At 41.6% G+C, this 71,350-nt stretch overlaps 2 protein-coding genes across 5 annotated transcripts; both read left to right on the top strand.

Moving 5' to 3' along the window:
- The first annotated feature begins 1,639 nt into the window (after positions 1 to 1,639).
- On the top strand, positions 1,640 to 8,249 carry MYCL (MYCL proto-oncogene, bHLH transcription factor). Of its 2 annotated transcripts, none has more exons than XM_039876635.1 (3): positions 1,640 to 1,736; positions 2,263 to 2,767; positions 5,708 to 8,249. In XM_039876635.1, the coding sequence occupies exons 2-3, from the start codon at positions 2,272 to 2,274 to the stop codon at positions 6,301 to 6,303; spliced, it is 1,092 nt and encodes a 363-aa protein (XP_039732569.1). In that variant the 5' UTR covers positions 1,640 to 1,736; positions 2,263 to 2,271; the 3' UTR covers positions 6,304 to 8,249. The 2 variants fall into 2 exon arrangements, with proteins under 2 accessions (XP_039732569.1, XP_039732568.1); XM_039876634.1 differs by having other exon boundaries at positions 1,658 to 1,903.
- A 9,923-nt stretch (positions 8,250 to 18,172) lies between these two features.
- TRIT1 (tRNA isopentenyltransferase 1) lies at positions 18,173 to 51,185 on the top strand. Of its 3 annotated transcripts, XM_039876632.1 has the most exons (11): positions 18,175 to 18,372; positions 34,863 to 35,003; positions 39,038 to 39,136; positions 39,849 to 39,994; positions 41,982 to 42,124; positions 43,830 to 43,941; positions 44,343 to 44,455; positions 44,707 to 44,784; positions 47,103 to 47,212; positions 47,527 to 47,644; positions 49,832 to 51,185. In XM_039876632.1, the coding sequence occupies exons 1-11, from the start codon at positions 18,199 to 18,201 to the stop codon at positions 49,999 to 50,001; spliced, it is 1,404 nt and encodes a 467-aa protein (XP_039732566.1). In that variant the 5' UTR covers positions 18,175 to 18,198; the 3' UTR covers positions 50,002 to 51,185. The 3 variants fall into 3 exon arrangements, 2 of the variants coding, with proteins under 2 accessions (XP_039732567.1, XP_039732566.1); XR_005655834.1 differs by lacking the exon at positions 47,103 to 47,212 and having other exon boundaries at positions 18,173 to 18,372; positions 49,832 to 49,868; XM_039876633.1 differs by lacking the exons at positions 34,863 to 35,003; positions 39,038 to 39,136 and having other exon boundaries at positions 18,174 to 18,372.
- The last annotated feature ends 20,165 nt before the right edge of the window (positions 51,186 to 71,350 follow it).

Here is a 71,350-nt window from a genome sequence, read left to right as displayed (position 1 = left end):
TGACCTTAAATCCCAAATCCTTCCAATAAAGTGATTTTCAACTTAAATTTATCTAGGATTGGTTTCTGTCACCAAGAACTCTGACTCTTATAGCAACCATTTCAGACATCTGTGAACCAGAGAACAAGTCACCAAAAGGCAGTTCTAATCCCTCTGCCTCAGGGCTGCAACCAGACCTGAAAACTTTCTGATCCGTGCCTTCCATTCAGTACAAAGCAGGGCACACAGGCTGTCTCAATAAAATCTGATTGGCTGAGTCACTCAGTAAGTTTACAAATACCAGCCAGAAAGTACTAAAGTTACAAAGCTAGTAAGAGCTAGTTGCTGCTTTCAAAGATGTCCCACATGCACCTTAGACCCAAGATATCCAAAACTAAGGATGTCATCTTCCTTGCCTTTTCTCCCAACTCCTGTATTGACTCACACCTGTGTCCCATGTTCCAACAGCACTGAATGGCTTGCACTTTTCCCTTCCCTCTGCTGAGATGCCAACAGTGAGTAGTTGGTGTTCTTAGACCACAGAGGTGGGAGGGAAGAAGACAGGCAGCAGGCAATCAGCTACTTGTAGATAGGGACCAGACCTTGAATGCCAGGTCTGGATGAATTGGCAGTTATCTCAAGTTACTTTCCTTGACCTAAATAAAGTAACCATACGGTTTAGCTTTTTCCTCTTCTATTCCTCTTCTACCGAAGGTAGTCTCTATGGAAGATGACATAAACGGCTTATATGTCCATCGTCTTGACCAGAGATGCAACTGCAAGCAATATTCCCACTTTACAGGTAAGCAAACAGTGCCTTCAAATGTCTTGGCTCTACAGCTAGCAAGTAGCAAAGCAAGGACTTGAACCAAGTTTCCGGACTCCAAATCCCCATTCTTTCCTCTACTAGAACAGCTCTCTCAGAGATTTTTGTGTGTTGTGTGAGGGAGGGGCGTCTCAGCCCTGACCTGGCCTCAGTGGAAAAGTTCTTCCCCTCACCACCAGCCCCAGGGGCTAAGTCAGTTCCGGGGCCTCTCCTCCTGGGCTACCTTCCTTCTCTAGATACTCTATCTTCTTAAATCCTCACAACAATCCTGTGAGGTTTTTATATTTGAAAATGAAGCTCAGAAAAGTTATGTTTCACGCTCCAAAGTTCGGAATCTTCACCACCTCGCCTTGTTACAGTCCAGGTTTGGAACACCTAGCTAAAGAAACCGGCCAACCAGTGATGAAGCGGATGCCGAGGATCAGCCCCAGTTCAGGGCTTAGAGCCGCCAGGTGGCGCGGTGGAAGTGCGGCTGCTTCTCCACCTCACCCCCCGCGGGCCCGACGCACCTGAACTAAGCTGGGAGAGCCTGGGGAAGTAGGCTCGCGGGGTGGGGCAGGGCGGGGCGGGAAGTAGCCCTATTCCTCAGTCTACAATGGCAAGGAACATTGGGACCGCCCAGGCCTTGATAGAGTCACGTACCCACCAGGCGACCGCCAGTCTGCATCAGCTTGCAGCATGCCCTGCGCTCCCCAGTGTGCAATTCATTTTCGGGGTATAGGGACTAGAAGAGAGCAGGAGAAAGCAGCCAGAGGGGGTGGGGCGGAGACTCCACCGTCCCCACCTGTCCACTGCCGAGAGGGGGCGTGTCTGGGGCGGGGTTTGTCCCGTAGGGCCCGCCCCGGGTCCCAGAGCACAGGGCGCGCGACGAGATATAAAGCAGCTGGGAAACAATGCGCCTGCATCGCGCTCCCGCGCGGATCCTAGTAGCGTCCGTAACGCCGTGCGCGGGCGAGGGTGGGAGTGCGCGCGCGAGGGGCGCGCTCTTGAATGCAGGCGGCGCGCTCGGTGGCGCGCATGTGCATGTGTGCGGGCTGTCGGGCTGCCCCGAGCCCGCCGCGAGCGGGTCTGCTCCAGGTGGCGGGCGGCGGGAGCGAGGTGAGGCTGCGGGCGGCCGGGGGACCGGCGCGTGTCCCGGGAGGGCGGGCTGCAGGCTGCCTTCTGGACACAGCGCGCCGCCGCCCGCCCTGACGGGCCCTGGGAGCTGCGCTCCGGGCGGCGCTGGCAAAGTTTGCTTTGAACTCGCTCCCCGCTGCCTCGTCCGCGCGCTGTGAGCGGCTTCCCTGGGCACACTGACCCAAGGCCGGGCTTCCTGGGACGCGAGGGAAGGGAGCGGGTTTTAACCCTAGAGGTTGGGGAGGGTCGAGAGCTTGGTAGCCGGCTGTGCTGGGGAAACTGGGGACTCCTGCTTCTTTGGGCCCTTACCCCAGTCAGCACGTCCCTCTTCCCTCTCGCAGGGAGCGGACATGGACTTCGACTCGTACCAGCACTATTTCTACGACTATGACTGCGGGGAGGATTTCTACCGCTCCACGGCGCCCAGCGAGGACATCTGGAAGAAATTCGAGCTGGTGCCATCGCCCCCCACGTCGCCGCCTTGGGGCTCGGGTCCCGACGCCGGGGACCCGGCCCCTGGAATTGGTCCCCCGGAGCCGTGGCCCGGAGGGGGCGCCGGGGACGAGGCAGAATCCCGGGGCCACTCGAAAGCTTGGGGCAGGAACTACGCCTCCATCATCCGCCGTGACTGCATGTGGAGCGGCTTCTCGGCTCGGGAACGGCTAGAGAGAGCGGTGAGCGACCGACTCGCCACTGGCGCGCCCCGGGGGAACCCGCCCAAGGTGCCCTCCGCCCCGGACAGCGTTCCCAGCCTCGAAGCCGGCAGCCCGGCGCCCGCTGCCCCCTGTCCGCTGGGCGAGCCCAAGACCCAGGCCTGCTCGGGGTCCGAGAGCCCTAGCGACTCGGGTAAGGACCGCCCCGGGCCATTCGAGAGGGGGGCACCCCTTGGGTGGCCAAAACTCTGCCGCTGTAAGAGGTCAGGCACTGGGTCTTCGTAAACCCTTTGGCCACCTCCCCCTTTCTCTGGCTGTAGCTGCTGGTGTAGCCCCCAGCGGTGTCTGTCTGGCACGTGGGTGTGTTAGTAAACAGTTTGAAGAAGTGGCGTGGGAGCCAGCGTCCCTTTGATGATGATTGGAGCCCCAGGGGACAAGGGAGACTGGGTGAGGCTTGGCACTTAGAGAGGACAATACTGATATTTGGCTGTAGGGGATTTCTGTCCTCTGGAGGCTGGAAGGGGACCTTTAAGGGTCACTCCAGGCTTGAAGTTTTTTGTTGCTGCCTCTTTCCCTGGGAAACTCACACTCCCCTAGGGAGAGAAGAAGCTGAGGAGCCCTTTGTACAAAGCCAAAGCCTTCATCTTTTTAAAAATCTGGTCTCCTGTCTGCTTTACTTTAAAATGCTTCCACCCCTTACCATTTGTGCATATGCACCATTACCCATAAGACAAGTAGGGAATGAACGCTCCCCATTAACAGATGGAAGAACCGAGGCTTAGAAACAGGAAATCACTAGAAGTGAACCCAGCTTCCTGCCCTCTAGCCAGCTTCTTTTGCCCAACCCTCCATAGCAACCAAGCACTAATTCCTTGATGTTTAGAGGGTCTTCATGGTAGTTTACCTGAGAAGGGACTACACCTTGCCTTGTTGCTTTGGCCTAAAGTGGAAAAGTGTCCCTTTGACTCCTCCCTGCCCCAATCTATCTGAGAGCTTCAGCTCCCTCCTTGCATTCAACAAATGTTCACTGGCCCCTAGTTTGTACCAGTGGACTAGGTGCAGAGGTCAGGGATATAGAGCTCCAGGCCCCCTGCCCCATCCTCCCTGTCCCATCCTTAAATGCAAGTGTAAACCTCACTGAGGGCAGCCTTCGGCATTCTATGCTATCAGACTACGTTGTTCTTAGTCTAACCTCTCCTTAGACCTCTGTACCCATGAGAAATACTGGAGAGGGTGCTTTTATAGGGTAGACTGAGGCTAGCATAGGGTAAATTGAGACAACACTCACTGCTGCTTTTAAGAATAACTTTTACATGACTCTTAGAGGAAAATGAAGAATGGGATATGGAAGCCTTCATACATTTGAGGGAAAAAATAAGAATGACAAGAAAAATTAAAAGTCATTTTTTTTCAGTCCACTGTGTTAAGGTCATTTTTAATCTGCTTTCTACCCCAAGAGCTTGTGTTTAATGGCTGGAATGGGAATTTAGAGATCAAGAAACCAATAAAGATGTGTCTCTGCAAAGGCCAATGGAGTGGTGGAGTGGGAGGAGCATCATTTGCGAGCTTGGAGATCTTAGTTTGAGATCCAGTTACGAAGGTGATGTGTAGACTGGCCGATCTGGGTCTTTTTCTCCCTTGGCACGTGAGGGGGTTGTCCTTGACTGTCCAGCTGAGGACATTTCCTTTCCTGAGTAGAGTTAGACACTACTCTCTGAAAGGAGAATGATGTTTTACATGATCTCTTCCTTAGGCCACAACTATGAGGTTTAACACTGAAATATTAAAGGTTTGGGATGTGGGGAAGCCTCCTGAATCATTTTCTGACCTGCCCTTTAACCTGAACCTGTTTGCAAGCTCCTGGTTCACTCACAGGCCACATGGCCCAGAACAAAATGCAACAGATTGCAAACAATGAGGGGGTTGGGGAGAGTGACTGACTGCAAAGCTCAGCCAATAGAGGCTAGGGGCTGGGTAAAACAGCATTCCAAACACAGCTTAGCCAGCCAATCCCAAGCCTTGGGGCCAGGAGGGCTGAATGGTCAGGTTTTATTAATGGAGAAATAATGCGATTGTCCACACAATGGAAGCCTTCCTGACAAAGGGGCTCAAGCATCCTGATATGCAAAAGAGGCAGAGAACTGAGCTCTTCTGTAGTCAGGATAAAATGCATTAAGGTGGCCTTCTATGTGAGGCTGCAGAACATGTAGAGCAGAAAGGTTTTCCCTTAATTGCCTCTCTCCTGTCTGGGGTAACCTAAGAGACCTCCAAGCCAAGGAATGATGGGGGCATGTCCAGGTGTCTCCAGGTCCCAGGTGTTTCGGCCCTTGTATGGCAACATTCTCTTGCTGCTCAGTTCCTACCTCTGGCACAGGTAGCTTGGAAATGATTACATGTACCCTTTGTGAAGTTACTGCAGCTTTTGCTGACCTGGGATTATAAATCCAACCCTCTACTGGTCCAGGGAAGGGGGTGGGGTGGGCAACCTATAAATGATGGATGATTTAAGAAACCCATCGAACCCAGGAGCAAAATGCCCTTAAGGGAAACCTTTCCCTCCCCTCTGTGGGTGAGGAGGGATGGGTTGTAGCCCTCCCTTTTCTGAATCTTGAGCTGAAAGGGATGGCAGAATAGAGAGGTGGGGAATAATAGGATTTATAACTTGTGAAAAGTAACAATTCCCCAAGTGCAGGCTGTGCTGGGCAGGAACAAAGGGCAGCTCTGCCCACAGACCCCTCATTTACAATTCTGATGGGGCATGAAAGAGCCCGACTGGGGAAGATCTTTATAGCTAAACTTTGTCCCAGGCCGATAGTTCTTTCTCTCCATCCTTTCAGTGGGGGAGGGGAGAGCCTGTGCAGACTGGGGTCTGTTGGCTTGGGTCTGCCTTTTGTTCTTATCTAAGCTTTGCTGTGCAAAAGGAAATTGGAGAATATTTTCCTTCTTGTTTATTTCCCCTCCTTTCCTTCACACTGTCCTTACCCCATTACAAACGAATCAGCTGCCTTTCTCCTCACTTCAGTTTGTTTATATCTAAGTTGGGAAAACATCACCTCCTTTCCCAAACTCCAGCATAAGGTCTGTATGTGCTTCTCATGGGGTGTGTTTCTTCTCTTCCTCTCCTCTTGGACAGAGGGTGAAGAAATTGATGTTGTGACAGTGGAGAAGAGACAGTCCTTGGGTGTACGAAAGCCAGTCACCATCACGGTGCGAGCAGACCCTTTGGACCCCTGCATGAAACACTTCCACATCTCCATCCATCAGCAACAACACAACTATGCTGCCCGTTTTCCTCCAGAAAGCTGTTCCCAAGGAGGGGCTCCAGAGAGAGGTCCCCAAGAGGCTGCAGGGAGAGATGCTCCAGCAGAGAAGGAAGATGAGGCCAATGAAGAGGTTGTGAGCCCTTTGCCTATAGAAAGCGAGACTCCCCAGTCCGGCTACCCCAAACCTGTCAGTTCTGACACTGAGGACGTGACCAAGAGGAAGAACCACAACTTCCTGGAGCGCAAAAGGCGGAATGACCTCCGCTCAAGGTTCTTGGCCCTGAGGGACCAGGTGCCCACCCTGGCCAGCTGCTCCAAGGCCCCCAAAGTGGTGATCCTGAGCAAGGCCTTGGAATACTTGCAAGCCTTGGTGGGGGCCGAGAAGAGGATGGCTACGGAGAAAAGGCAGCTCCGATGCCGGCAGCAGCAACTGCAGAAAAGAATTGCGTACCTCAGTGGCTACTAACTGACCAAAAAGCCTGACTGCTGTCTTATAAAAACCCAAGTTTATTTTTTAACCTTCCCTCTCCCCCTTAGTAATTTGCACATTTTGGTTACGGTGAGACAGTCTGGACAGTAGATCCCAGAATGCTTTGCAGCCAGTGCACACACAATAAGGGCTTGCATTCTTGGAAACCTGGAAACCCAGCTCTCCCTCTTCCCTGACTCACTGGAGCGCTATATCTTCTTTGGCGCCCTTGGCCTCTCAGGCAGGCATCTGACTGAGGAGCCTTGGGGTCTGCCTAGCTCACTAGCTCCGAAGAAAAGCCTGACAGATGCTATGCAACAGGTGGTGGACGTTGTCGAGGGCTCCAGGCTGCATGAAATCTCACACTCCGGATGAGCTTTAGGCTGGGAAAGGATGCTCCCACTGGTGTCTCTGGGGGTGATGCTAGGACAGCTGGGCCTGGATATTCTCCCTGAGGCTCCTTTTTCCAGGAGACACATGAGCTGTCTTGGGTGAAGACAAGCTCCCAGACTTGATCAACATGGACCATTACCTCACTGTCAGACACTTTATAGTAGCTGAGGATTTGGAAAACCTTTAATATATATATTATGATGTTAGATGACACCCACTCCCATCCAATGCTGCGAACTTGAGAACATTTAAAGAGCTTGGCCTCTAGATTCTCTGTCTCAAAGCCTTCTGGGCCCTTTCCTCTGAGGGAGACCATTCTGTCCTCACAAAGGACTTTTTTGTTTCCTTCTGCCTTTGTTATGCAATGGGCTCTACAGCACCCCTTTCCCACAGGCCAGATAGATTTCCCCAACACACAGAGAAATGGGTGCTAATTTGAGGACTAGGGAAGGCTTGGAGTCCTGGCCGTGAACTTGTTTCCTGCCTAGGTGTATTCCATCTTGGCATCTTTTCTTAAGGCAGATGTCAGAGATGTCAGGAGTGAGAACTGTATCACTTTCTCTTTCCCACTTCCCTGTCATCTCAGTTCCTCACTGATTAGTTTGAAGTTCTACCAGAACCATGCAAACCTGTCCTTCTTGTGCAACTCCGAGGAGCTTGCTGGCTCTGTAGCCACCCTTGGGTCCCCTGCCAGCTTGACATGAGTCAGATCCCTTTCCCAGAATCTGGGCCTTACTGAAGTTCTTACTGGGAGAGCTGCTGGGACTCATCCAGTGCTCTAGATTGTGGCCTAGCTTTCTGGTGGGTTTTTAAAGGAACTTCCAGGAGCTCTGCTTAGTTGGACCATGACGGATTTTGGCCCAGATGGACTTGGCATCTCCAAGTGGATTCCAGGTGCAGCTTCCACTCTTGCAAAGGCACCCAACCCTACAGGTGTCTTGTGGGCAACCTCGGCAGCCCCTAAGCCTAGTTTGGAAGGAGGACCAGTCCCTCCAGAACTCTGCCCAAGAGAGCAGGTGCCTGTTGGCTATCCATTTGAAAGTAGGGGAGGGGAGGATAGTAGAGTGCTATATGTGGCTCTGGAAAGTGAGCTGCTACTTCCAAACCTATTATGCACAATGATCTGTTTCTGGAGTTGCTTCCTGGCCTGAGAACCTCAGTGGAAGTTTGGAGAAAGCCTCTACATTTTGGAACATGGTTTTCGGGAGCCAACTAACTTCTGGAACTGTCTTTGGAGAAGAGGTGGGATGTAGGTTACTGATGTCTCACCTGAATAGCTTGTGTTTTATAAGCTGCTGTTGGGTATTACGCTGGGAGCAGTTTTTTGTTTTGTTTTGTTTTTTTTAATACTGTATTTTTGTATGCCTTTTGCAAAGTGGTGTTGTTTTTGTACAAGAAAAAAACTCTTGGGCAATTCTCCTGTTGCAAGAGTCTGATTATTTTGAAAGGCAGGTTTACCTGAAATTTTGTATTTAGTTGTGATTATTAATCGACTGATTTTAAAATGTTGCCTTCTGGGACATCTTCTAATAAAAGATTTCTCAAACATGTCAGAGTGGGGGCAGCTTATGCTAAGCAAGTCCCCCTGAACCAAGGAAGACTATTTCAGGGTAGCCACAAGGGAGCCAGAGTGTTGCATTTCTCTAACCACGTTGCTAACCTGTTCATTCCACTTCGGGTTCCTGAAATGCCATTTCAGACGTGTCTAAACAATGTAGGCTCTGCTCTTGGTGAACAGGAAATTCTCTTGTGAATTGCAGAGTGCTGAATTTGACTTTAGAAGGTTGAAATTGTGGTTCCACCACTTACTTGTTCTGTGCCTTTTAGCTTTACCTTTCCAAGTCCTAGATTCTTTGTCTGTAAAATGGGGATAAATGCTACTTCACAGGGGTATTAAATGAAGTAGTAGACGATGAACCACTTTCTAAACTATAAAGCCTTATGTTCTTTTGGGTGGTACTTTTCTTACCTTAGTGTACTTTTCTTACTTTAGTGGTGTGATGACCCTTTGCAGGACCTGTTTTTAAAAATTCTCTGCGAATGTGTGATATGTGATTTTTTTTCTTTCTCCCTGGGTTAATGAAAGAAAATGAAGCCTCCCTTTTCCTCACATCATTCTCATAAACTTGCTGCAAATGCAAGAGGGGAGAATTTAATAATAGCTCTTCCTGATAAAGCACCACCTATGTCTAAGCTTGCTTCTCCATATTATGCTTTGCCATCCATCTGCCGGGGCTACCGAAGAGGAAATGAGGTTCTAAGAATGAAACATTACCCAAAGTTACATAGCTAGTGAATGAGTTGGGATTTGAAACCAGTTCTGCCTATCTCTGCAGGCAAAAGTCTTAGCCACTGCATAGTAATGATCAGCTTGTTCTGTTAGCATGGTGTGTGTGCAAGAGGTAAACAGAATTCCATCACTTAACTGCTTCTTGGAACTCTCTCTCTTTGTGGCCATTGTGCTGGCCACTTTCTGGGATGAAGTGGAGCAAATATTCCATGACCAGCCCTTTTGTTGCATTTGTGGGCTGGGAGGGTTAGTCTTGTCCCAAAGAGGCCCCTTCTGGGACTGAAAGGAAAATGGTTGCTGTTCAGAAAGGCCATGAGCATCATGGTGGGAGAAGGCCACTTTGCCTTAGCTACTCCTGCTTTACAGCTGAGACCTGGGTTGGTATTGCCTGGCTGCACGTCTGTGGAGCCTGAGTATAGTCAAACAGCTACTGTAAATTACATTTACCAAGTGACCTTCATCACAACCTGGTAAGTAAGCAATGTCTGCCATATGGTACTAGAGCCCAGAAAGGTTTCTTTGTCAAGGTCACATAACACAGTCAGAATCCCAAACCCAGTCTCCTGTCAGGTAAACTTTCCATTCCACCCTCACTGCCCCTAGATCACCAACCCCAGTCCATAAGTAGCTGTTTGATAAAAACAGACTTGGATTACTGGGTCTCTTTTCTTTTGGGGGGGGATGGGGGGGCTCTTTTCTTAAAGCTCCATTTCTCTTTAGCGATTATCACTCTGTCCCATCCTTTTTTAAGGGCATTTGTCAAGAAACTAAATTTGTAGGACTCCTCTCCCTTTACTAGACCTTGAAAGAATTCCTGAATAAGGTATTAGGGACTCCTAGGTACAGGCACTAATGCTAGTTGTTTTACATATCTTAATTCTCACAATACTCTGGAGAACGGGATGGTGTCACTCCATTTCACGGATATGCAAACTAAAGCTCAGACATTTAAGTCATTTATCTAAGCCCACACAGCTAGTACCAGCTGCCTGACTCCAAGCTTCAGCTCCTTTGAGTCCAACTCTGCTAAGAAAGGAGTGGGAATAAAGCCATCTCCTGGGGGGAAGGGAGGGTGTTTCTGGAATGTGAAGTATTTTAAGCTCCTTCCTAACTCCTTTCTACAGACTCCTACCTCTATCTCTGTCTGAAAATAGCCAGGAGTTTATTCCTGGATTTCAGAGAACATTTTCTACAAATTAGGTTTGCCTCTGAATAGTACACCTAAGGGACTACATCCCCAACTTGGGGATGTGGAGGTAGACAAAAAGGGGCATCAGAGAAGCCACACTTGGTGTAGAAAGAAAAGGTCATCCTCTCCGTTAGACAATAAAAGGCTAAAGTGTGTGCTTAACTCCTGCCTCTTGGCAGCTATTTTGGGGGGAACTGAGACAAGTTGAGCTATCTTAGATGTGCTGAGTTTGTCTAAAGTGCCCCTGTGGGTAAGATATTGCAGAATATTCACTTCAGAAGGAAAAGAGGGGGTGGGGATGTCTTTGTTGAACTGGAAGGTGATAGGGAGTGAGAGAGAGAGTTTTCTTTCAAGGATAAGATAACCAGTTGAGAGATGATTGATGACTGGGTGACTGGGAGGGGTGAAGAGGAGGGATCTAAATGTGTCAGTGGAAGTTCCATGGAGTGTGGGCTTTTCTACTTTAAGCCCAGTGGGCAGCTCTTGTTAATGCCTTTATTTAGAACTGCTGCCAAAGGGATCAACTATTAATGTTCCCATTCTTTTGCTGAGGAAATATAAATATATTCTTAAAGTCTCTAATCAGGTAAGTTACTAAACAATGAGACAGTGCCAGGGGTCCAGTAGGTGCCCAGGAAGTGATGGATCACTTTTAAACTTGTGGGAAGCAGTATGGTTAAGAGGTCTCTCACACTGGCTTAGATCTCAGTTCTAAATCCGGCTCTTCATTTTCCAGCTGCCTGACCTTGGGCAAATTATTAACCCCTCCTAGCCCCAGTATCTGTAAAATAAGTATAAATAATAGCACCTGCTTCATTGGGTTGTTCTAAGCAATAGTAAGCGCGCTCAGCACAGGGTGTGTGTGTGTGTGTGTGTGTGTGTAAAAGTGTGTGTGTGTGTGTGTAATGAGTTATTGCATGTAGAATGTTTAGACTAGTCCCTGCCACATGGTAAGCATTCTGTTGATGCAGGACAGAGCAATTCCCTCAAGTGGGACTAGACTCAAGCTCTACAGTGAGAGAGAAGAGGGTTCTTGGCAGAGTGTGAGAAAGCATTGAAACATACGCCAAAGTTAGAGTCAAAAGGAGAGTTTAACACCATAAACAGTGTGGTCTCCTCTCAGAGGCAGAGTGAAAGCCTGAGAGACTCAGAGGGACAGAGACAATAGAGAGGAGGACAGTGAGAGAGTAAAGGCACTGAGAGACCTGAGTGTCCAGGGAATTCAGTTTATATATCATTCTTTAGTTCCTGTGAATTACAGTTTAAAGACTTTGTTTACTCACTTTCCTTTGATATGGACAAACAGTGAGGAAGGATAAGAGTAGGTATGTAGAGTGAAAAGTTAAGAATATGTAGTGTGAAAGGCCTGCTGGCAGTTTCTAGCCCTTAATCCATAGGTTCCCTATGGTTTTAGCCATAGGAATGAATGATTTAATTTTGTGTAGGGCACCACTTAAAGACTCTGTTTTTCTTGTTTTCCCTTCACAGTGTTGGGAAAAGGGTTGTTAGCAATCCCAGCAGAAATTTTCGTTTGTTCTGCAGGTTTCCTCATGGTCTGGCTACATGTAGGGCTGATCAGCATATTGCAGTCTCTGAATGTAGCTTGATTTAACATTTTCGTTCCCTTGCCTCCTCCCTACGTTACTATGAGCATGTTAACTATTATCTTTTTTTTTCTAGTTATTTTTATTGAAGTAAAATACACATAACTTAAATTTACCATCTTAGCCATTTTTAAGTATTCAGTTCAGTGGTATTAAATACATTCATAATGTTATGCAACCATCATTGCCGGCCATCAACATAACTCTTTTCATCTTGTAAAACTAAAACTCTGTCTCCATTAAATAACTTCCCATTTCCCCCACCCTCCAGTCCCTGGCAACCATCATTCTATTTTCTCTATAATTTTGACTAAAGTATTTCATATAAGTGGAATTCTACACTATTTGTCTTTGTGACTGGATTATTTCGCTTGGCACAATATCCTCAAGTTCATCCATGTTTCAGCATGCGTCAGAATTTCCTTCCTTTTTTAAGGCTGAATAATATTCCATCGTATGTATATACCATACAGATGTCAATGAACATTTGAGTGGCTTCTATGTTTTAGCTATTGTGAATAATGGTGCTGTGAAAATGTGTATACAAATATCTCTTTGAAACTCTGCTTTCTGTTATTTTGAGTGTATACCTAGCAATGGAATTGCTGAATCATATGGTAATTCTATTTTTAATTTTTTGAGGAAACTCCATATGGTTTTCCACATTGGCTCTTCCCTTTTACATTCCCACCAACAGTGCACAAGACTTCCAATTTCTCCACATCTTCTCCAACACATTATTTTTTTTTTTTATGGTAACCATCCTAATGGATGTGAGGTGATATCTCATTGTGGTTTTAATTTGTATTTACCTAATGATCAGTGATATTGAGCATCTTTTCATATGCTTATTGGCCATTTGCATTTATTCTTTGGAGAAATGTCTATTCAAGTCCTTTGCCCATTTTTGAATTAGATTTTTTTAGTTTTCGAAGTTCTATATATATTCTGGATATTAATCTCTATCAGACATATGATTTGCAAGTATTTTCTCCCCCAAATCATTAGTGTTATTTAAACCATTTAACAAGGCACACCTAGAATATAGATTCATCATATTGGAAGATAGAAAGGATTGGTAAAATAAGAAAGCTTCCCAGAAGGAATACCTGAAGTAATCTGGAATACACATATTGATGCCTCAGGAGGCAGTAAACTATCAGGGAATGAGTGCCCATGATTTGGGGAGACTGAGATAGGCAGAGGATGAAAGGAGGGCAAAGACCTGAGCCTCTCGTGGGTCCACAGCATCACATGGCCCATGGCAGGCAGGAGCTGCAAGTCTGTGATGCTACTGCATATATGTGCTCTCTATTTGTCCTTACTTGGCACTGCAGTGCTTCAAACTGAGCTGGAGTCAATTGACTCCAGTCATTAAACCTAATGTCTACTTTGTTCAGGCTGTAAGTCTCAAACCTGAGCATGTTTTAAGGTCAGGGCCAGGAATCTATATTGCTGACAAGCAAGCAGGGAGGTAGAATCCTGAGATTACACTTAGAAAAACACTGGAATAAGAGTTTGGAGCCAAGTCCCGCAGAGATATAAAAATGTTCACAGAAGGTGGTATAGATGGTATAGTATAAGGGTTAAGAACACGGTCTTAGGGTTACTATCTACATGATGTTGGGCAAATCACTCACCTCCTTGCCTGAATTTCCTTCTTTAAAATGGATATAATATTAATACCTACCACATAGAACTATTGTGAAGAGTAAGTAATAATTATATGCAAAACACTTAGAATAGTACCTCCCATATAGTTAACAGCAATGATATATGAAGCTATTATTCCTTACAGAAGTTTATGAGCATGCAAACATAATTATGAAATAAGGCAATATGTGTCTCAGACAAGGGCTATGAGCCTCCAAAGGGGAAGAGAGTACTTTCTTTGGAGTCATTAAGAAAGTTTTTGTTGGGAGATATTGTGACTTTAACTGGAACAAGATGTACAGTAGTATCTTGCTAAGTGAAAAGAATAAGGTATTCTAGGCTAAGGGAATAGCTTTGAGGAAAAGGGGATTAAGAAGGTTGTGTGGAACCTGGGGAAAGAGGGAAATCTGGTCTGATTTGCTCTGAGTGGTCTCATTTTTATAAAACAAGAGGGGTTGCACTGGATTTCTAAGAGGATGTTTTCAATGGCAAATGTCCTCTGTGATTCCTTGAAATAGAGAAGTCAGGGAAAGAAACCGATAGTGGTTTGAGACACAGAGATTGAAGTGATGGGGTCATCCAAAACAGAAGTTGGAGATGTGACACTGAAGCTTTAGAAAGAGATTTGAAATGAAGATACAGGTTTGAATCTCATCAGGATATAAGATGATGAAGGTCCAAAATGCCAAGCCATGAGAAAGAGAAGGGGCTGTAGGAGTACAGGAAAAAGCTTAGAATAGGCAAGGATATCTGATGGCTCTGCATCTTTTTGTACCTACCCTACTCTGATTTTGTAGCCTTCAGCGATCCCCTGTGGGTGTGTAGGCTCTCTTAGCTGAGAAGGCCCAAAGTGAGCTCCCTTTGAGAATATTCTGGTGTGCTCTGAAGTAAACTCTATACTCAACTTTAGGTGTAACATAAATCCTACAACATGGTGAGCTCTATTCTCTTCTTTCCTTCACTTGTTTCGAACAATTCTAATGCTCTTGAATTCAAATTGTCCAATCACCAATGGAAACAGCAATTCGCCAAACCAATGCAAGGTGTCGTGATTACTCGCAGGTACTATACCAAATTCAGGTTTATCCAGAACTTGTGAATGTGACCTTATTTGGAAATACAGTCTTTGCAGATGTTAAAATGAGGTCATACTGGAGCAGGCTGGACCCTAATCTAATGACTGGTGTCTTAAAGAGAGGAAAATTCGTACAAAGACATACACACAGAGAAGATGACCATGCGAAGATAAGAGTCAGGACTGGAGTCATGCTGCCACAAAACAAGTAATTCCAAGGATTGCCAGCAACCACCAGAAGCTAGAAGAGGCAAGAAAGGGTTCTTCCCTAGAGCATGGAAGCATGGCCCTGCTGACATCTTAATTTTGGACTTCTGGCCTCCAGAACTTTGAGAAAATGTGGTTATGTTGTTTTAAGCCACCCACTCTGTAGTAATTTGTTATGACAGCCATAGGAAACTAATACAGGAACCAAGTTCATCATGAAATACCCCCGCAGGAAATGTTTTTCATTTGGGATACCCAATTATATGGGGTTAGACTGCAAAGTCACCTTGGGTTGTACCAAAAAGCCAGGGTTTGTCTTTGACCCAACTTTCTTCTCTTACCTTGGAAACGAATGCTTCAGGACTCACATGGAACATTCTTCTTTTGATCCAGACTGTCACATCATCTTCCAGAATTCTATCTTGAGTGTTTGAGCTTTCTGGATGCTTCGCTTTGAATGGACCTTAGGCTTCTGCTTTTACCTCTTTAGTGAGGCAAATGGAGAATTACTATGGCCCTTCTACTTTAATGGTTTCACCTTTAGCTTTCTTTTTATGCTTCTTTCTTTTTCTAAAAAATTTTAAAGTAAATTTAAAATATACAGAGGATAGAAAATAATGTAATAAACACTAATGGGTGATCACCTAGATTTCCTTTCTACCTTCCTGCCCTTCTTTTTTCCTCCTTTTCTGCCAGGTTCCCATGCACATCCCACTCCATGTACTCCTCTCAATTTCCTAAAGAAAGTGAGGTAGTGCAAAGGGGCCCAGCCTGACTATACATCTGCCCCTAGGGTATAACACACACATATTATGAGTAAAAATTAGGTGACTGGCTGTGGACTTTCAGAAGGGCAGGCAAGGAATTATTACCCTTCAAGTAATTTGAGTATCCCTAGTACCTCATTCCTACGTTTTAGATATGCAATTCCAGACTGAACCTATCCCCAGATTTTTGCCTTTTACTCTAGAATTCTTTACCTAAAATAATCTGTAAGCAATGGAGTATGTTGGAGATGGGCTTCTGCATTCTCCACCTCTAGATATACACATATACTTTAGGTGAGAGATTCCCTTTCCTCTTGAGCTATCTTTCAGAATAAATTGGGCTATATCTCATCTGGCCTCATAAAAGGTGGAGAAGGGGTCAGGGCTAACACCTGGGCATGACTACAAATAGCATTCCTGATTCCCTTTTGTAGCCTTTTGTCTCCTTATTACCCTGCAAAACTTCCCATTAGAGGGCTTTATGTTGTTTTTTTAGAAATACTTATTAACTCTTGGTCATAGGCTTCAATTTCCTAATTTTCCTTTGAACTTCATCTTTTCAATTAGGATTTCAAGTTACAGATTATCTCGCAGGAACTATTAGTATAATTCAGAGTTCAGAGGATCATTAGAGAGACAAATAGAGATACACGTAAAATAGTATAAAGGTATTAAAAATACATTTCCATTCTCTTTTGGTAGGATTGGTAGAATTACCATAAATGGAAATGCTATGATGTTTTTCTCACTTCTCTTTTGTTTTGGACCATAGGCTCCATCCTGATTTAGGAGTCTTTCCTGCTCAGCATTTTAGTGATAATTCTCCCCATGGTCTACAGGATCCCTGTTCTCTTTGTTTCTATAGCAACAGTCCCGTGTTGCTTGGCTAGAAGCAATTTTCTGCTGCTGTGGTGAAGCTCCATTTTTTCATTCCTTTCTCCTCAGTTGCCTTGGTAACCAGCCTCTCCCTATTCTGGTCTCTCAGTGGTAAATTCCACCCCCCTCTTTTTTTCTCTCTCTAGTAACAGTCACCTGGTCATGACTTGGACAGTGCTTTCCCATCTTTTAGTGAGCATACATTGTAATGGTCAGATTGTCATCATGAAATTAGCTTCCCTTTTGCCTTCTTTGCATCATTTCTCCAGCCTGCCATCTTTCTGTTGGTTGTCATGGTAACTGTACCCTCTGAAAGTCTCTAGGCAAAGGCTCTACAGTTAACAACCGTCATGTGAGAGTGTCTGCCAATATGTGGCCACACATCTCGATTTTAAAGCCAGCCCCGGGCAGGTACCACAAATTGGAGAGAATAAGGCTTTTGATCAAAGCAGACTAGATTGAGAAAAAGGAGGTACAGGGACCCCTGGGATCTGGTGTTCTCCAAACAATACATGGGCTGCAAGAGTGACCATTAAGCTGAGGGTGATCTAAGTGATTGAGAACTGTATTGGCAGTTATTCCAGGAAGGCCTATCATATGCTCTAAACTTCCTGCAGTGACTCCTCTGGCCAAAGGGATCCTAGTGATGCGACCTGAGAGCTAGGCAGAGCCAAGTGATCTCTGGGAGAAAGCAATTAACTCTTAAATTGGCTAATAAGGGGTTTTTACAATAGGTATTTAGGTACCATTACACATTATTGAAAATTTTTCTGCCCTCAGGCTTCTGCTTTTAACTCTTTAGTGAGGCAGATGGGGTGTTACTATTATAATAATACAAAATATTGGACAAAAGGTAGTTGTTATGTGCCAGGGCATTGTGGCAGGCACTTTTCAGACATCACTTCATTTTCTCCTTATGGCAATCTTGAGAAGTATTTAATGATAAGAAAATTGAGGGTAAGAGGTAAAGTTAATTGTGTGAGGTCTCGCAGATAATAAATGACAGTTGGGATTTGAACCCAAGTCCATCTGAGATTCCAAAGCCCTTTCTTAAAGGTTGTGGAGGCTCCTGGCTTTTGGTCCTCTCTGGTGCTAATTTTCCTCACCCCCACTTTTAATCTGAGGGTTGCTACTACTTTATCCTTCTGCCTTTCTTATTTTTCCTCTTCATATTTCATGGGTTGTTTACTTGTTTTTCTCTGTTCTCACTCCATCTCTTGCATCCTTTAGCCAAAGAGATGGAAAGTTTTGTCCTGCCTTCTGATTATGTCTGTTGTAGGATGAAAACTTTAGAGCAGCCGCCCTTGCATGATAACTGGGCAGATCTGATCCTGGAGAATGCCACACCTTGAACTCACTGGCTCCAGCACTAGATAGGTAAGCCATTCTCCTCTCCACTTAACAATTATTGGGAGCCTATTCGGTATCGAGTACTGTGCTAGGTACTGGAGATACAACAATGACCTAGGCAGAATTTGTTCCTTGCTTTTATGGAACTAACAGCCTGGAGTGTAAGTCAGTTAACAGACAAGAGGTCCATTTAGAATTTTATATTGTAATTAGCGCTATGAAGAAAAAGAACTGGGTGTAATGAAAGAATAATAGGGATAGATCTATTTTTAATAGGACTGACATCTCCCACGTAAAAGAGTTGGTAGTTAAGGCTCTGACACCAGCTAGCTGATGGTAGTTACGTTGGGAGCCTCTTAAGCTTAGGGACCTTGGTTCCGCAGCTTCCCCCTCTCTTTGTGCCCTCCCTCCTGAGTCCAAAGTTTGCGCAGGCGCACTGACGGTTGTCATGGGGACAGCTGCTCTCGCGCAAGCGCAGACATTTCAAGATGGCGGCAGTGGCGGCTGCGCGAGCAGTTTCTTTGGGACCTGGGCTCCGGGGAGTGCGACGGACACTACCTCTTGTCGTGATTCTCGGGGCCACGGGCACCGGCAAATCCACCCTGGCGTTGCAGCTAGGCCAGCGGCTCGGTGGCGAGATCGTCAGTGCCGACTCCATGCAGGTATGACAGTGCGGCTGGCTCCCGGCCTGTGAAACCCGGAGGCCCTGTGAGGGCCTCTGGCTAGAGTGGATTCTCTGTCGCATGGTGATAGTGGGTGAACCCTGGTGCTTGTGGGGCGGAGCGGGTAGGTGAAGGGAACTCATAATTACTAAGCGCCCACCAAATGCCAGACATAGTGCTAGGCGGTTCACTTTAATCATCTCATTTACTTCTCACGACATTTTTTGGTAGGTACTATTTTTATCTCCATTTATGGATGACGGAATTCACCAAGGGAGGTGAAACAGACTTTTTCCATGTCACATAGCGAATAAATGAAGGAACAAGGTTGACATAGGCCTTCAGTAAATATCTTCTGAATGAAAATTATTCTAGAGCTTTTGCTATTTAGAGTGTACAGCGACACCAAGATAAGTTGGTTACCATCAGTTAGTTTCTGCTGAGGGACTGGAACAGGGTGGATAGTCAGGAGACCTGGATTCTAGTCTCGAATCTGCTATTGGACACGTGACTGTAACTGTTTTTTGTTTTGTTTTTGGACGTTATCTATAAAGTAGAGAAAATGCTACCTAACTCACAGGGCTGTGGTGGTTAATAAGTGAGATTATGAGTGTTAGAATGAAGAGCAGGGTGGCCTGTTCTGAAGAAGACCAGGCACTTAGAAAATACTTGTTGACGCTGAGAATTTTAACCTACTGGCTGATGGGAATCTGGAGGCTTTGTCCTCGTCCTTGAGTAGGAGGAAGGCCCAGAAGGAGTGTAGCGCACATGGCACCTGGGAGCATTTGTGCCCGGATTGAGAAGGGGTGACATTTTGGGTAAATTTCTGATGGAGAAATTGCGAATACTATTTGTTGAAGAGAATTTAGTTAGGAGTTTTCACAGTAAAAGAGATGCTTGATGTGAAATGCCTGGCACTGAACCTAGCACCTCATGGGTATTGGGCATAGAAGGGCAGTCCTCCCCATTCTACCCCATAAACCTCTGTGCTAGGTTTCTACCCTTATTAGTCAATTTGAGGTAGCAGGACCATCAACACATAAAGCAATTAGGATAATTCAACAAATATTTGTTCACAACCTCTACTTTGTGCCAACTTCGAGAGACAAAAGTTTAGCTCAAATCCCAGCCCTGTCTAAGATTGCAGCTTCAGCCTAACCTCTTCATACCCTTGTTTCTTCTTCTGTAAAATACGAAGAATAATATCAGTAACAACATTGTAACGATTAAACGAGATGAAATATGTAAAGCACTTAACATATGGCACATAGTAAGTGGTAAAAATACAGTAGGTGCTGTTTTCTGAAGGGCCCTTTTGGAGAGAGAAAACCATAGTCCATGTCCTCAAGAAGTTTTAGTCCAGCTAAACATGAAACAAAACACAGTTAATGAGTATTTAAACCGGGCGATTAATAATGCTCTGCAAGGTGGATATGACTAAATTTCCAATCCTTTCTTATTGCTATATAGTTAAATTTCATGATAAACTATAGAATTTTTGAGAAAGGGTGGAAGGAGATGATACTTTTCAGTGACTTGCTGTTGACCTAGAAACTTTTTGTTAAGCATGTGAACAAAATGACATTCTTAATCTTGGATCACCAGCTCCTTGAAAGAATGTTTTTAATTTCGAATAAATCTACAGGCAGAATAATAATAATTTGTATAGCACAGTTTGTAAAATGCTTATATATGCTTTTTTATCCTCAAAATAACCTTGTAAGGTAGAGTTATTAGTGCACGGATAGGAAAACAGGCTCAACGTCTTACAGTAAGTAGCAGTCCTGGAGTTGAACATAGGTCTTATCCACACAAAGCCATCGCCTTTAGAAAAGGCAGAATCTGTGGGATTCAACCATTAGACAATATTTCTTAACTTTTCTTTCACAAGAGTGCTGCATTTTGACCAGAATATAAAATATATTTTACGATCTGTATTGTGAATCAAAGTGTGAATTCATAGTGATGTCTGTCAAGTGAAGTTCTGAGCCGAATGATGGCCACATGATGCATTGCTTAGGGAGATAAAACATGCTGCAACTAAGATTTAATTTAATGTCAATAATTAAATGATAGCAAAGACAGAGAATGTTTATTGGAACAGGGAAAACTTGACCTTGTGGAGAGCCTAGACAGAGTAGTAAAGTTCTTCGTTATAACAGCCACACAGACTAAAAAGAAAGTGATAATTAGATATTTTTTCAAATTTCCAAGTCGATCTTTTTTTTTTTTAAACGTTTGTATTTTAATAATCCATTTGGGATGCTGTCCAGAATTTTGTATTTTAGCAGTATACTACTGACTCAGAAAGGATTGTAAAGTACTGCCTTAAGTCTTCAATTGTCTTGCACCTCATACTTGGTATGTCATCCCTTCGTTCCACCTTACCTGTAAGGTCATCCCAAGGCAACCCCTACCAAGGCAGTTCCCATCCAGGGAAAGTGCTTGTTTTTGGTAATCATTGAATAAGTGCTTTAAGTATTGAGGTAGTTTCTGTGTGGTAAAACCACAGTGGAGTGTCAAGGATAGTATTTCTAGGGTGACAATATAGTCATGGAGCCTAATAGATAATGACTTGCTTCTGTGGTCATGTAGTTTCTGAAGGTTCTGCCTGGCTTCTTACTTCCCACTCTTATGTACCTGATTTGTTGAGTGGGATGTCAAGAACTGCTCTCTGAAGGACTCCTGCTGGGTTTTGCTGTGTATTCTGTATGGCAGGTCTGACAAAAGAAACATTTGTGCTTATTTTCTGAGTTTTCCAAACCCTAGTGTCACAAATTATAGAAACATAAATATTCTCAGTCAGCAATAAGAGTCTAAATTCAAGGAATGGCAAGTATTACAATCCCCGTTTTCCAGGGTGGAAAAACTGAGGTATAGAAAGATTAAAAAATGGACTGGAGATCACAGTGCAAGATACTTGCACACCTGGGAATTGGATCTGGGTCTTGTAACTCATGTGTAGTGTCTCATATGTTGCAGGAAGATGATACTGGAAGTCTTTTCAGTCTGAGTCTTTTTCTTGGCATGTAAATTCAAGGTACAATGCATTGCCTTCAGTGACTGGATGAAACATTGTACTGAGAAACTTGAAGGCACTTGCCAAAAGATGTACAATGACTGCCTGGAAATACAAGCTACCAACTATATGCCAAGAGAAAATAAACAAGTGTTCTATTTGGGTTTATAGAGAGGAAGTATCTCTAATGCCTCAGTTCTTCAAGTCCTGTAGAGAAGCAGCAGTCATACATAGGAGCACAATTCTCTTTGTGTTTGTCTAAACCTGCAAGAGGAGAAGCAAATGATTTTTGGCAGTCTGACTGGTAAGCAGGCTTTGTGTCATTTAGTAGATGTGTAGTTCTGCTTTCTTTTTGTCTACTTTGGGACATAATCTAGGAGCAGTGTCTTTTACCAAAGGACTACTGTCTGATAGTGCTCAAGGGAGATCTGGTATGCATGGGGGAGGGATGTGAAAGGAGAGATGGCATAGTGGATTACAGTGGCTTATGTGAAATAAAAGTCAAGCAAACCTGTTAACCAGGAGAGATGATGGCTATCTGGGGGCTATTGGCAGAGGCAGTCTTTTAATAGGACTGTGCTTGACAAGAGGTTAAGAGGGCAATCTCAATTTTTTTTTCAAAATTTTTGACTCATCTAAAAAATAAAGAGTCTCTGAGTTCCATTGGTTCACCTCCATTTTGAATGAATTTAGTTTTCCTTTGGCTACAGTATTAAACTTGGGCAGGTTGTACATATATATTCACTTTTCTTGCAGCTATGGGAAGAAACTCCTGTTATGTAAGAAAAGAGAAGTGACTACTGGCCAAATGGGAAACCATAGGAGAGCATAAATGGGACTTGCAGATTCAGATTTGTGAACATGAGATGCTGCCCTGATGCTTCAGAGCCTGGGGCAGGCTGTTGGAACAGCTCCACTTCAAAAGGAATATTGGTTTGAGGGATAAAAGTTACTTGGGGTGTATAGGAATTCACCTTTGTGCTCTTTGTGTACTCTAGTATGGCTTAAGTGATTTGATTTAGTGTGTAGTTTGTTGAATAAATTTGAATCAGGCCAGTGTCCTGTTTGTCTCTTTGCACCCTGCTTTTGAGCTGGAACCTCTCCACTGCTTCCTCCTTATTGTGGCAGCCAGAGTTCAAGCTCTTAGCACTGTACCATGATAATAACGCTGAAAATAACAATAATGTATATGCCAGAGACTGTTCTAAAAGTTTGACATTTATTATCTTATTTAGCATCCTCACTCCAGCCTTATGAGGTAGGCACTGTTATTTTCTCACCTCTACCAAAAATTGCTTTCGTGAACCCTCATCTTCATACTATTCTGTAATTTTTCCTCCACTTCCTATTTATTTAGTTATCCATCCTCCATCCCATTCTTTTCCTCTATACCACTGTATACGTTTCACCAGGCAGGGAAAGAAGAATATTCTTGACAACAGAAGAGCATGAACAAAATAAAGGAAGACTAAAAGAATACATGCCGTTTTCAAGGAATGACCAGCAACTATCTGGCATCTAAGGTACTTGAGGGACAGCAGTAGGATGTGGAGCTAAAATTATAGACTCTGGGAGCAAATTTTAGAAGCCCTTGAAAGGCTTGCCATGAAGTTTGGGGTTTTAAACAGGGAAGTGATAGGAAATCTGTTTCATAAGGTAACTCCGATGGCTGGCTGGAGAGTGGGTTAGGGGAAGCATAAATAAGTTTAGGATTCTGTTACATTAGCCAAGTTGAAAGAGGCTGTAGTTGCACTGTGGTTGGGGATAATAGGTAACCATTTTGACATTTTGGAGACATAATGAAGTAGGATTTGGGTTATTGATATGGAAGCATTGAAAGAAAAAAGAAAAAAAAAAGTAAAAATGATGGAGAACAAAAGCCTTTTTGTGTTTGGAAAAAAGGATACACGCTTAATGAAAAATATCCAAATAACACAGAAATGTACAAAAGAAATATCACCATAGTCTTTGTATCCAGATATAACCATTTTAACATTTTGGTGCACATCCTTCCAGACATTTGTATTTATGCATATATGTATATATGATTTTTTCCATGTTTTTATTGTGGTAAAACATAAAATTTACCATCTTAACTATTTTTAAGTGTACAGGTCAGTGGTATTAAATAATTCATAATGTGTGACTGTCACCACCATCCATCTTCATAAACTCTTCATTTTGTAAAACTGGAACTCTATACTCATTAAACAATAACTCCTCATTCCTCCTTTCTTCCAGCCCTTGGCAACCACCATTCAACTTTCTATTCTGTGGTTTTGACTACTCTTAAGTATTTCTTATAAGTGGAATGTTACAGTATTTGTCTTTTTTGTGACTGGCTTGTTTTACTTAGCATAATGTCCTAGTTTCATCCATCTGTTTGTTTTTACATAAGTGGATGCATACATTTCATGCTGTTCTGTATCCTGCTTTTTCTTTTTTTCTCTCTTAACGGTATGTTAGGGATATCTTTATGTGTTAATGTATATAACTCTCCATCAGTGGTCTCGATCTGGATAATCCACCCCGCTAGGGGGGACATTTGCCAGTCTCTGGAAACATTTTTGGTTGTAGCAACTGGGGAGGTGGGTTCCTGGCATCTAATGGGTAGAAACTAGTAGTGCTGCTAAACATCCTATTGTGCATAAAACAACTGCTCACAACAAAGAATTATCCAGCCCAAAATATAAATATGTTATACTGAGGTTGAGAAATCCTGTTCTACATTATTGTTGTTTTTAAAATTTTGAAGTAATCGTAGATTTATACAGGAGTTTCAAAGAGTCTAGAGAGTTTTTGTATATCTTTTACCCACCTTCTCCTCAAATTAACATCTTATATCATGGTACATTTATCAAAAGAAATTGACATAGATACAATATTGTTAACAAAACTGTAGGCTTTCTTTGGATTTCAGCAGTTTTTCTACTAACGTCCCTTTTGTTTCAGGATCCAATCTAGGATACCATACTGCTTTTAGTCATTGTGTCTCCTTAGTCTCCTCCAGTCTGACAGTTTCTCAGTCTTTCCATGTCTCCCATGCTTTTGATATTTTTTGAGGCTAGTGGTCAGCCATTTTGTAGAATGTCTTCCAATTTGGGTTTATCTGATGGGTTTCTTGTGATTAGACTGGCATTATGGATTTTGGAAAAGCATACTACAAAGGTAAAGTACCCTTCTCATTTCATTATATCAGGATAAGATATCAACATGATATGGTTTTGATTTATGTTTCCCTCATAAATAATGATGTTGGGCATCTTTTCATGTGTTGGCCATTTATATATTTTCTTTGGAGAAATATCTATATAGGTCCTTTGCTTATTTTTGAGTAGGGTTAGTCTTTTTGTTGTTGAGTTGCACACATTACATTTTGATACACGTTGCCAAACTGCTTTCAAGAAAGTTTGTACCAGTAGTATGTATGTCTGTTTCCCCTCTCCTTTGTACTTTGTGTGTTACCTATCTTTTTCATTGTAAATAAGAGATTTCATTTTAATTTCATTTCTTAGGCTAATTGCCTTTTCAAGGATACATTGACCATTTGTGTTTTTTTTTTATTTTGAATTTCTCCTGTCCATACCTGCTGTGCCCACTTCTGTATAATGGTTTTCATTTTTGTATTTATTGATTTGTAAGAGTTTTTTGTGTATTGTGAATTTTAGCCCTTTGTATTGTAACAATATTGTGTATTGTGAGTCTCATTTATTGGAAATATTTTTCCAGTTGGTCATTTGTCTTTGACTTTTATGATTTTTTTTCTTTTGCCTATAAAGGTTTTAAATTGGTATAATCTTGTACTCTTTTTAGGATTACAAGTTTTAACATTCTTTTAGAAAGAGTTCTTGTCTGAAGTTTATAATCCTTTTAACTGTTGGAATGTACAGATGTAAATAAAAAATGTCATTGTTTCTCTAGTATAAATGAAGATCTATCCACTTGTCTTCACTACACTTGTTGCTCTTCCCATGGCATCGCTAACACATATGCGTAGGTAATTGCAGATGATGTAGAGGATTCTGCATTGCCCAGGCTTACTTAGATGTGGATACTTTTGGTTAGCTACCCAGTTAGTTTTCTTGTTCTCTTTATTTTGGGGGTGGGGTGGGTGATGGTTATATCTTGTTGCATAGCACAATACTTGCAACAGTGGTTCTCATGCCCAGCTGCACATTGGAATCACCTGGAGAGTATTGAAAATAACCATGCCTAGGTTTATAGTAATCAGTAAATAATCTGTTGATTAGAATTAGATGATTTGCTTAACTCTTCAGGTGCCTAATTCTTTCCTAATTTATAGTCGGTCTTTATTCAAAGGTCTGTGTTTCACCTGGTAGGCAGTTTTATTTACTGAGAAAGCTGAGTTTTAGTCCCAGTTTTGACACTAATTTACTGTATATATAATTTTAAACGAGTTACTGCCCCTCTCTGGGCTTTAGTTCCCTCTTTGGATATATTAGGGAGGGAAAACTGATTGGATTAGTTCAGGGCAAACTTTCTGTTAAGGTCCAGGTAGTAAATAATTTAGGTTTTGTGGGTCATGCAGTGTCTGTCACAGTGTCTAAAGCTCCTTTCAGCTCTGGTAGTTTGTGGTTCTCTTCTTTGAAACCCTACGCAGGGGTCTCACGAAGGAAAATCTTGTTTAACCACCACCAATTAAATATAGATAATACCAAGCACTTATTACCATCTGCCTGGCATTATTCTACACAGTTTACATATATTAACTCTAATCTTCAGACTAACCCAGTGAGGAGTACAGGTGTTATTATTACTTCCATTTTCTAGACAAGAAAATTTGAGGCAAAGAAAAATTAGATACTTAACCTGCCAAATGAAGACTACAGCTGGGTAGTAGAACCAGAATTTGAACCTAGGTATCCTGCCTTCTTTATACTCTACTGCCTCTCCCTAACTTACACGTTACGCTCCAAATAATGGAGCACCTCAGCTATTTTACTTTATCACAGGTATCCTAAGATAAAACATCACTGAAACCATCAAAAGTGGGCAATCATGAGCCTATAAAGTTGGCTACAGAATGGAAACTTTATTAATTTTCTCAAAAGAACTCTTTTATTTCAGTCTCAGCGTTGAGTCACATGGCATTGCCTATGTATGTATTTCTATCTACTTATTCTTGAGAACCTTGAAGAGGTTCAGTGTATGGTGGCTGTCTTTTCAGTTTCTGGAATTTTATTTCACCTTAGTAGGAATTCATTACTTCAGGTGAACAAGCAGACCAGAGTCAAATGGGGATAAATATTCTCCTGGTAAGAGGCAGTAGAAACAGTTTGGGTTATAGGCAGAGCATCTGGGCTTTAGGCCTCTCTCTACTACCAGCCAGTTATATGGGCAAGGGAGCTCTCTGAGCCTCAGTATTCTCAAGTATAAAATTTCAGGTGATTGAACTGAATGGATGATTTCTGAATTTCCTTATAGCAATGCTTTACAGGTAGACTACTAAGTAACCACTGCAACGGTTCTGCAAAGTCTCTCTTATTTTAACTTAAAAATATGTGCCAATTTTGCATTCTCTGCCCTAATCTGCCTGTTTATTTAGATGTAAAAAATGTTTCAAATTCTTTTTACCACTTAGTAGGATTGATAGTGAAAGAATGCATCATGTACATATTATGTATATGCTTCTCAGTTTGAGAAACATGGACTTATATTATGATTGTAGTCCCTTTTCCCTTAAAGAGAGATAGGCATAGGAAGAATAAAAGCCATGATTTGCACTGTGAATTCTAAACTACTCCTCACCAGACTGAACAGGTCAGGTACAGGTTCTCCTGCTTACTGAGTATCTTAATCTATCTGATTTATTTAGCATGTCTGCAGTTGAATTTCTGCCAAACAAAGCTAAAAGTAATAGTTGCCTGCTGTGATACTTCTGCAGTTAATTCATTCTTTCTAACCTAGTAAAGTGTAAATTTTTAAAAAGTCATCCTTTTATTAAAGAAAAGTTAGCCAAGAGACTGCCCATTTTCCTGCTCTTCAACATCTCTTCAGGTGAATAATCAAATTAAAATTCTTTTAATCAAAAAGGAAAATCAACTTTCTGGTGAGTGCCGACATCCTTTAAAATATAATTTTTTCTTTCATCCTCTTATGCCAACGTTTTTTCTGAAGCTTGGACTATTTAGAAGGGGTGTTAGATGTGAGGAACTTGAAGTCTCAGGAGAGAAAGCTGATTTGTACAGAACAGAGATTAGCAACATAGTGGAAAAAGAACACTGACTTTGAAGTCAGAAGACATGGGTTCTGAGTTTGCCTCTGCCACTTACTAACTGTATGACTTTGGGCAGGTTACCTAATATGTCTTAAGTTTCTATTTCCTCATTGGTGAAATGAAGGCAGCATAATTTCATAGGGTGTGAAATTCTTGGTAGTCTTTACCTCAGATATCCAGTATTCATTGAGTATGATTCCATGTATTAGGCACTGTGCTCAGTGCTGGGGCTAGAGATAAAATACAGATTTCTTCCTTTAGAACTTGTCTAGTGGGGAAGATAGAAATATTTTAAAGTTATATGCAATAAGTTCTGTGATAAAGGTAAATGCGAGATACTGTGGAAGCACAGAGGACAAGCACAGATGGGGAGGATTGGGGAGTGATCTTAGGCTTTCATTAGGACATAATGCTAAAGAGGTTGAGGCTGGTTAAGATCAAGTTTTCGTTTTAGAAAGATCACTGGCTGCAGTGTGGACATAATTAGAGGCGTTATATACTAAAGGTAGGAAGATCAGTGAGGAAGCTGATGGAATAGGCTAGTTGAGAAATCATGAAGCCTTCAATTGATGTTTTAGAAACTAGTATGGATAGAAATTGACACAGATTGGAAATGTGAGGAGAGAGACAGAGATATTAGGATCACTTCAAGGTTTTTAGTTTGATAATCTAGATGGTTCAATCAAGTACGGCCAGGAAGATAAGGAGTTCAATTTTGACCATAGCAGGTTTTAGGTGCCTGTTTGGGGTGATGATGTTGGTAGCTAGCTAACATTTATTGACTGTTTCCTACAGGGCAGGACCTAGTCCGTACGCTTTGCATGCATTATTTAATTCTCACAATTACCCTTTGAGATTAGATTTGAGATTAGCCTCACTTTATAAGGAAGATACCTGAGTCACAGAGAAGTTAAATAAACTTGTCCAAGGTTACATAGCTAGTAAGTGGTAGAGCTAGGACTTAAATTCAGGTAACCTGGCTCCAGTGTCCTTTCTGTTAACCACTTCACTGTATTATATGCCTCTCATTGATAACGGAAAGTCCACTAGGCAGTTAAATATCCAGGTCTGGCATCATGAGAGATAACTAGATTGCAGATATGGCTCTTGGGAATTATCAGCACAAAACTGGTTATAGAAATCATGAGTGTCACCCAGAGAAAGTTTATAGTATAGAAATGGCAGGTAAATGGCATAAAAACTACCATTTCTCAATATTGTTCCCATGACAGACATTGCTAATAGATCAGTGGCTGGCCTCAGTAAAGGAAACTGAGGAAGGGCCAGTGAGATAGGAAGAAAAACTAGAGAGATCAGTGCCATGGAAGCCCCGAAGGGGAATAATTTAAGAAGGAGAGAGAGAGCTCAGTAGTATCAGATTTTGTGGCTTTTTCCATTACGTGTTTTGAGAGCTTAGTAGAAAAGTGTTATATTTGGCAGTTTATTAGTGATCTAAGAGAGTGAGCTATCCATGGAACTGTGGCGCTGGGGGAAGGTGGGGAGGAGTGCAGTAGAGAAGGTGGATGTTTGTATTGATCCATAATCCAGATGCGCTTCTGGTTGACAACCACAGCTCTAGATTCTTTTGGTTTTCCTCTAGGTGTCTGTGGTAGGTTTCCCTCACCTTCATTAGCTCCTCTGGGCACTTCAGCTCTGTTGGTTTGGAGAGTTCAAGTTATTTCAGCCTTGTGGCCTTTTCTCAATTTTTTTTTTTTCAATCTGGAAATAAACCCTCAATAGAGGTGAGACAAAGAGACATATTTCCCTAAATGGTACCCAGTTAGATACCTAAAAAGAACATTAAATGTGTAGAGGTTATGATATTTAGAGATTGTACCGTCAAACTTTAATATCTCTCTTATAAACTTATGTCACTTATCTCCTTATAATACATTTATTTGTATCTGTCTCTTACTAGCCTGGACTCCTGGAGGACAAGGGATCCTTTCTTAATCTTTGCATGCCTAACATCTTGCAGAGTACCTAGAACATAGTAGACTCTCAGTAAATGTTTGCTAGGATAAGTCAGTTGTATTGATAATTGGCTAAGTAGGTTAAACCTATAATTTTTCAGAATGTTTCAGTTATCAGGCCTCACAGAGGCCAGAGTTCTCTTAATATTGTCAACATTTGATTTGTGCAGAAAGAAACATTGTATCTAGTCATCTCTATGTACACAGGTTTCAGGTGTCTTCTGGGACAGTGGTAAATGGAACACAGTGACATGCTTTTAAAAGATAACACATCCTTTGAGCTCTTCCTATTACTCAGGGCTGACTGTTCTGTAGGTAGAGTCACACTGTAACTATAACTGAAGCTGGAAAATAGGCGAAATGTGAGGCAATCAGCTACAAACCTAACCTATTTTGTCGGAAGAATGTTTCTAGATAGATAATAAAATTATAAACCCAATTGTGGCATTTACTGTATGTTTATAGACCAAATGTGACATTTACAAAATTGGTTGGTTTGTGGTTTGTTTAGATATTTTCTTAGTGCAAATATGTAAAACGTTGCTGTGTTTTTGCTTTTTGGTTGTGCAGTGGTTTTAATTGATAAATAACATGCACTATAACATGCATAATACAGTTCAATAAATTACCAAAAAGTGAAAATACTTGTGTAACCACAACTAAGTTCAAGAAATAGAACATTACCAGCCCTGTCAATAATTTTGAAAATTACCGTATGATCCAGAAATTCTACTTCTGAGTAATATATTCAAAAGAATTGAAAATTTTAACAATTTTTTGAAAATTTATCATTGCAAATATTCACTAGTTTCTCATTGAACCTAAAATTTATCATCTAAGTTTTTTTATTATTATTGTGGTAAAATACACATAACAAAATTTACCATAACATTGAACATTTTACCATTTTAGTAGCATTAAGCACATTTACATTGTCCTGCACCTATCATCACCCTCCATCTTTTTCATCTTCCCAAACTGAAATTCTGTACCCATTCATTATACACTAATTCTCTGTTCCTCACTTCTCCAGCTCCTGGCAACTACCATTCTCTTTTTTGTCTCTGAATTTGACTGCTCTAGGTACGTCATGTAGGTGGAATCATACAATATTTGTTCTTTTGTGATTGGCTTCACTTAGTATAATGTCTTCAGGGTTCATCTATGTTACAGCCTATATCAGAATTTCCTTCCTTTTTAAGGCTGAATAATATTCCATTGAATGTGTATAACACTTTGTTTATCCATTCATGATGGGCATTTGGGTGGCTTCTACCTTTTGGCAGTTGTGAATAATGCTGCTGTAAATATGGATGTATTAATATCTGTTCAACTCTCCTCTTTCAAGTCTTTTGGGTATGTATTACCTAGAAGTGGAATTGCTGGACTCTATAGTAATTCTATTTTTTATTTTTTGAGGAATTACCATACTGTTTTTCATAGCTGCACCATTTTTTATTCTCAGCAACAGTACACAGGTGTTTCGATTCCTCTACATCCTCATGAACATTTGTTATTTCTTTTTTTTTTTTTTAAATAGCCATCCTGATGGGTGTGAAGTGCATCCAAATTTTTTAAAGAAACTTTCTGTTTTGGAAATTTTCCAACATATTAAAAAATAGAGCGAACAGTAGTTGAACTCTCATATATCCGTCACCTAGCTTCAATAGTTATGAACACTTGGCCAATTTTGTTTCAATTTTAGACTATTTTTCCCTCCTCTATTGTTGGAATGCAGACCCCAGTCATATACTTTCTCTTTTTTTCTGTTGTTAAAAACAGAAAATAAAACACAATTTTAATGTTATTAGTATGAATAATGTCATTGCAAATTTTACTTGCATTGTTCCGCCTTTGATTTGGAGATCATAATGCTTGTGTCATTTTTAACAGGTATGTTCTCAGCATTATTCTTGCTTTCATGCGGTGCAGACATAGATATATTTTACATATGCCCTTCATATACCCTTGCCGCCTTGTTAAAAATTTATTCATGGGTAAAATTTTAAAATATACAGCACCTATAATCACAAGTTGCCCAGTCATTTGTAAGCACAATTACAACAGCGCATCAGTACCTATCAAAAATCAGATTAGAATGGGAAAGAGTGAAGCAACGTCATAGACATAACCTTGAACCAGCTCCAGTTTCTTAAAAAAGACATCATATATTTTCATTAATATGTACTTCAGTACTATATACCTCAAAGTTAAGGACTTTTTTAATAAAACATAACTGAAAACCATATTTACCTGAAAATTAACAATAATTCTTTTATTATCAGATATCTAGTAAATGTCACCTAGATCTTTATGCCTAGTTTCTTTTAATCTGATGGTAAAGGAAACAAAAGGTCAACAGATCACTTGAAGATGACAGTTTACATTGGTAACCAAGATGTAGTCCTTTTATGAGTTACAGTTTTTTAACTCTGTGAGCAAGAACTCTGCTTCCTTTAAACCATTAATACTCTTTCTTTTCTGATATTTGTTGGCATTTGTATGTAACATAAACAGTACACTGGGCCACTTCCTTTAGTAAATAAGGTGAACCTAGTTCTGGGGTTACTTTCTGTTTGATTTTTGGTTATGTATTTGTTTAAACTTGCCATCTTAAGAGACTCAAAGATATACCTAAATGCAGGGCACAGGATGAAAATTTATCTACAAATTTATCTACATATCTGATAGAATGTGCTGATACAGATGTTCACATTTTAGCTGTTTTGGAGGTGGGAGGTGATAACTGTACATTTGCAACTATGCATTTCCTTAACATTAATCTCTGTATTAAAAATGAGGATCCACCTACAGAGTTCAGAAATCTGGCAAAATCAAGTGGTTGCTATTTGGAACCCTAAGCTACAACGGAGCCAACTAAAGACTGTGGGAAAAGAGAGACAGGAACACACAGTTACTAACTCTTTTTCCCCCTTCAGTTGTTTTAATTTGCAAGGAAGACCCCAGTATACAGCATTCCCTATGGCACTTTATAATGGGAAAAGGAAGTCTTGTTCCAGATACACAGAAAAGAACATCCTGTGATTTAAGATTCCATTAATATTCAGGTGTAAGAATGCAAGTCTGCTGTTAGGTACAGAATATGTGAGTTAAAGGCAGAGCTGATTGTTTTCCTATGACTTTATTTTTTCTGTGCAGTTTTACTAATTAATGGTTTTCTTTTACTTGAAGATAGCTTATATCTTTATTGGGTAAATAACCTCAATAGCTAAGAGCACAGAGGCTTCAGAATGATAGTGATAGAGGCTTCAGAATGAAATAAAATTATTTCCTGTTCTCCCTGTCTGTCATGATAGCAGTAGTAGTATTGGCTGTAATATAGGTGGTGATGTAATGATCCTTATGTAGCATTTATAATGTGTCAGGAAAAAACTAAATGCTGTACATGTATTAACTTATTTAATCCACACAACTCAGTGAGATATTATTATCCTCATTTTACTGATGAGGTATTGAGTCACACACAGAGAAGTTAGTAACTGACTACTGCCAAGTACAAATAACTAGTAAGTGGCAGGGCTAGGAATTGATCTGAGGCAGCCTGGCGCCAGCGTCCTTCCTCCTAACCATTATACTGTACTGTACTTATTTGACACCCATATAAGTAAAGGGAAATGTGAGATAAAAAATGCTTTTAACATCTTTGTGGGCTCTATGGAACTTATTATTTGTTCACTCAGTGCTCCCTGTAGAATCAGTGATTACAGAGAGAACATTTAATCTCAAAGCATTCATCCCTACTTTCAAATTAGTATTTTCAAATCTGTTCTCCATCTGAGACCTTACATTTAGAAAAAGTACACTTGAACTTTTGAGTTGAATTGGCAGATCAAGAGCTTACAAACAGGATATTGCCTTTGAGTATTTAGACTGTATGTGCCCACCCCCTGAAGCGGTAATTTGGATAGATCACAGTGTTTGTACCAGAGTACAGCAGTATTAGGGGATCTGACTTCAAAGTGTGTATGTGTGCTTTATTTATTTATTTATTATTAAAGTATAGTTGACTGTGTTTTATATATATCCTTGCAAATAGGCCACTTCTCCACAAATGGAGCCAATCTAATATAAATTCTCAAAACCTTTCAGAGCCATTTAAGTCCAAGAAATATGTAAGCATTTGAAGTAGAACTTTGAGTAATGCAAAATGTTACCTTTCTGGAGACTTGTGATAAGTAGAATAAATAAAACAGCCTATCCATTTTTAAATGCTTAAAGTTCAGGTCAAAGAACCAAACTCTGGTTAATCTTGCAGAATTGTTTCTCCTCTGGGCACTGGTTTTACATACTCTTTTAATCTTTAAGTGTGAGCTAATAGCCACTACAAGTATCCCTGCTTTTTGAAGGTGTATATTAAAGCCACTTCGCTTTTACAAAAGACCTACATTAATAGCTGTTATGGCCAACCAGAAGAAATCTGAAGAGCATTTGTAATTAATTAAGAGGCTTTTAAATTGATGGTGATTGCTTCTTTACTTTACACAATTTTGTTTTATGAAAGATTTCATAGAAATTCTCTTCTTTTGGATAGCAGGGAAACCTGTACCATTTTTTGCTAACCGAAAAAAATCCAAAAGAGAATTTTTGCTTTTATGGAAAAAGGCAAAAAGTGAAAAAAGAATTCAGCATTTGTTTGCAGCAAGTTGTTATGGAGGCAGTGCCAAAGTACTTCCCTGGGACCTACACTCGTCATCTCAGCATCAAACCATCATAGTTTTGAACTGTGTCTGTGAACATCTGTGTTTCATCTCAATTTATTTTGTGCATCCGTTAGCAAGATGTGTTCTAAGGTATTAGAAAGCCTAAGAGAGCTTGTAAGGGTATTATGCTTAGTGTAAAACTGAATGTAATTAAGCATTTTGATTGTGATAAACAAAATAAGACATTTTACGTACATTGAATTTTGTGCCTGGGAGAGAACAACATTTTTTTTGTAAAAATTAATGGTAAGTGCTTCTTTGCTTTATGCCATTTTGTCTTATGAAATGTTTTGTAGGGATGCTGTACTTTCAGATAGCAGGGGAAACCTGTATTTGATAACAAAGCCAGTGTTCTATATACTTCTGCTTCCTTTGTCTTGAGTTTCGTGGATCTGGCTATGCTCTGGTTAGATCACATATACTCTGTGCTTTGGGTCAGTTAAGTGGCTGGAGGGAGGAACAAGGTCACCATTTCCACCCATCAGATGTGCATTTTGTGGAGGCAGATGACTTTCTCATGCTAATTTTCTTTCCCCTAGGTTTATGAAGGTCTAGACATCATCACCAACAAGGTTTCTGCCCAAGAGCAGAGAATGTGCCAGCACCACATGATCAGCATTGTGGATCCTCTCATGACCAATTACACAGTGGTGGACTTCAGGGACAAGGCAACTGCTGTGATATCCTTAGGAAAGACAGCAGCTAGGCTTGGTAGGGGCAAGGCAGCCCAGGCCAAGAAAGTTTTCTTTCTAGTGACAGTTTCTTCTAAGCAGGGGCACCCAGGACGTAACTATCAGTAGGTAGCATCCCCATCAGTACTATGTGGTTTGAAAGATACAGTTTCATTGCTACTCAGAGTCCTGTCCTCAAGCCTGCAGCATCAGCATCCCTTCAGAGCTTGTTAGAAATGCTGAATTTGGGCCTCACTCCAGACCTACTGAATCAGATCTGCATTTAACAAGAGTCCCGGGTGATTCATATGCACATTAAAAATTGAGAAGCTCTGTTTTAGTGGAGAGAACATTGAGGAATCAGAAAGTCTGTGTTCTAGTCTTATAACCACCTCTTTTGACCATGTGAATTTTATTGAGAAAAGCATTTACCCCACTGAGCTTCAGTTTTCTACCCTTTAGATGGGGATATAAAATAAGTATAATGGAATTCCAGTTAGAATTTCAAAGGGATTGTTGTAGGAGGGACCAGAAAAAAATAGTTCTGGGTAACATCAAGAAATTTTTGAAAAAAGAGCAATATAAGGGGGACTGCTTTTATATTTTTTTATTTTTATTTTTTCCCCCCTCTTTAATCTCCCTACCCCAACTTCCGCCCCTGACCCATGGATGTTGCCGTTTTCCCTTAAGAACTCTGAAGGTGGATCTCTGAAGGCGGGGCGTCCCCTCTCAATGCTCGCGCCGTGCACCCAGGGCCTGGTGCACCCAGGACCTGGCACCCCCAGCACACTTGGGGGGCCTGGCGCACCTGGGGCCTGGCACACCTAGATATGGTCCGTGGCTCCACCTGGGGCATGAACCCAGGACCTTCTGCATACAAAGGAGACATGCTAACCACTACACTATGGAGTCACCCCTGCCTTTATATTTTTATGTTCAGACTGCCTTTAATATTTGGACTGCTAGATAGTAAAACATATTGAAAATTCATAGTAATTATAATAACATGGATCTTATATAATACTAGACAAATGTATGGCACAGAATAGAAAACTCATACAAATTCAAAGGAATGTATATATTTAGCTTGTCAAGGTGGCATTTCAAAACAATGGAGAAATAATTCAGTAGTTAATAATTATTCCTGAGACAGTTCATTGTTTTTAAAAAAAATAAAATTAGGTCCTCATTATATATGACATAACTTCAGATTTCAGAGTTAAATATATGTTTTTTTAATGAAACTTTAAATCAGATGGGATAACATATACTTGAGTAGTTATGTGATTTTAAAGTAGGAAAGGGCTTTGTAGACATTTTTTATTTTATGTTTTTTTCATTTTTTTTGTGTTAAAATACACAACATAAAATTTATTATCTTAACTATTTTTAAATGTACAAGTTTAGTGGCATTATACACATTAATATCATTGTGCAGTCATCATGACTATCTGTGCCTGTAATAGTTATTTTTTTAAAAAGGAAAATAACGAGTCGAATATGTAAGAATTAAGAATTTGTATTGGCAAGAATATATATCAAGCAGAACTCCTAGTTATCTACCCTAGAAAAACATTGCCACAAGTATATCAGGGGATATGTGGTAGATCTCATTGTATAATGCATTACTCTTAACAGCAAAAACACGTAAACACTGAAATTCCTACTTACAGAAGAATATATAAAATTTGCTTTGTTCATATAAGTTAAGCACTTTTTCAGTAGTGAAAATGAATGAATTGTAGCTATATCAATGTAGAAGAATTTTAGAAATAACATAAATTTGAGAAATTTTAGAAAGATGCATACATGTTCATACCATTTATTATAAAGGTTAAAGGCAAACAAAACCATATATTAATATATTGTTATATATTATATATAGTATATATTAATGTATTCTTTAGGGGTACATCAGTAATAAGTTGCGGAAAAACAAGGGAATAATGAGAAAAAAAACCTTAAAATAATTGAAGATAGTGAACAATTCAGAGAGAGAGGGGAAGTTGGGAGTTGGGATGGAAATGAATACACAGAAACTTCAGAGGAATTAATAATATTCTTTTTCTTACATAGGGTCACAAGTATTTGTTTTATTACTAGGCTTCATAATTTACATATGTTAATAATGTTCTTATATATAGAATATTTTATAATAAAAGGAAAACAGCCCATTATAAACAAAATTAAAAAAACAGACTACAAAGCAGGAGAAAAATATTTGTAACATAGGAAAAGCAAATGGTTAATATGCTTAATATGTGAAGAACTCTTATGAATCAGTATGAAAAATAAAGGTCATGAGTAGTAATTCACAAAGGAAGAAATATAAATGTTGATAAACATGAAAGGGGGTTTACCCTTGCTGTTAATCAGGACCATGCAAATCAAAATAATGAGATAATATTTTTTGCCTCTCAAATGGGCAGAGATTAAAGTGCCGATAATTCTTGCCTTACCTGCTTTATAAGGCAGTCGTATCAGATAAGATAATGTATATGGAAGCCCTTTGCAAATTAAAATGTATCACCAAATGTACATTATTGAGACACTTTTGTTGTTCAGAAATAAAAAGATAGAAAATGGAGAGCTAATTAAAATTTTCAAAGAGCAGCAACAGGGAATGACAGATTACTTATAGAATTGGAGATTTAATGAATTTAGGTAAGAAGTACAATCAGAACCATCAAAACTGAAAGTACCAAAAACAAACAAACTGAAAGTACCTTAAGAAGTATCCAATTAACCTTCTTGATTTGACAGGTAAAAGTACTAGATACTGAGGCCCTAAGAGGAGAAGGCTTTTGCTCAGGATCACAGTAGTTTCATGGCTTGGGCAAACAAGTTAAACTTCTTCCCACCACATACCTCCTATCCCATTTCCCTCCCTATTTTCCGCTCTCCTGGTATCTCACCGTTTTTAAACTTTTATTTTCTTTGTTCCCTTTCTCTCTGTTAATCATATTATATATTTAAAGTTTTATTATAATTACTGCATAATTGTATGCTCTCTTAAAGGGAGAATAGAGAATTTCTCTTTAAAAAAACACAAATATGTAATGATTATTCTATGTGATCCTTGATTGCTAACATCTTTCCACCCCACCCCACCATATTAAGGATTAGTGGGCTTCTGATAGAAAGAGGTCATTTATGCCTGTGCCCACAGACTGGCCTCTAAGAGGAAGAAGTGTTAAAGGAGTCTTAGCTTGGGTTGAAAGTCTCTTTTTATCCGTTATTCTCAGAAGCAAAGCCCTTCTTAGAGCAGATAATATCTGTTCAACAGAGATTCTAAAGAGAATTCAGAGTAGCAGAGAGATAAAAACAGTAGTGACTAAATTGAGTACTTACTCAATTGAAAAAATATTTCAGGTATTGTGGTTGGAGATTTATTCTCATTGTCACATTTAATGCTCATTAGAACTCATGAGGATTTTATAGGTAAGAAAACTGAAGCTCATACAGGTTGATTAACAAGGCCTAGAACTGGAGCTGGTAATTGAAATCTATTTGTCTTTAGAACCAGTGTTTCTCTTTTTATCTGGTGCAGTCTGAAGTGGCTAAAATGTGCACTACTGCCACATACATAATGGTGAAGACTGAGTCTAAGAACCATGGTTTAGAGAAACCGGCTCGTATTTTGCCCTAGAAGGCAAAGTCACACAATGTAAGTCACTTTGGTGGCTTCCTGAGCAGCTGACCCTCAGTCCTGTGCGAGACCTTGGGCTTATGCTCATTAAGCTGATTTAGAATACTAAACAAGCTATGAATTTTAGCAGCAAGGCCTACAAAGTTCTAAAACTGGAGGGAATTACAAACATACCTCTGTCTCTGATTTACACAGTCCCTCCTGAACTGAAAGGAAATGATTTGGAAAACTCATGGGAAACAGTTAAAACTAATATCAATTCATTTTGGTTTCTATCCTTTCTCTTCTGCTCTCCTGACAAATGAATGTGGTTTCTTGTTAATACCCTACTTCCTGAGTGAGTCAGGATTCTCTTCTTGATATTAAATATTGTGATGTCTTTCTTAATATTCACATTGAAGATATATTTGCCCGAAACAAAATTCCTATTGTCGTGGGAGGAACCAATTATTACATTGAATCTCTGCTCTGGAAAGTTCTTCTCAGTGCTAAGGTATGTTTACTTCACTTGTAACTCACTGAGGAAATGGGTTCTTCTTTCTTGACAGCTAATTTTAGTGGGAGGAAGGTTGACTCTTGCCTGTTTTTTATACTCAGCAACTGTAATTTTCCTACTTTATATTCTGAAGCAAATGCTACCTCCATATGTGAAGTGTGCTCCTCCAGGCAGGCCTCAGGGCAGGGGCTGTCTGTGGGAAAAATGTTCCTCTGTGGATTAATTAGCATCTCCATGTAAGTTAACAATACATTAGTCTGATTCAGCATTTCCTGATTGTAACAGTCTGTGTGTCAGGGAGATAGCAAACCTTTCTTATAAAGATGCTTGTTATTGCATAAGGTGGAACTTTGCAAACTATAATGTGCTGGCCATTTTGATTGATTTTTTGTTCACACTTGCTGACTAGACTCCTGGATGTGTTAATATAGACATGTTAGCCCTGGTACCTGTTTGTACTTCCAACAAGGAAGCAGAGTATCTGAGTATTTCCCCAGACAGTAATTCGTCCTTTCTTTTAGTTTGCTGTGGCTTCACAGCACTACCACAGTGTATGAGAATTTTCTGTTTATGATCTGTCTCTCACTAGATCTTCTGATTCATCTCTATTCTGTATTCCTAACACTTGGCCAAATGCCTGACATATACATTGTCTTCAGTATTTGTTGAATTGTTCAATTAAATTTACTTCTAAACCTTCATTTAATAGCCCCAGGAGATGGGCACTGAGAAAGTGATTGACCGGAAAGTAGAGCTTGAAAAGGAGGATGGCCACATACTTCACAAACGCCTAAGCCAGGTGGACCCAGAAATGGCTGCCAAGCTGCACCCACATGACAAGCGCAAAGTGGCCAGGTAAGAAATCCTGGGCCTGCCGACCCCGGATTCCTTTAGAGTTACAGGGCAGTCAGTTCTTCATTGTGCCTAGGTGATGAGAGAGAGGCTGGGTAATGGTAGTTAATGGAGATTGATGTGTTCTAGTTCAGCAGGTTGAGGCCTTGTGTTATTGCCTCAGTCCAACTCCCTCACTAAGTAGTTGCACCCTACTTTGTTGTTATATTTAAAATGCATAATACAGTAGTTTTCCCTAGGGCCTATGTAGTCTTGCTTCATTTTCTATTTGATCTTTGCTTGTATAACATTTTTCATATAAATTTTTTCTGGCATGCAGTTGGTTTACATTGTGACTTAGGTTTCATAATTGATTGTGTAATGCTGAGTTCTGCCCCAGTGGCTTTCCCAGTGAGAGGTAGACAGTTTCGTAAACTGTCTCATAGATCAGCTCACCTTTACTCGTGGAGATTTTCTTGAAGGGAAGAGAGAGGTGGTGAATGAACTCTTAAGTCATGTTTTCTTAAATTCTTTTGAGATTGCAGTGTTGTGTGTTAGGTATATTTTTCTGCATTGTGGAAGTGGTACCATATCTGGCAGAGGATCTAACAAAGTATCTCCTGTATGGATGGTTATACAGATTAAATATTGCAGCAATGTCTGGTATTATGAAGTATTCCATTCAGATGAATGATCTAGATCATGTTTCTTCTTTTTTCATTATTGCCCCCCACCTCATCCAGAAGCCTTTTTAGAAATTTTTTTCCTAATTGTACTTACTTCCATCTCCATATGGGCTCCATGAAATTTTACTGAAGAATAAGATTTTTAGGGGGGAGGGGGGTATGGTTGCCCTTTGGAGGGCCACACACCTTGTAATATCTAAGGGTTTTTTTCCCCTTTGAGGGCATTGTCACCCTGGTGATAATGCATATTTTAGATAAATGAAATTTATACTTTATAATATCCAAACCTTTTATTTAAACATTCTAATAAAAATTTTTGGAAAACAGGAATATTATGATAAACGTACATTTATTTTTACAGTGTTTTATGATATTATTCTAGAGCTTCGTCTTTATTATCTTCTTTTATTAATCGGTTCTTATCACCTCTCATTTTGCTACTTCTAGACTAGTTAGTAATGAGTTGAGAATTACATCTCTGTATGAGTCAGTAGGTTGTAAGCAAGAGCTCTAGAGTCTCTCTTTTGGAGAGGATTGGAGGACCTTTTTCATCTTTCTTTTAGTTTGAGCCTATATTCTAACCTCCAGATAAGTAAGCTCGCTATTACTATACATTTTTTCCTCATAGGTCCTCTTTGAATGACCAGTGATACAGAATGACAAGGGGCCTCTACACTCGTGTTAGGGTTTCAAGAAGTAGAATTGGGTCAGGAAGGGAAAGATCACTTTCAAGCTGATAAGTTGCAATCACCCAGAGTGGTAGAGTATAGATTTGAGAGTTAAATTACCTATGCTGCATAACATAATAGATAACTGAGACAGTGGATAGGGACTTAAGAATAAGTATGTGAGTTTTTTCTTTGGTGATCTTTGTGCTAGTAGAGTACCGAATTAGTCAGAAGCATTCTTCATTAATTTTAGACATATTTAAAAAGAAAGTTGGTGAGCTGGATATACAACATACTTTGTACTGTGGGAAAGGCATTCCAGCGAGACTAGACTTGTTGGCTTGTAACAAAGTGTCCCAAACAAGCTCTTTTACTGCTTACCTGAAAGTGAGTGATTCCCATTCTGTTTGTGTATAAGAAACCTGTTGTTTCTGAACCTGTTTAACTGATTTCAGAAAAATTTATTTGTGTTTAGAAGAATAGTATTATTTCTTACTTTATCTAAAGTAGAATTGCAGTAACCCTGGACCTTCATGTCTTTAGGGGCTTATGCACTGAAAATGAGAATGAGATATTCTGAAATAGCCTCTTTTCTTGTTTCACTTGAGAATAGTTTTTATGGTTGTGCCCTCCCGCCCCCCACCCCAAATGACTTAGGAGCTTGCAAGTGTTTGAAGAAACGGGGATCTCTCACAGTGAATTTCTTCATCGTCAACACGCAGAAGAAGGTGGTGGTCCCCTTGGAGGCCCTCTGAAGTTCCCTAACCCTTGCATCCTCTGGCTTCATGCTAACCAGACAGGTAAAAAGCCCTTTGATGCCCTAGAGTTTGTCTGAGATAGAGCTTTTAGTAATACATTACTATATATGAAGTTCTTAGAACCGTAATAATAAGCTCATTAATTTTACTTTCATTACCATTATTTTTGACTTGGTAAGGTGCAATGTTATTTGCCTAAGTGTATTTCTGGAAAGGGAGTAAGGGCAGCTCTGGCACTAGGATAAGATACCAAAAGTGGGATGATATGGGATGAATGGGATGGAAAAGAGACTGGCATCCAGGGAAGATCCAAAGGAGAAAGAGAAGGAAGGCTCCTGTGGAAGAGGTCTGACTCCCTGAGTTGGCTGAAGGCTGGATCACTGATTATTCTAGAAGCAGTATAAGAAGTGGGTATGATGGTTAGCTAATTAGCCTGATGTTGTTTTTTGTTTTTTGTTTTTTTTGCTAAAATATAATAATGCCCTGTGATAGTAGTAATTTCTTTATCCAGTAAACATTCAGTAAGCATTCAGTGAAGTATCAAGTATTCTGCGTAATACTTGGATTTCAGAGATATCCAAGTATATGAGATAGTGCCTGCTCTTAAGCTCCCCGTCTAGTGGGGCAACAAATAAGATAGATACTACATTGTGATAAATGCTGGGCTATAAAGTGGGCCACAAAGAAAGGGTGATAAGCATTCTCTGTGGAGAGTCAAGGACCAATTTGTAAAGTAACCTGTGAGCTAGGTGTGGACAGATGAGATTATTATGACAACAGGCAATACAGTGTAGTTATAGTGTAGAATTAGCACATTCTCTAAGCCAGACTGGATTCAAATTCCTATTTCACCATCTTCTAGCGATGTAAGTTTTAAGACAAGTTAATTTAACTTTCTGTGCCTCAATTTCCTGTTCTATAAAATGGAGATAATGATAGTATATATCTCATAGCTTTATTGAGGATTAGGTGAGTTAATACATACAAAGCACTCAGAATGTGCCTGTCACATTGTGAGTCCTCAGTAAATGCAAACTTTTTAGGAAGATAGAAAAAAGGGTTAGTATCATTGCATGCCAAGAAATAGCAATGGCAGAGACATAGAAGAGCATGACTGAAATGGTGAAAATTTGTTACTAATCTCAGTTATAAGTTTATAGAAAAAGAATTTTTAATAATTAAACATTTATAAATAACATGTACAATTCAGCATAAAATAATGGCATCTGATTTATAAAAATAAAGCTGTGTTTGACCACCACATCAAATGATTATGACCTCTCACTCTTTGCTCCTTTGGGTCAATCGTTCAAAATATACTTAGGATGGCTTTGGACTAAAGTTCCTCATTCCTATCTAAGATGTCATCTGAGAGTTCTTAAATGTAAAATAACACAAAGAGTAACCAATATAATGGGAAAAAGTAAGAAGGATAAACCAGGGGGCTCTCAGCTGCCTCTAAAATAAATAGTAAATATACATTCCATATGAGAAGAAAATATTTGCCCCTCCTAATAGCTGTAATTACATGCTTTGATTTTTATAGCAAAGAGACATGTGTTTCATTCTGGCTGTTTTTATTGGAGTTGCAGAGTCTTAAGTGTGTCTGTAATATGAATTATTATATAATCCTTGGACTCTGAACCCTTTCTTCCATTTGAACAAATTCTGCCTTTGTGGCAGCCTACCCTTTCATCATGTAAATGTTTAGGACACACCTACTGATGATAGGCTAATTTGATTCAAGTTCTAGATGAGCGCTTGGATAAGAGGGTGGATGACATGCTTGCTGCTGGGCTCTTGGATGAACTAAGAGATTTTCACAGACGCTATAATCAGAAGAAAGTTGCAGAAAATAGGTAAGGTTTTGACTATTATTTATTACTTTCACCTACTCTCCATCCCTTGCTTATGGTTAAAAATTCTATAAAACATAATACTGGCTTTGGATCTACTTGTTTGTTAGCCTTTGTCTTTGGTATTGGCAAGGCTCCTTGGAAGGAGGTTTGGTGTACTTGTTACAGTTACAATTTTCTAAACTGCCAAACATTCCCAGGTATTAATTTTCAAGGGAAGGAACCTGGGAGCTGATGGAGGGTAGGGGTGGGGGTGAAGAAGGATTTCAGAGAAGCAATAACTGCTAATGATCTCAATTTCCTCATCTAAGGGATGAAAGGTTTTACTTCAGCTAGATCATCTCCAAGGCCACTGCTAGCTCTCAGATGCAATGGCTCATCTGCTGATGCTCTCCTGTTCCCAGCCAGGACTATCAACATGGTATCTTCCAGTCAATTGGCTTCAAGGAATTTCACGAGTACCTGATCACTGAGGGAAAATGCACACCAGAGAATAGTAACCAGCTCCTAAAGAAAGGTGTGAATTCCTCCATTTAACCTAGCCTTGGACATCCTTTGGTGACAGAGTACCCTGCTGGTATGATCTGAGAAAGAGCTAAGGCTAGAAGAGTCCCAAATGGCTTTCAGCTCATAACTGAGATTTTTGTTTACCAAGTGTCTGCCAGTGTGCTGCTGTGGCTGATTTTCTCTTCTGGGCCGGGTGGGCCTGCCTTTCAGCAGAGTGAGAATTACTTACTTAGAGGCTCTTATATTTACCTTGTGTTTCAGGTATTGAGGCTCTGAAACAAGTGACTAAGAGATATGCCCGGAAGCAAAACCGATGGGTTAAAAACCGTTTTTTGAGCAGTAAGTCTCATGTTTTTCCTTATCCCCGGGTCTCTTTTCAGTGGAATATAGATGTCCTCAGCTCACCTGAAAAATGAACTTTAGTTTCTGGACCTGTTCTAAGATTGGAGACCTGACTTGGGGGAGGATCTATTGCATAAATGATTTCCCAGAGGTATTTTTTTGTGATGTCTCAGAAAACAAATTAAATCTTTCCAGTAAGGAGTCTGCCTTAATCCTTGAACACATGCGTGCTGGCTGCAAACAGGTAAGAGCAAAATAGCAGCATCTTAGCAGAGTTGGTACTCAGAGTTGATTTTAGCTTCAAATTTTGTGCCTTAAGAGCAGTCAAATTTCTGAAGGAAGGCTTTCCTAATTAAGGTGGTTCTTGGGTCAGATGAGCCATATAAAAGGACAGAACCTTTACCAGTTCTCCCAGCAGCACCTTTGTGTTCAGATATATGGTGCTTCAGGTGACTTCAACTTTAACTTTAGTTGAACAACACTTGTAAGGAAAGGGGAAGGGAAATCTCATTCATCTGACCCTGTATTGAATCCTTGGCAATACATTTTGGGCTATAAATAAATTATTGAGCCTTTGAGGTTGGTATTATTCTTTTCTTTTTGCAGATAAAGAAGTGGAGACTTAGGTTAAATAACTTGGCAAAAATCCCTTAGCTAATAAGCTGAAAAATATTGAATGCAGGCCTGGTGCTGGAGCCCACACTCTGCTTTTTACCGCTCTTCTTGTTTCCTTTAGCTATAACTAGCTAGACAACATTACTATTGGCCTCGGCTAAGAAACTGTGTGCTTATGAGCTAAAAAGGAGATTAAGCCTAAGTGAAACTCCAGTTTTATCTTGTGGACACTTTTCAAATTATGCTTCTGAATCATCCCCCTGTGTAACTTTTACTTCTGCTTTCAGGTAGAGACGAGGACAGCAGAGGCCTCTACCCCTGCTCCTCAGTGCTTCTGAACATAAACACCTTAATTCGTGTTGTTGACCACCAGATTGCTGAAACTCTCTCTCCCAGCTCTCACTCTCTGACAGAGCTCTCCAGTGTAGTTCTGGCGCCAAGTGACGCTTTACACTTTCTTCTTACCCTGCATTCTCTACATGTTCTGTTAGAAGAAGTCTGAGTTAGCTGAAATTGAAGTTTACTACTACAAATTTCTAATGGCAGCTTCTCTTTTCCCCAAGGCTAACAATTAGTTTGTAACAAAAGATGTTTTTTGTAATGATTTGGAACTTCCTCCTGTGGTAAAGCCACAATAACTCCCCCATCTCTGAGTCAGGAGGGGTTGATGGCACAGTGCATCATATTCCCATTCCTCATTCAGGCATATGCCGGCAGAGTCCTGGTGCTAGAGTGAAAGGCACAGCTGCCCTGTAAATCAGGAGCCGTGTGTGATTGGCCATGGCTGGTCTGCTGGGATATGGCTCTGGCAAGAAGCCAGAGGGACTTCCCCACCCCAGCTTGGCCTTGGACTCAAGCCAAGAATAGCAGCTGGGAGCCGAGAACTTGTTGAAAGGTGCTTAGACGGGGCACAGAAGCCCAACAAAGGACTTAGAGGGGAAAGGAAAATATAGAGTGGCCTGGAAACAGGTGCAGAGCTTAGCCAAGGCCAGGTGTGCTGTGGATGCTGCCTGCACCTTCCCGGTCTCACCTTTCCATGTGGTGGCAGGTGGAGCCCAGTCCAGTTTACGAAGAATCTTATTTGTGGTTGGCACAGTCAAAAGGCCAGCACCTGCCAGCCGTTGGCATCCTGAAGACTTTGATGTTTTTGTCTATGGGGCAGTGCTCTTCGCCTTTAAGACAACTGACTTAAGCTAGCTGTGGAAGGCAATTTAGTGTGTCCATGGACTGGGTAAGCTACTAGCAGAGAATAAACATGGTTGGCTTAGATGGATGAAATGCCTGTAACTATACTCCTGGCTACCTCTAGTCTCATCTCCATTCAGAAGTACTTCAGGCTATTAGTTTATTGCCTTCTATGGTGTGCTCTCTTTATACCTTATCCCACACAGCGGCTACTAGAACTGTTACTCTATGTTGTTTTCCTGACTAATTTGGAAGATCCTACACCCGAGATGCTGGACTTGTTGGCTGCAGATTATACAACTAGACTTGTTGGCTGCAGACCCATCAACCATCTAAGTCTTCCTTGGACTGTATGTAGCTGTTTGTTTCATTTTTCTGGTTAGAATGAGTGGCATGGTCAGAATGTTTATTTCTTTTACCTCCATTTGTTTCCCTTGAGGATTTTGGAGTTCTGGGAGCAGAATAGATATGGTCTTGGGTGCTGACCTCTCACAACTTTTCTTTGTCATCATTAGGACCTGGTCCTGGTGTCCCCCCAGTATATGGCTTAGAAGTATCCGATGTCTCAAAGTGGGAAGAGTCTGTTCTTGAACCTGCTCTTGAAATTGTGCAAAGTTTCATCCAGGTGATTATTAGTCATGGTACTGTCTATTGTCTTGTTTCAGAGAGCTTTCCTTAGCTTACACCTTTGTTGCTATGCTAGGAACCAAGTCTTTTCCATGCAATAGAACAGAAGGGCTGGCTGCTTTTAGATCCCTGGAGGCTGCGTTTCTACTTTCACATTCAGAAAGGTTGTTACTAAAATCTGTTCACAGCCCACCAGTTCTCTGGGATGAGAAAAAGGAATCTTGGGAAATCCCACTCTCCGTAATATCAGAAACCGTTATCCAATCTCTTTGAATTGAATGCTTCTCCCCCATTCCCCTCTTGTTCTTTCAGGGCCATAAGCCTGCTGCTGCTCCAGTAAAGATGCCATGCAATGAAACTGAGAACAAGAGAAGTTATCACATGTGTGACTTCTGTGATCGAATCATCATTGGGGACCGCGAATGGGCAGGTAGAGTCTGGGGAAGGGCACAGAGAAATCGTGAAATTTAAGTCTTTGCTAGGTTGAATGTTGGAGTCCGCTTGTTTGTAAAGGGAGGGCCAGATTCCTCTGAGAGCCTGTACTCAAATTTCATGGATGCCTTCCCAAATTGAAGAGTTATCTCTGTATTCTGAGTTTCAAAGGAAGATTATATGCCCTCTACCTTTAGCTAGAGTAGATATTTTATATTGAAATGTTTGCAGTTAACTTTCTAGAGCTCCTTTGACTTTCGTGATCCTGCCTTATAGGAGTTCCTTGGCCTTTCATGTTTAGACCTCAGTGGGGTGAGGTAGGACTGTAAGGGAAGCCAGGCAACTCACCTAAGAGACCAAAGAAGCAGAAACAGCTGAGAGGGAGCCAGAAGCGCAGTTACTTTCCCTGAGCATATTTCTTCAGAAATGGTGTCTCTAGTAATTTTTAAGGTAATATATTGATATAGTGGTGGTTGCTAAAACTAATGAGAAGTGTTAAGGGAAAGTTTGTGAAAGCAAGACTGTCAGACGTATATAAAGAAGGCGATTAAGGGTAGTATCTTTTTTATACAATACTTCTGACCAATTTGGGGTCTGCCCTGCCCGAAGGTTCTGTCTCTCTTGTTTTAGAGTGTGGATCTGCCTCTGCCACAGAGTCACACTGTATTCTACTGTCGGATTTCTGTAGTCATCCAGTAAAAGCTCCAAGCCTTGAATTTATACCATATTTAGAAACTTGTTTAAGGCTCACTCCTTTTAGGCACAGTAGGGCTTATAGTTTACTCAGTGGCTAGAATCCTTCTGTTCAGAGTACTGCTTTGCATGGGATTCTCACAGAAGTAGGTTTTTCTACCCATGCAACCAATAGAATGATTAGTTCTATTAACTGGTAACCCTGGCAAAATGAACTCCATTGTCAGAGACTGGGGATGGCTGTGATTGCCCAGGCAGCAGAAGAAACCTCAATTGTGGTTGGTTTATAATGATGAAAGGGGAAGAAAGAGTGTCTGATTGTTTTTTCTCAAGGAAACTTAGTGGTTCAATTTGTCGAGTGTCCTTCAGGGATAGCCTTAGAGAAGCAACATTTGTGAGCCTTTCTGAGCTTAGCTTGTGTAAGCCCTTCTATAGTGCCATCTGTCAAATCCTTGCTCCCGTCTCCTGCTGCCATGTCTCAGGCTAGCTGGAGAACAAAGCTGACTTTTTTCCCTAAGTAAACTTTTCTTTGACTTCTAACCTCTCTCATTTTTGCTTCTAAACCCTTAAAAATGAGGATGTAAATATGTATAAAAGAATTTAATCTAGTTGTCTATTTTTTTAGGCATTCCCAAATATGATTTCCTTGAAAAAGAACAGGCTAGTGAAAAGGAGCTTGTGTGGGTTAGTCAGAGGATGGGAACTGTCTTTGGGGTAAGAGGTCAGAAATTGATATAGGCAACAGTAGCTTTATTGCTTCTGTGGACCCTCAAAAGGGATCATTAGAGAAGAATTTTTCTTGTTATCTATCTGGAGCATTGTGTGCCTGGAGAATGTAAGCCTGGTGGGGTAGTCATTCAGATGGCTTATCTGACCCAGGCAGAGGGATTTCAGACTGGGGAGTGAGGGGCAACCTGTGCAAGCAGGGAAGAAGTGGGAAGGGCATCTTTGGGTGCTGTAGGCCTATGGCAGGACAGGGTACCTGTCCTGAAATACAGACAGAGATTTGGATTTGTAACTTTTTAGTTATATGAGTTGAAATGTAGCTGTAATGGGAAACCCCATACTGAAAAATTCAGTCAAGAGTCCTGATTCTGGAAAATTAGGCCTCTTTGGAGCTATAGGTAAACTGAAGAATTTACCTGTTATATGGTCCTGGACAAAATATAAGATCTCTGTGATCTCTCTGTCACAGATCTCTCTGTCACTTTCCTCCTGTATAAAATAAGCAGAATAGTACTGTCTGCAAGGCTATTGGGAGGATTAATAATGTAAAGCACCTAACAGGGTGCACTTGATACGTAGTAGCTCACTGTAGTTTGCTAGCCAGCTGGACATACAACTTATTCTTCCCTTAAAAATGCGGAGCAGCTATACCAACACGTGTTGATGCTGTTATTAAAGGCAAGGACTGCATAGTTAACATTATACTTCTAAGATTAATTCTAGAAAATCCTAATTAGTTTTTGTTGTTGTTGTTGTTTTGTTTTAGCACATATAAAATCCAAATCCCACTTGCACCGACTGAAGAAAAGAAGAAGATTGGACTCAGATGCCATCACCATTATAGAAAGTCAGAGTATTTCCCCAGAACATGACAAAGTGCTTAAAGAGAAGGGATCTCCAGGGCAGAATGATGAAGAGCTGAAATCCAGTGTTTAAGAGACATGTCCAGTGGCCTTTGCAAAGTTGGCGGGATCCAGTTCAAGAGGGAGGTTATATCTGTGTCCCAGTCTGGGCCGGGAAGTGCTCTGCAGAAAGCTCCCACCATTTTCTTTCAGTTGCGTGGTTTTAAAGTCTCCTGTTCTCTGTCATGAAAACAGCAGGTCTTGTCAGCTCCTCATGTGGCTAATGTGTCTGGCTGGCAATGTCGAGTTCAGGAAGGAAATTTTTTAACCTTAAAGGATCTATTTTTAAGAGAGACACAGATTGTACTTTTTTATACTTAAGGCTCTTTTTGATAATGAATACCAGGGTTCACTATATCCCTTAAAAAAAAGGGATATATCCCTGAGTCTAGCTAAAAATATCTCATTTCCAGACACTTATAGATGACTGAAATATTGTAAGCCAATCAAGAGTTCTGGATTTGCATAAATGGCAGGAAAAGACTGGCCCTAGTGAGATGATCAAGTGAACCAAACCAGTTCTTGGAATTCTGTAAAGAATGAGAGAATGAGACTTGAAGTGGCTGTGACATGGGACTTGAAAAACTGAAGATTTCTACATTTGCAAGCGCCTCCTCCGTGTTAATTACTATCACTGCCATCTTTCTATTGAGTTAGGAAATCTATATTTTTAATGAAAGTTTAATTTAAAAAAAAGTTTGCAAGAGCCTCTTTAGTCCTTAAAAAGATATATATGTCCACATCTAGTTTATACACAATATGCTCTGTAATCAACATGATGTTTTTTTTCTTAAATTGACATTCTTCATGTGATCATTCTTACTATTTAGCAAATGTTTATTGAGCACTTAATTATATTCCTAGAAGACATCTGGAGACAATCTTTTATTGGAGATTTTAGTTATCGCCAGTTGAAGCTTGCTTTCTGGAATGACCTAAGCTGCCAGTAATGTTAAGTATATGTATGTACGTATATAACATAAAGTATTTTTAAGTTTACAATCCAGCAACATTAATTATATTTAGTGTTGTGCAACCTTCACCGCTATTTATTTCTTTTCTTTTTTTTTCACCTCTATTTCTAAAACTTTTTATCACCCCAAACAGAAACTGTATGCATCAAGCAATAACTCCCCTCTCAAGTAATATTTTACTTGTTCAGAATCTACTATGTGAGAGGCCCTGGACTAGGCAAGAGGGAATACAGAGATAAAATAAGACGTGGTTCTTGCTTTCAGGGAGTTTATAAATACATATAAACACACACGCGCGCGCGCATGCGCGCGTGTGTGTGTGTGTGTGTGTGTGTGTGTGTGTACACACACACATACATACAGACATCCAATCTAGGTAAAAGAAAATCCAAGACCGTAAGAGCTGTGTAGAGTTTCTTTTTGGAGGGGAGGGGAAGGGATTGTGAAAGAAGCAGCATTTCTGCTGGACCTTAAAAAGCAATTCTTGGTAAATGTGTTGTTAACTATGCATAGGAGAGGTTCAAGTGAAAGACCTGTCAAACTTGATTGGCCTTTTAAACAGTGCTGAATTCCATAGCTTCACTTACTCTTTTTTTTCCTTCTAGCATTTTTAAAAGTTTTATTTTTCCTAGCTTTTTTTAATATAGTTTAGAAATCAAAATGGTATAAAAAGACATTCACTGAGAAATCTCAGTCCCAGCTCCATGCCCTGTAAGTAATCACTTATTAGCGCCTTACATATTTCTCAAGAGTTTTCAACCAAAACCTAACAAATCCACAAATATATATTCTTATTTTATCCTCTTACCCAAAAGAGAGCATGTAACACATACTGTCTTTATCTGTCATATTACCTATTGGAACTTCCTGGGCATGCATGGATTTCTCCTGCCATCTCTGTCAGGTCTCCCGTTTGGGCCCCTGATCATCTACCCTAGAGTCTACCAATATACTCACCTTCATATACTGAACTTTATTCAAATGCCAGGGTTTAGGCCAAAACCAGCTTCTGAGGAATTCTCAAGCTATGGCCAGCCCATTTATTCAGCCAGGAAATATTTTAGAACTTATTATGTGCTATGTGCTGTATTATGTGTTAGACTCTTAGAATATAGTGGTGATCAAAAAAAGTCTACATTGACCAAATAATTATAGAATTAGACCTGTGATAAGGGCTGCAAAGAAAGGATACTTGCTGTAAGAGCAGGTCATGTGAAGACCTGCTCCACCTTGGTGTGTGGGAGTGTGTGTGTGCCCACTCACACGTGCACGTGTTGGGGGAGGCATGTGTTGAGGGACCTGTTGTGGACAGCACGATGCTGGGGCAGGAGTCTGGGACCAAGACTGCAGATAAGGTACAATGTGATCTAGAAAGCTGGGTTTCTCAAATTGATTAGCTTCTCTTCTAATCTGTAGGATGTCCTGGGCCCCTTGAGTTTTATTGAGCCTTACTCCACTCTAACTGATTTGAATCTCAAGAATAATTTTTTCTCTAGTCAAATAAAAAATTATCATTGTCTCCACCCCATGTTGTTCTTTACATTAAATATGGTATATTTTCACAATCAGCTTATTAACTACTTCAGGCTCTAACAGGGTGGGAAGCCACATCTTCCCATTGGAAGTGGAGATGAATACTTAGTGTGAGTCAAGCAGGATCAAGCACTTTATATATACATTATCTCCCCAGATAACCCCGGGAGGGAGATGCTATTTCTATTCCTGTTAACCAGTGGGGAAACTGAGGCTCAGCAAAGGAGTACAGCTAGTGGGTGTCAGATCCAGAATTAAGGTGAAGCTGGCTGACTTCAGAACTCAAGCCATTAAGCACTGTGTTAAATAAGCTAGCTGTTTTTAGGGAGGAACTTCATCTTTCTGAAATGCTCTTCACTTAAGTCGCTAAATGTGTTTTAAAGCTTTGAAAAAAACGTTTCAGTGGACAAGCAGGAAAAACCAGTTTTATTAACAATCCTACCTCAAAAAGCTTTTAATCCTTCCATCTGAAATACTTGGAGTGGCAACTTCCCATTGAGCTCATTGCTATCTCTATGGCAATTGGAAATCAGGAATTTCTTGAAAGAAAAAAACAAAGCGACTAATATTAATGAAGTACCTACAAAGTTTAAGGCACTGTGGTTGTGCCCACTGCCCTTATTCTTAGAAACTAAATGCAGCAAGCAGAGAGCTGGGGAAGGCAGAACACTAGAATTTCTTCAGCAGCAGCAGAGAGCTGGGGAAGGCAGAACACTAGAAATCTGCTTATTGCCCACATGGGAGGCACTGTCCTCTGCATGACTTTGCTGGTGAGCGTAGAGAAGGGAAGTAGTTCTTCCTAGTGATTTTCGTAAGTGTAAAGATGAAGGGGTCCTTAGCACCTTGTACAGAAGGGGAAACAGGCTCCAAACGCAAATGTTCCGCAGTCACAGAGCAAGTTGGGGCTGTTCAGCCTGGAAGGAGGATGCAGAATGCCATTTTTTACGGTCTGACCTCATCCAATCACCAGACAAGCAGAACCATTCAGTCCAGGTACCCAGAGTCTGCAACCCTAGCAATGCTATCTAAACGGCTTAAGTAATTAATTCCAAGGTATTAGGTCCATCTACCTCCGTCAATAAAAATCCCCCAGGTTTTATTGAGATATAATTGACATAAAGTAAAAAATCTTGACTAGACTTTAGATACTTGCAGTTTAGACAATGTAGTTTTAAGTGGTTAGGAAATACTTAGAAAAAAAAGCTGAATTCTTAGTCTTTAAAATATTTTGCTTGATTTTTAGGGCTAAGCAAGAGAATAGCAGTTCAACTATAAGCACAATATGATCCTTTGTAACTCTCAGTAATTATTTGTATTCTTAGCCTCAGTTCCACATTCTACAAAGAGGATTTTTCTGCTTAAAACCTACTGCACAACATTAAAAAAAACAACACTCAGTAGAAAGCAAACTCTTATGAATGTAGGAACCTGTCTATATATCCCTAGCATTTAGAAAGTCAAATATTTATTGAATTAATTGCATACAAACATAAAAGTTAAGTGGGTCGCTGCATAAACGATGTGTTTCAATTGTTAAATAGACTAACCAGAATGAAGAAATGTTGGGATAGTGGCCACAGGAAGAGATTTCATATGATTATCACATACTCGAGAGGTTAGGGCTGTTTTCTAAAAAGGCGGGTAACTGGTTATTTGTAAAGCTATTCTGAATATGTACAAAGGAACCTGCATGGTTATGTTCGGGTAAAAGGCTAAGCTGTTGTAACAGACTCAACAATACAGTGGCTTAAAGAACAAGGAAGTTTGTTTCTCTCTCACATAACTCTGAGGCGGGAGTTAACACTTCTGAAGTGAGCAGTCCGGGTCAGTGGGGCAGCTCTGCTCCAAGCGGTCATTCAGGGACACAGGTTCTTTATATCATGTTGCCTCTCCATCCTCTGGGAGTGGAGGCGGGGTGGGGAGGCATTGTCATCACTTACATGGTTGAAGCTGGGTCATCACTGGTGCCTGCCAGTGGGAAAGGAAAATGGTGCAGAGGAGGCACACCTGATTCCTTAAGGCCTAGACCCTGCAGCGGTGCACATACTTCTGCTCACTGCCCTCCTTTCCGTTGGCAAGAATTCAGTCATATGACCACACCTACCTGCAAAGGAGGCTGAGAGTAGTCTAGCCATGTGCCAAGAAAGAATGGGAGGACAGATTCTGGTGGGCAACTTGCAGTCTCCACTAAGTTAGTATGGTGGAATGAGCACGGGTTTCCAGGTTGCTTTAACTAATTAGCTCTGATAGCTTGCTAGGGGCAAATCTATTTCCCCATCTGTGAAATCAGTGATTTGTATGAGCTGACCTCTGAAATATTTCAAAAAGTAAAGTTTGACAAAATCCTGGCTGGTGAGATGTTAAGATGAGAATTTAAAAAGCATAGGTAATGTGAGACTGAATGAGCCTTAGGGTCAATGCTAACACTAACGAAGGTGGGGAGGAAAGAGAAGGTAATTTGGTGATATAGTAGAATAAGTGGACTCTTAAAGGGCTCTAACCACTTTCTTCCAGACTTCTTTTTATGTGAAAAAAACAAAAACAACCTGCTACTTGTACTTTCAGCTGAACAGTCCTACCTAATAAACTGTCAGTGTAACCTTGGGAAAATTGCTCAAGCTGCCCGCGTTTCCTCATATATAAAATGGAATTATTACCTCTATTCCAGGGGACATTGTAGAGATTAAATGAGGTCTTTTTGAAAACAGCCTAGTGTTTGGCACTGCTGTACCCAATAAATGATAGCTATAAATTGGAGTTATTTGCTTCATTGGGGAAATATTGTTAATGCTACTAAAATGTTAGTTTATGGTATGGTGTCAGTTCCCAAAAGTTATCGGGGTAAGCTCTGACTTAAAACTGACTAGTTTGGTGGTCCCCAGTGGATTTAATGGCCGAAAAGAGTGCCTCAGGCTTATCTGCCACCTAGCTAGTCTTCAGCTATTAGTTGTTATTGTTTTTGTTTTTTTAAATGTATATGATTTCTTCATAGGTTAGCTTGTTTGCTTAAACTGTTTTCTTCACCTGAAGTACCCTTTCTCTTACTCCTCATCCAGTGAACTCCTGCACATCCTTCAAGGCTGTCCTCTGTTCAGACAAAGCTTCCTTGTTCCTCTAGGGGGCTTAGTTTCTCCTTCCTATGTCTTCCCATAGCAGTTTATACATAATGTTAGCAAGTATTTATTATATAGCACCATGGGCCAGTCATGTTTTAAGTACTTTATACATAACAACTTTTCATCCTCACAACAGCCCCATGAGGTAGCATCTTCATTATCGGCTCTATTTTTCAATTGAGGAAACTGAGTAGCAGAGTTAAGTGATTTTCCTGAGGGCAAGCTGGGATCTGAAAGTAGGTAGGTGGCTCCAAAGTCTGTGCTCACATCCACCATATTCTTTTACTTCCTCATTATTCCACAACAGCTCATATCACCTGTACTCTCTCTTGCTCCCACTGGAGAGTGAATTTTATCAAGATGTGAGTTCTATTTTAAGACAAATGTGGGACATACAGTGGATGTACCATAGCTGTTGAGGCTAGTTCTGTCAAGGCATGACTCCATGTCTAAAAGCAAACGTGTTACTCATTGAGTGCTTGCTCTGTGTTAAGCATGTGCATACCTTATAATGATTCCTTTCAACAAATGAACAAGGTAATTTATTATTCCCATTTTGTAAATAGGCATATATACTCAGCCTAATGGCGGCTGGCACAGAGCAGACAAGCAAATATCTGCTGAGTACTAGAAGAAAGCTCTATACGGCAGGGATTTTTGTCCATTAACTTATCACCGGCATCTACAAGGCATGCTGCTTTAAAAACAGACACTTGGTACACATTTGCTGAGCTAGGATTTGAAGCCAGATTAGGCTGACTCCAAACTCATGCTCTAACTATCAGGCTGTACTCCAAGGGCATTTAGGGCTTTTAAAATGTACAGACTATTCGTATCGCATTTCCTTATAAGAAGGAATCAAGACAAAAAGCAAGAAGAATTAACTCTTCTACTAAGATGTTTGTTACAGTTATGATTTATGGTTACAAATGAAAATAGCCAAATGTAAACTAAAGCAAAAAGGTAAATCTATGATAAGGTTACCGAGGTGTCTCATCAAATTCAAGGACAGGAGAGCATTAAGACCCCAGTTACAACTAGTACTAGCTAGTCTGATGGTGTGGAGACTCCCTCTCTCCCTTCTCTCAAACTTCTCTATGAGGTAGGAGACAGGGCTGCCAGTAGTACCTAAGCTTTACTTCTTAGAGCTTTTACGTTTGAGAGAGATTGTGTTGATGATTTCTCTGGTTCTAAGTTCAAAAGTGCCAGGACATCTCATACTCATTAGGATGGCTCCTGTCAAGAAATTGGGATATAACGATGAGAATGTGGAGAAATTGGAATGCTTGTGTACTGTTGGTGGGAATGTAAAATGATGCAGCTGCTATGGAAGACAGTATGGAGGTTCCTCAAAAAAAATTAAAAATAGAATTGCCATGTGATCCAGTAATTCCACTTCTGGGTATATATCCAAAAGATCTAAAAGCAGGAGCTCAGACATTTTTGTACACCCGTGTTCATAGCAGCATTATTCACAGTAGTTAAAAGGTGGAAGTAACACTCAAGTGTCCATTGATAGATGAGTGGATAAACAAAATGTGGTCTGTATATACAGCAGGATATTATTAAGAATGAAGGAAGTTCTGAAACATGCTGCAATGTAGATGAACCTTGAGGATATGCTAAAAGAAATAAGCCAGTCAAATAGAGAACAAATAACGTATGATTCCACTTATATGAGATATCTAATGTGTCAAATTCATAGAGACAGAAAACAGAGGTTTCCAGAGTCTGGCAAGGGGAGGAAATGGAGAGTTGTTTAATTTTGCAAGGCGAAAAGTTCTGGAGATTGATTGCATAACAGTGTGCAATGCTTAACACTACTGAACTGTACACTTAAAAATAGTTAAGGTCATAAATTTTGTTATGTGTGTTTTACCACAATTTAAAACGTGCCAGGAAAGAGATGTGTTAGCCCAGCTTGGATCTGATGCTTACCCTGAGGCCCATCAACCAGGCTAGGGATGGAGTCTCCAAAGAATAGAGCAGTTCCCATAGAAACCAAATGGATAGAGTGGAGGTGGAACGATTTTGAGAAGTAGGGTGTTGGGTAGGGAGGGGAGGGCAGCTGACAGACCAGCAGTGGGTATCCACTGTGGCGTTACTGCCTTCTAGTCAGCAAGACAGTTGTTTTTCTAGCAGTAGGGGGAATCTTATGCTAAGTTCAAACTCCACCTGGGAGTCACTTGCCATTATCTTCATCATCAGACATCTGTCATAGTCACTTTTTATATATTTATAGCACAGTATGGTTTTAACAAAGATATCTCCTTAGTCCTTGCCAAAAATCTTTAAAGTAGTTTCTATAAATGAGGAAACAGACTCATACTATTTAAGTGACTTAATGTAGATTTGGTATCAATTCAGTTGAAAGGACTAAAAGCCAATTTGAATTAATTTAGGCTCTTGGAATCCGAGGATGAGATGAACAACTGAGACCTTCTCAAAGGGCAGCTCAGGTGTACCTGGACATCAGGACCAGCTGCCACCAGGGACTCAAGACACTACTAGCACTGTCTCTGCCCCTCCTTTCTCTTCATTGTGTGCTGACTTCACCTTTTTCTCCATGCCAACCAGTTTTCTTCAAATGGTTTGGAAGTTTCCACGCCTTGCTTCTCATAGTTTTTCCCCACTGCAAAGAAGTGGACCTGCATCCCAAGTTTTAAAATCTCAGAGAAGGCCTCTGAGTAGAGCTGGATTCTATTTTCTCTCCCTGGATCAAGCAGGAAAGCTGGTTACCTAAGAACATGGCAACTCCCTTTAGAACTATATGATAGAATGGGGCTGGGGGAAAAACATTTTTCAGGAGGGTGAGTGTGGGGTTAATGCTGAGTAGACCAAATAATAGTTGTTCACAACAGTGACACAAGTCAGTAAGGGGCAGATTAAGAGAGTAGTTCAGGTCTTTTGACTAGTCCTTAGTGGCATATGGTAACTGCTGAGAACTTGCCATGCAAAAGGAAGGCCCCTTGCAAGGCAAGACTCCTGGGACAGTGCATTCTCAGGTGTGACTTTAGCCTTTGACTCACTAGATAGGAGGCGATGAGCCACCTGAAAGTGAGACTTAAAATCATTTAGTCCTATCTATGCCTTCTGCCTGAGCTTCCTTGTTAATATCAAGGGGTTTGAGGGATAAAGACCTTTATGTAAATGTTATTTGTGGATTCAGAAATGTCTCTGTGTCCTATTAGATCTGCATAATGAAGTAGAGCCGCATGAAAACCAGTGTTCCTGATGGCAGATGGATGTGCCATCCCACCCTCTCCAAATTTTAACAATCAGAATCTTCACATGCTTTTTAAGGACTGCCTTCTTGATAGTGACACTCATGGCTTTCAGTCACTTTAAATGTCAGCATGTAAAGGGTGCAGAGAATTCAGTGATCATGTAGTTTAGCTGTTTTCAAACTTGCTTTAGCTGTGTATCCTTATTTTTCTTTTCCAAATAAAACCTGAATGCTAATATGTAATACAGATCGAAGCAGAGTGGCTTGGGGTTTAGGTGGGCCACAGGAGCCTTTGGACCCTCTAATTCAGTCTCCTCCCTTATGGAACACACTTTGAAATTCACTGATCTAGAGTAGCCATTTTATTTCACACATGGAGAAATTGAGGCCCAGAGAATTTGAGTGGGTTACCCACAATAGCACAAATAATAGTAGTGCCGTGACTTGAGCCCTAGCCTCTTGGCTTAGGAGTTGTGTTCCTTCTATTGTATCATGGTGCTTCTAGCTATTTAGAATGAGCACTCCAACAAAGTAGTTGTATTTTTTTTTTCAGGTTCATGATAACTTGAACTGGATTAACACGAAGGCAAGTAGAGGACTTTGGAACCCTAATCTAATAAACAGATAAGAGCTTTATAATTATGAATGTCTATTTATTAATTTATTTAGTAGACTAAATGAGTACTTACTATTCATCATTGTAGGTACTAGAGATGTATCAGTGAACTAGACAATTCCTGTCTTCAAAGAGTTCTAGGTCTTTCACGCTATTTTAACAGATGTGATAAACTATAATAGAGACGTTAGGGGAACATGCGCAACTGTATCTGACCCAGTTCAGGGAAGTCTGGGAAGGCTTTCTGAGGAAAAGGCATCTAAGAAAACACTAGAAAAAGTAACAGAAGTGAGGGAGTGTTAGGAAAAAGGCTGGAGAGGTCTGCAGGAACCAGGTCATAGAGGGCCCTGTAAGCCATTGACTCCAAGGTAACTACGTCAGATGTGTTTACAAGAGAGAACTCTGGTGCAAGGAGGAGAATGAATTAGCTGGAACAACCTAGAGGCGAGGGGTGGGGGTGGGGGACAGTTAAAATATTTAGCAGTTAGAATTTATAGGACTTGGTGAAATATTGGTGATGTCATAGAGGAAAGGGTTAAGAATAAGGCTCAAGTTTCCCACATAAGCGATTGATTGATGGCGGTGCCTTTGACCAAGATGGGGAGCACTGGAGGAAGAGCAGGAATGGGCCAAGGGCAGAGAATAAGTTCAGTTTGGGGCTTGAGCCCGAAGTTCCTGCAGAGAGTCCAAATGGGAAGTACAACGAGGAACTGGATATTTAGGTTGAGCCCAGAGAGAATTCTGAGCTAGAGATAGGGATCTCTAAGCGTTGATGGTATTTGAAGCTGTGGAAGATGAGGTCATTTGAGCAAGGGGTGTAGAGAGAAGAGGAAAGGTCTAGAATAGAACTTGAGGAACACCCAACTATGGAAGAGGAGCTTGCATCTGAAACAGGAGTGAGAGAGGTGAGTAACCAGGAGGCTGGGATCACAGAAGCCAGGTGGAATGAGCTTTGAGAGGGAAGTAAGCAGCAGAGAAGAATATGTAGAGAGGCCATGTCTGATAAGGAATGAAACATATTCAGTGGATTTTAGTGACAAGGGCATCATGGCAACCTTGATAAGAGAAGGCTCAGTAGATGGTTAGAAAATGGAAGACATATCTCAGTGATTTAAGGCAGCAGTCCTCAACCTTTTGGGGACCAGGGACCAGTGCACCTATGAGAATCTAATGCCTGATGTTCTGAGGTGGAGCTGAGGTGGTGATGCTAGTGCTGGGGAAGCAGCTGCAAATAAAGATGGAGCTTTGCTGTGCACCCGCCCGTCACTCGCCTCCTGCCGTGTGACCCGGTTCCTAATAGGCCAGGACTGGTACCTAATAGGTCCACAGCCCAGGGGTTGGGTACCCTTGATTTAAGGAGTGAGTGGGATGAGAAGGGGTGGCCACACTGAGGGTGATATGCTCTTTAAGTTTTGGAAAGGAGAGAAGGCGACTCCCAAAGGAAGGCTTGGAGTTGAAGGAAGTTGTTTTTATTTCTGACTTTCACATGTTTAAATCCTTGGAAGGGCTAGTAATTCTAAGTACTAGAAAATGATTTCCTTTTGTGACAGATTTGGGGAACGTCTGTGCCAATATGGCAGCTTTTCGATGTTGTCTCCAACTAGAGGTAGGGTGATCAACTTGTCCTGTTTGGTCTGGGACATTCCTTGTGTTGTTGGCACTCAGTTCCATGTCTTGGGAAACCCCTCTGTCCAGGCAAATCAGGATGGTTTGTCTACACCCTAGGTATAGACTTTCTTCATAGGATAAGTAAGAAATATTCTATAGTTGCAGAGAGGGTGATTTATCATTTCGATGAAGATCCAGAAGAGCTTCCTTCCTCAGAAAAAGACCTATTGCAACAAACAGAAGAAAGTGTAGGCAATACCTGATTGATGTGGCAATAAACTTCAAAAAGAAGCACATGATTAATTTACAACCAGCAATCCTGCAAGTGGAATAATCAGATAAAGAAACAGGGAGGAGGAAATTAAAATGTGGCTATTCAATGAAAAACTACATGGAAGCAATGAATGCCAAGGTGAATACAGTGGGTCAGTTTAGTAAAGAAAACAAGCTTCATATGGTCTCCTAGAACACAGAGGAAACTGATACAGATATGAAAATAAAAGAGATGAAGAGCAGAACAATGAAAGATGAATTTTAAGATTTCAAATGAATGGACTAACAATAATAAGTGAAAACATGTTGAGTCCTTACTCTGTGACAATCACTTTGTAAACACTTTACATATGTGAACTCATTTAATTCTCATACTGTGGGTACTATTATCCTCCCCACTTTGCATATGGGAAGACTGAAACCAGCTATTTAAACAATTGTGCAAGTTAAAACAGATAGGAAGTGACAGAGCTGGTGACCCGACGTAGTCCAGCTCCAAAACCTTTCCTCTGAAGTGTTGTGCTACACTATCTACCTGGTGATGTAACATTGAAACCAAATTATTCAGGCTTTCATTTGAGTATTTTTTTTTTTTGCGTCTCCTAACTGCCAGACTCAGTTCTGCCACTAGGAAAATATCAAAGAGTGAGCCTAACTCGGTCTTTGCTCAAATGGAGATAACATTCTAATACGGAGATAAAGAAAATATACTAGTAAATAAACAAGAGAGTTTCAACAAGTATTAAGTCCTATTAAAAAACAAACGAACAGAAACAGAGTAGAGAATGACGAGCATATATATGTGCGTTGTGGTGGATGGTTACTACTTTAGATAGGACTATCAGGGAAGACCCTCTGAGATGACTTCACCTGAATCTGGAATAATATGGAGTCAGCCATGCAAAAACATGAGGCAGCCAGAGCAGCAAGTGCAAAGGCCCTGAGGTGGGAATGAACTTGGCAAATTCCAGGACTAGCAAGAAGGCCAGTGTGGCTATGGCAGAATGGATGGTGGGAGGATTTGTAAAAGATAAAGTCAGAGAAGTAACCTTGGGCTAGATCAGGTAGGCCCTGATAGGTCATGATAAGGACTCTGGATTTTTTTCTAATTACAGCAGGAAGTTTTTTTAAAAAAAATTCTAATCGCAACAGGAAGGAATTTTTTGCAAGGTTTGTTTTGAGGCTTTTTAGCAGGGGAAGAATCTAATCTGATTTACATTAAGAGATAAGTCTGGCTGCTAGGTAGAGAATAAACTGTAAGGCGTAATAAGGATATGGAATGTGGAAGCAGGAAAAAGTTTAACCCGGTGGTCTGGCTGAACCGCAGAGCCTGGAACTCAGAAATTTTGGGTAGGTTAACGATTAATGCTAGCTGTCTCTCTGCCCCGGAGCATTTCCCCTCATTGATCTAATCAATCCACGAATTTACATAGAGATGAAGGATCCTCCTGTGGGAAAAAGATCAGAGATTCCAGCCCTCTTAGGGGTAAGAACTACCCCGCCTTTCTGCGTCCTTGCTGATTAGGCCATGGAGGACCCAGGCTGAGCCAGAGTCCTGAGAATTTCAAATTGCAACTCAGGCTTTCTTGGGTACACTTGAACACAGAAACACAACAGCCGTGTTTGGGCATATACACAAAATATAGATGTGTTGTGTGAATGTGGCTGTACGGCAGAGAGGTCTGTCGAGAAGGAGAAAAGCAGATGTGTGAAGGATGCCCCGATGAGGGGAGGGAGATTCCTGCTGACTTTCTGGTTCCTGGTTTCTCACTCTCCCCAGGCCTAAGGTGCTTCCGTAAGGTCCTGAGATAAACCTCTGTTTCCTTATTTCAAACCCCAATTTTTGCTGAGGTGGATTTCTTTTATGTGCTATCCAAGGACCCCCGTTCCATGTGCATAGCTCCCATCCTTCATGGTCGTGTTGCTGTCATCGGAGGCTGGTGGTGCCCTTGTTTCCCACAGCCTCGACCGAGGGCTTTCTACCTATTTTTGTTTTTTCTAATTTTATGGGCCTGTAATGTTATCTTAAGGTAATCCAATTTGCATTTATTTTATTCACTGGTGAAAACCATCATTTTCCGGAGATAACTTTATATTCATAGTATATATTTTAAGCCTTTTCTGAGTAGAATCTAGTTTCACACTTACATAACTTACAAACTTAATTCAGTTCATTTGGGTAATAAACATACCTTTTTTTTTATTAGTTCACATATTTTTCCACATTCTCTTTCCTTTTTCTACAGAATCCTTTGAATTCCCTCTCTATGTCAGCTCTGGGTGGATGAGTATGTCAGGGGTTCCCCTTCCCTTCTTTTGCCCACCCTCTGAAGTTGGTTCCCCTGAATCTCCTCTCCTAGGCCACAGCTCTCTCTGAATGACTCATCTGCTCTTAGGCCTTAGCTCCCACCTGTTCAGCAGGATAAGCAGACTTTGTTTATTATTTGTTTTTTTTTTGGTTTGTTTGTTTTATTTTTTTTAACGATATGTGACTTTTACCCCATATACTTTGTATTCCATCTTCAAATGTTCAGTTTGCCCCATGAGAAACTCCACTGAGATATTTCTGTCACTGTACAAACATGTTGGTGCCGCCCACAGGTATAGGTGGAGTTAACTGGCTTATGCACTAAGGGACAGAGTGGCCCTTCAGGAACTAAGAGTTCACTCAGAAATGACTCAGCATGGCTGATCTACTTGGATCTGTGCCCTGTGCCATGCAAGGTCCTGGCATGTGTGAGACTGTGCCACTGGAGGTGACATACTGGGTACCTCCTTGGAAGAGTCAATTTGGATTCTACCATCTGGAATGAATCTACCACCCAGTCCAAAGAGAGGTATGAGGAGGATGCTAGGTCCAATGAGAGAGTGTTGATCCCACATCACAGAACGCAAGCTAGAAAAGAAAACCCATGCCCCTGACCGCAAGGGTCTCCCAACATTTTTAGACCAGAGCCTGCACACAGATGTCTCCCAAGCCCCATCTTAGGATCCAGACCTTTCTCTTGGACATTTCATCTTAGTGTCCCATGGGTACTTCAAACTCATGTGCAAGACTAAACACACCACCCTCCCACTATTTCCCAAACTGTCCCTTCCTCACTATTTTCAATCCTGGTTATCATGACCCCACTACCTGTCCATCAACCCAGCTAAAATCCTGGGTGTCATCCTTGACCCTTTCTGTGACCCCCATCCTTTACTTTTTTCCTAACCTCCTGACCACCAGATCTTCATCATCTGTATTTGTTTCCTATTGCTTTTATAATAAATACACATTTGATGGCTTAACACAAGTTTATTAACTGACAGTTGTGGCAGTCAGAAGTCTGAAATGAATTTAAGGGGCTAAAACCAAGGTGTCAGAGGGCTGGTTCCCTCTGAAGACTCTAGGGGAAAGTAGTTTCTTATCTCAGCTTCTAATGGCTGTTGACTTTCTTTGGCTTATAGCCACATCACTTCCATCTCTGCTTCCATCATCACATTGCCTTTTCCTACGACCTGATTTCCTATGTCCTCTAATAAGGATCTTGTGATTTACAAAGGGCCCACCCAGATAACCCAAGATAATTTCCTCATCTCCAGATCCTCAACTTAGTCACATCTGCAAAGTCCCTTTTGCCTTATGTAAGGTGACATTCACAGATTCCAGTCATTAGGATGTGGATATCTTTCATACCATCCTACTCACTTAACATTCCTGGAACTCATCTGTTTCAACTGTCACTGCTCTGAAGAATCACCTTTTCTTTCATCTAGGCCGTTAAAACACCTTCCTAATTGGTCTCTGCTTCTGGTCCTGCCCCATTATTCTTCTAATTACATCTTCCTTATCTCTCTCTTGGTTAAAAGTTTTTACTGACTTCCCTTTACTATCAGGATAAATCTGAGCTCCTGAAATGGTGCACAAGGTCTTCTATAGTCTTTCTGCTCACTCCTTCAGCCAAATTTCCCACCAGCCATTACGAGATGACTTTCAGATCCTCAAGACAGAATAATGTGGGTTATAGAGCTTCTGAAACCAAACTTCTCAGGCTTGAATCCCACCCAGCTCTATGAAACTTGACAAATATGAATTTTTGGGCCAATAACATAATCACTTTCCCCCTCTCATTTTTCTAAAAATTTTGTCCGTCCTCAAAGGCTGTTGTGATGATTAGATTAATATTTTTAAAGCCCTCATTGAAACAGTGCTTGGCACACAGTTAGCTTTTCCTCCATAATTCCATGTTCTTTCGGTCCCATTGATGCTGTCTGAAATGCTCTCCCCAGACCACTCTTTCCCTGAAAGTTCTGACTCATCCCTTCAAGGCTCAGCTCAGTATCACCTGCAGTGCACAGGCCTCCCTGCTGTCTCCTTCCATCACAAGCCAGAATTCTGGGAACTCTTCAAACCCAAACGAGAGACCCTATCGCATTGTCTTTACAAATATTTGATGATGTGTGTAGGAGGAAAACAACTTGAAATACTAATATTTGTGCTTTTCCACGTTTCCTTTAATGTGACCTTTCTTCTAGTCACAAGTATTCACATTGCCTTCAAGAATTATTCTTTTAATAGCAAGAATGCAAAGAGAAAGGAAAATTATGTTCTTCAACCTCCAGGCTTCAGTGTGGACACCTACATGTTTAGTATTGAAAGTCACGTGGTGAGATTTATGGAAAGAAGGGATTTAGAGAGACCAAAGAGGTGGTCCTAATGGAAGCAGGGTGTAAAGCTTATGCCTTAGTCGTCAACTGGAAAGAATGAAGAAGAGTTCCTGGACCATCTTGCTTGTGTGAAGTCTAGTCAGGGGTCACTCAGGTGGAGAATGGGGACAGGAGTTGATCTTGGAGGAGATCAGAGTGGTCTGAGATGGAAGCAAAGACGTGGAGAGGAGCAGCGTCGGTGTCAAGAGACTACCCCGCAGAGGGCCGGGTTGCGTTATGGCAGCCAAGCCAACATCAGTAACCATTCATGGCCCCCTGCGTTAGCACCGCCATCACCTGTGCCGAGGAGTCACAGTCGCTGTTCTGCTCCTTGCTTGCTTGTGAAGTCCTCCTCTTGTCAGCTGCGTGCCGTTGCCCTTGAATCACCCAGCGGAAGTGGCGCCCGCCTATGCTATGGCCCGCCTGAGCCATTCTCTGTGAGCACCCACTTTTCCTAACAGCTCAGGAACATTACAACACAAAGGATGGAATCTTGACACTGAGCGTCAATGGTGTGGGAAAGAAAGTCTTCAGCTCCTGAACTTGGGTAGAATTGGAATTGCTGACCTGTTTTATATGACTACATGCCAAGCCAGATGGAGTCTCTGGGAGGGCAGTTGGTTGGATTTGTCTCTGTATCCCTAAAACATGGCTGGTGTTTGGTAGATAATTATTATATTGAAAGAATGAATGAAAATCACAGTCTAGTGAGGAAGACAGAAACGTAAATAAGTATAACACAAGCTAAATGCTGTGATGAAGACTTCAGAAAGCACTGAATGAACAGAAGAAGAAAAGGGACCAGAGATGCAAGGGATTTCCTGAGGCAACACCAAGACTAGTGCTCAAGTGTCAACTTCACTCCAGAGGGCCACTGGAGTAGATAGATACTCTTGAGAGTATGTGCCCAGTCCATGCCGCTGTCCCTGGACACTAGACTGTCCACAAGACTGGGTCCCTGGTGGTCCCCTCAGCCATACTTGATGAGCTCTTGGTGCATGACCTGGACAGAACAATGGGCTTTCTCTCCCATGATTTTGCCGTTGGGATTAGGAGATGCTAGTCCATCTCTGCTGGTCACGTGACCTGAGAACCAAGAGCTGCTCATGTCTGGCCATGTATTCAGAGACATGGAAGAGGGTAAGGCCCTGAGAGGAAGAGAGGCTTCCTGGATGCTCGATAGCTTTTAAGGTCCGAATTCTCATCCTTTGAGGCCTGGTTGCCTCCTACCCTTGGGTTCCATGTGACACCTCTGAAGATTTGTATTAAATTCCTCTCTTTTGTTTAAGCTTGCCTGAGTGTTTTCTGTTCTGTGCAACCAAGGGTCTTGGCTAACACTATCCTCCTCGATGATGTCACCACCACGATCACAGCAAATGCTTCCACAGCTGTTACAATGTCCCAGACTTTGTCCTGAGAACTTTACATGCAATAACTTGTTAAATCCTCTTAACATTCCTATGAAGTAGGTAAAACTATCGTCCCTAGTTTTCAGATGACGAAACGGGCGCAGAGAGATTAAGTAACTTGCTATAGTCGCACAGCTAGTCAGTGGTGGAGCTGAGATTCATATCTAGACAGAACCAAGTCCAACATTGCAATTTATCATTTTTTGTTGAGCAAAAGTTTATGTGTGTGTGTGTGTGTACACATACACATACATTTTAAACCTCTTCTCCTGAAGGTAGTAGTTCTAAATGCTAGACACCATGAGGAGCCTTGAGTGAGTTCCTTCTCCTGAAGTAAGAGTCTGCCCCATAGGTCCTGCCTCTCACTTTGCTGGGCCTGGCAGAGTAAGTGCAGGAAGGAGCTGCTGAGCCAGGTACAAGGCTTGGCGGCAAAGCTGCTTGTGCGGCGGGAGGCCAGAGCCGCACCCGGGCACCTGGCAGGCAGCCCAGCCCCACTGTTGAGAAAATACCTGAAACAAAGGAGTCCTCCCGCCACGACTGGCCGCCTCTTCTGTGCCTGGAGCTCCTCAGCTGACAAACCTGACCTCCGAGCCAGGCCAGATTGGGTCCTTACATGGCCTCGGGAAGCTGTGGAGAGGCCTCGATGCCCAGCCTGGAACCCTTTCTTGGCTGCTCTGGGTGCTGGGTATCCCAGAGGGAGGCCCTCATCTCACCCCACACTGAATGGGTCCCAGGCTGATTTCCACCCTGGGGCTCTGCTGGGCTTCCTGAACTTCCAATTACTGACACCCTCCCTCATGATATCCAGAGCAGACGGCTTCACAGCTCCAGGGCCTGGAATTCCTCCAGCTAAGAGGTCCATCTTGCAGCTGTGGTTTGTCAGAGATGAAGACTGTGTGTCTGTCAAATCATCAATGGCCCTGCAAAGGAATTTGGGCATAATCAACAATAGGCATTTGGGGGAGTAAATCATCCTGAGAGAATGAAAAGTGAAGACTGTGGGCCCCCAAGGGTGGTGGTGTGGTTTTGTTGGACAGACGCTCTGAGGGACTATGACCAGTTTCTTCTCCATCTTTCCCTTTTTCACATGAGTAAGACACTAGGGGCATGGATCTGGAAGATGCCTGTGAGGGTTTAGAAAAAGAAGCTGTTTCTCCAGGTCGACACAGCCCTCATCCAGGGCCTCCTGCAGTGCCAAGTGGAGCAGGGAATAGAGCTGGACTTCAACACCCATTTGTTTTTCATCTATATGATTTTGTGCAGACCTGACCTGCACCATCTTATGCAGGGGCAATGCCCGTTAGGATAATCCCCAAACCATGACCCTGGGCCCCTGATCCTCATGGCCAAACCCCTGACCTGAATATGCCCTGAGCTGGACAAAAAGAGGTCATTTTAGTGGCCCATCTTCACTGGCCCAAACCCACTTTAGGCAGCAGGGCAAGGACTCAGGAGGGTTCCCCTAGAAGCAGCTCCCAATACCATTGGCAGGAGACTTCTCAGGCAGAGCCATCTGGCCCTGGAGTCGTCCCTAAATGAGGGAGCTCCCAGTCCTATGGGTAGGCCTGAGGCTATTCTCATGGCGGAATGCTGTCCAGGGGATGATCTGCCTCCAATGTGTGGAAGATAAGCAAGCTCTGGTCAGGCAGAGGTGGTACCAAGACAGTACCCTCAGTCCTGGTTTTCTGCAGCCTGGGTTCACTTGCTCAGTGCCCAGACCCATAGAGCCCATAAGCTCTGAGCCTGGTCATCCTTAGTTTCCGCTTGTTCCATCACCCGTCATTTGCTTTAGGACCAAGGGCATGGCACCCTGTGCTCACTACAGGGCCAGGCTCAGAGAGCAGCCTACACAAATAGTCAGGTGAATGAGTAAAAAAATTGTCCAAAGAAAGAGGCCCTTTTGAGGTAGGTGTGGGCACCAAGCCTGGACTCGCAGGATCTCCAGCTCCTGGCAGTGGGGCACTCTGAACCTCTCTTCTTTTCCTTAGAACAGGCACAAATGACACCTGCTTCCCTTGGTTGCGGGGCAACTTGCCATTAATAATAAAATAGTGACAACAACATTAGCCTCCACTTCTTGAGAACTTCCTCTGAGTTAGGTGCTTTTCATGAATCCTCACTGTAGACCTATGAGGGAGGTGCTCTTCCCACTTTATGAAGGACTTGTCATGACTTAGGGATGATGAGCCTTGCTCAGAAAGTGGCAGCTGTAGCCTTTCTGTGTGCAGCAGGGTGGGGTGGGCTGTGTGGCCCCACGGGTGTCTGTGGAGTTCACAGCTGGAGTCAGAGCCCTGGCCACAATCCAGAATCCATGCCCACCATGTCTCCTTCCCCAGGTGCTCAGGGTCACCTGAGTCTAGTGCCAAAGTCAAAGCTGCTGGAAAGTTGGAGTCTTGGGCTCTGGTCCCACTTCTGTTCCTCACTGGCTATGCCCCCTGGGTCGGCCACTCTCCCTCCTTAGCCTCAGTTTATCCTGTTGTAAAGTGAGAAATACCGGTCATCACCAGGGATCTCTGACCACAAAGAAAGGCTTAGAGAAGTTCAGGAAAACAGGGAGCCTGTTTCTGAATTCCTGGGATCTCTCTGCCCCCTGGTGGGTACCAGAAGCCTAGCACCCAGGAGAAAATGACAGCCTGAACACAGTGACTCCCAGGGAGGGACTAGGAGACCAGCTTTGTGACCCCTCTCAAGGTTCCCACCCCTTGGAGCCCCAACACCCATCTGTTAAATGGGGAAAATGACAGTATTAACGTCATCGGGATGTTGTGAGGATTAAGCGTAATAGTGAGTATAAAACTCTTGAGCCACGCACTTAGAATATGCCCCCAAAATGTTATTCATCATTTTCATCACCCCTCTTCCTCCTCCAACTTCACATGCAATCAGTCATTAAGCCCTGCCGATCCCCTCCACTCCACAGACCAGGCTTCACCATCTGTCTCCTGGATTCTTCCAACAGTTTCACCCCCTCCCACCACCAACTCCAGCACTCTTACACCCCGCTTCAGCGGACCCCATCTGTCCACACCCTGAGGTGAGACCTGCAAATTCCCCATCTTGGACAGTTGTCCAAGCCCCTCAAGTGACCCTGTCCACCTCTGCAGCCTCCAACACCTTTCGCCTTTCTGCTCCTGTGTTCTGACTATACCCAGCTCCTGGCATTCCTCCGCTCGGGCCCAGAGATCCTGCCTCCCTCCTTGAAAGCTTATTTTAACGGTATTTTCTTCCCGTTCCCCATCTCTGCCTTAAACCCTCTCTAGATCTCAGTTTCCTTATCTGCCAAATCAGATAGTTGTGAGGATTAAAGAGATAATATTACTGAAGTGTTTGGCCCACACTTGACGGAAGCCAGGTGACTACAATCGGGATGGAGGATTCTGTCATGAGTGCCGTGGGGAGTCACATCTGCCATTGGGATGGGGGCAGGCATGAGGTGGGATGAGAACTTACAAGGCTTTACTACTGTCCCAAACTCCAGCAGCAGTGGCACACTCAGCAGTGAGCTCAGATGAGGCCTCTGGATAGAGCACAGAGATTGGCTCCTCAGTGCGATCTCTCTCTCTCTCCATCCTCCGCAGGACTAGGTGGAGAACAGGCCCTCTGCCTCCGTGGCCTCAGGGAGCAGCACTGCAACTGAAGTGCTGACAGCCTTGACCCCGGTAGTTTAAGAGGAGGGAGACACCTGAAATGAGGTCAACTCCTTCCAACCCTCTGCAGGGCCAAGGCCAGAGAAGTGGACCAGAGTCCTAGAGCTTGAACAGAAAGTAAGGCAGCCAGTGAGGGGAGGCTCTCAGCCATCCTCCAGGCCACTTAGGGAAACTGAGGTCAAGATTATTAGGAAAAATAATTGCCATAGGGTTATATAGACTAGAGCATTCATTAATTTGACACTTGAAAGTTCTGCTTAATGAATGTTTTGGCTAAATATTATATTCTCAA

The sequence above is a fragment of the Pteropus medius genome, unplaced genomic scaffold (assembly GCF_902729225.1).
Source record: "Pteropus medius unplaced genomic scaffold, Ma_sr-lr_union100, whole genome shotgun sequence".
In the NCBI taxonomy this organism is placed as follows: Eukaryota; Metazoa; Chordata; class Mammalia; order Chiroptera; family Pteropodidae; genus Pteropus; species Pteropus medius.
The sequence above is the reverse complement of the archived record's forward strand: the minus strand, read 5'-3'. Positions and strand labels throughout refer to the sequence as shown.

Bases quoted from the DNA above. Each gene is read 5' to 3' on its own strand.
- MYCL (XM_039876634.1), top strand. From the start codon at position 1,796: ATGCAGGCGGCGCGCTCGGTGGCGCGCATGTGCATGTGTGCGGGCTGT. The intron at 1,904-2,262 runs GTGAGGCTGCGG...TCCCTCTCGCAG, and splicing joins TGGCGGGCGGCGGGAGCGAG to GGAGCGGACATGGACTTCGA. The intron at 2,768-5,707 runs GTAAGGACCGCC...CCTCTTGGACAG, and splicing joins CGAGAGCCCTAGCGACTCGG to AGGGTGAAGAAATTGATGTT.
- TRIT1 (XM_039876632.1), top strand. From the start codon at position 18,199: ATGGCGGCAGTGGCGGCTGCGCGAGCAGTTTCTTTGGGACCTGGGCTC. The intron at 42,125-43,829 runs GTAAAAAGCCCT...ATTTGATTCAAG, and splicing joins GCTTCATGCTAACCAGACAG to TTCTAGATGAGCGCTTGGAT. The intron at 44,456-44,706 runs GTGTGAATTCCT...CTTGTGTTTCAG, and splicing joins TAACCAGCTCCTAAAGAAAG to GTATTGAGGCTCTGAAACAA.